This window comes from Perna viridis, chromosome 1 (genome assembly GCF_037379345.1).
Source record: "Perna viridis isolate PV_CMFRI_1.1 ecotype Kerala chromosome 1, ASM3737934v1, whole genome shotgun sequence".
NCBI classification, from domain to species: Eukaryota; Metazoa; Mollusca; class Bivalvia; order Mytilida; family Mytilidae; genus Perna; species Perna viridis.
In genome coordinates this window covers 59074124-59136491 of record NC_142445.1, presented here as the reverse complement: position 1 = coordinate 59136491, position 62368 = coordinate 59074124, and the positions used below count along the sequence as shown (strand labels likewise).

Sequence of the window (62368 nt, the reverse complement as noted above, 5' to 3'; positions counted from 1 at the left end):
AATTTAGAACAAGCAGTTAAGTTTTTCCTTTCTCAGTAGAAACAAATAAATGTCATTTACGTTAAGTGAACACTTGGTCTTTTGGATTATATCATTGCAGATTTATTATTTAAATGATTACCTTACACATATACCTCCTACAGCAGATCTGCAATTTGGCAACATCTTTATCAGATACAATAAGCTCTTTAATTGTAAAATATGTAGGTATTACATGGCCTTAACAAAATCTGAAAGATTAAAGTAAAGCCGAAATGATATGGTATAAATTGTTCAAATGAAGTGCAAAGTTGTTCAGCTCTGCGGGGTTTAATACTTCTTTAAATATTCTACACTGAAACATATCTTCTTGTATATAGCTGACCTACTAATACCCCACTTGAGACAAATTACTAATCGTTTATGTAAACAGGCTTAAACTGATAACTATTACGAGGCAAATTTATCTAACAGTTTAACATTTAATATTTTTATCCAAGTTTGTTAATGTCCAAAATGTCTGGTTGACACACAAACGTAAATTATCAAAATTAAGACTGTGTTTCAAAAAAAAATATTATTCACGAAAAATAAGTATGAATGTGAAATCTAAATTTTCGAAATGGGTTGCGTTCATCTAATCTACATATTATTTGAAGAAAGCATCTAACTTCAATCAATATTGAGACTAAGAATCTTGTCAGTCGCAATCTTGAATTGTACTTTGTAATTGAAAGATAACATTTTTTTAACACGAACACCGTCTTACTACATGCTACGCACAAGCCGATCTAGTTCTATAACTATTTACTCATCGAGAGGAATCAACTAGGAAGTCAATAAAAAGAAAACAAATACAAATCAATACAAATCAAACCACAATTAAAAGAGTCACAAAAAAGAAAAGAATATCAGAATGAAACTGTAATTTCACATCAAACATCCTTAAATACAATAGACGATAACATAGGTTCGCTACCAATATTTCTAGTTCCATGAAGGTGACAAACAAAAAACGTTAATTTTCGCATGTCAACTGTTGCAATGATATCTAAAAGAGCTTTGTATACTTAAAATCCCGATAGCTGTTGAAAAATGACTGTCAAAAGTGTACATAGTTAACGCCATAAATGAAAAGTGACAACAAAGCAAATGAAGTTTAACATATATCATCAAACTTATCTAGATCACTAAGATAAATAATTATTTATCATCGATAAATGGACAATACAATCATTATCTAGCATACTTTTCGTCTAGTGATCTTTCATTCTTTACCATGACAAAAAAGTAAAACTCAATGTTTTACTGACCCCTGTTACAGATTGATAAATACAACATATTTTATTTATCATTAATTTCATGTGAGGTGACTTTGCTATGAAAATGTCTGGTTACTGCTTAACTGATAGAGGATAAGATTTATACTATAACCAAGTAAAAGACAGTTTCAAAATTAGCTCAAATTAACAAAGTAAAACTGTTCGAATACAATGCAATTAAAAATGAATCATCTGCACTTTATAAGGCCTTGATGGAAAGTTCATTTAAAGTACGATATACATCATCTTAAATAGATGCTTTATTTTCAAGGGTACATACAACCCTACCTTAAATTAGATTTTTTCACGCAAATGTTAGATTAACTTTACTGATTAAATATTAACCACCATTATCATAGGACATAATAAACTCATTTGTGAATGTAACAAAAACTTGCTTTATTTTCTAAAAACTATCAATATGTCTCAAATTTTTAATGATAGACTTTCCTTTTCCTTTCCATTTACCAACGTCCTAGTGTAGAAGAGTATTGAATATCAGGAATGTTTGAATCGTATGTATACGGGTAGTAAACTGGATATTATAAATTCATAAATATTACTTTATAATTAAAACTTTCCTCGACTGATGCATTGTCATCGTATATTAATGTTCTTTTGAAAAGAAAAGTCTAAATTAGTTTATTAACGAAATTTTATAAAGGAATAAAGTGTCAACTAGGATACTGCTACTGACGCAATATGCTTAAACTTTGGTAGTATTTAACAACTGAGCTAAATAAAGTTGTACGTTTTTTAATCGTCTCAATAACCAATGATAATACACAAATTTATGATCTGTTTAATTGAAAGTTCTACAAATATACAGATCCCTTCATACATTTTCACTGTATCGTGATCATATGATTAAATTATAGTTTAAAATAAAATAAAGAAAATGTGTGAAATAACTAAGACATCTAAAACATTCATATATATATGAACCGATTACTTTCAATTTTCGTTCCTAACTCAATTTTCTTAGAATTATAGCGACCTCAGTAGAATTTTTCAATGTAGCTTTCAATGCAAACTGCATCAGTTAATATAGTCTACTGTGTAGGAGTTACCAAATACTCTTTATTTTCATTTTCAGAAAAAAAAAAACACTAATGTATTGCATATGTTACTGGGTTCACGTGTAACTTGCCGTTCCTTGAATTTATCGCTTATAGTATTATATAATTCGGTCGTTATATGAGTTAAGATGCCTTGATTTATGTACCTTTTTATCTTTTGAGTTGACCACTTAATTAAACATACCATTTATTTGGGGAAAACATAAACAGTGTACCTCCTTCAAGCCATGACCTAATTATAGTGTATAAAGATTTACAGGTCACACTAATATCAAAAACCCTAAAATAATCACAGCTTTCTTAAACAACTGAGTACAATCGTCAAGATTTAAACAAAGCCAAAATGATACGTTAATATTATTTTAATAAACTAGTAGGCTTGTATATCTCTGGGGGTTTATTACTCTTATCAATATTACGTATTGAATTGTAGTTATTTGTATAAAGATGGCCCACTAAAACCCCACTTGAGACGAATACCTAATACACCGTGTAACCAAAATCATATACATTTAACTATTACAAAGCATATTTAGTCTACCGTTTGACCTTATTTTATAAGCTTCGTCCAATCGCGTGTATTTCTAGAGCACCTGGTGTATATAAGCGAAGTAAAAACTGCACAAACTCATCCGTGTTTGTATTCAATATCCAAACTGTAATGAGTGCTAAAATGGTTCACGAGGAATTTAATTCAACCTTATCGCCAATGGAAAAGTATGAGGAATCGATTGATTTGCAGAATAAGTGTCGATCATTTTACTACAATCGAGTTCAGGCAACGGAACAGTTTAAAACAAAAATGAAGGAAAGTGCTCAGAGTGAGAAAAGAAAGACACCATTTTCTTCTGCGATGGATAAACTTCGAACGAAAATGGTAAGTCATTAGGTGATCATTTGTTACAAACTCAGCTGTTATTTGTTTTTAATGGAATATATATATCTCATTTTAACACTTTGAACAAGATATCAGCCGTAACTGTTGGATACCTAAACCATATAGTCTCAAATACTAGTAATCTCCACAGTTATCACATGTCAAGCAAATAATAAATATTTACCAATAAAGAATAGGAATCAAGGTATTCCTTTTTTACATTGTAGGCATCCCTTGTGGATCAAGACCTTTCCCTGATGAAACAACTTCTGACTCTTAACGAATCAATTGAAGACCTAAAATCTAAGAGATTATACGGAGTAAGCAAAGAATCGTTCGATGAAAGCAATTCTGATTTAAAAGCATCCAAATCCATGCTATGCAGGAGTCTTTCAAATATATCTGGCGAAAGTGGTTATGAAAGTTCTTTATCTGAAGCTGAATCTGAAGAGAACATGTGGAGAGTAAAATGTTTTTCAAATCAAGACTCTGAGGACTCGGGATATGGAGATTGAGAATTTGCATATAAAACTCCTCGCAGGTGTCAACACTTTAAATGAAAGAAAGTTCTGAAGACAGAAAGTTAGATATTCTAGGTACACACTTGTACTATTACCAAAATCCGTAAAAAAATTGGCAAACAAACAGATATGACAACATATAGTAATTACAAACCCATCATTTATGATTTGATAAACATATCAAACTAAACAACGATATTTCACATTTATATATTGACAAAAGAGGGAGTTGCACTTTATGCAATTTAAAAGTACGTTTCATTATCTGAAGAAACAAATGTTTAGAATAAGGGGTTGATTGTTTCTCAACGGAAATCTGATTTCAAATATGGTTCATATAATAGTTGTTTAAACAAAGATCTTAGTGCTAAACCAAGTCTAACACAAATGTGTGAATGCTTCATTGAAACAACAACCCATAATGATATATATTGACCGTTTCTCTATTTTTTTTCAGACAGCGAATACAACAAATACACAACAACCTATGAAGTTCCTTCTACCACAGATGTTGAATGAAAAAGAAGATATAGACAATAAAACAGACTCTTTGTGTGTACAAACTATAATTAATAACAGCATAATGACATCCAAAATGAGAATATAATATTACGTAAAACCATAGTTATTATTTCAAAGTTCGATCAAGTGATCATGGAAATTAGATTTAAAAAACAAAACCAAATCAAAACGAATAAAAAAAAATAATATACTAAAAAATCCAATCTTTGAACTTGGTATATAATCCCTGATTGGTTTACTTTGGTCCATCATTTAAAACTTGTCTCTATGCATTATGTGATATTGTCGTTTGTATATATCTGCTTAATTGGTGCCTGGTCGGATTTTTATTTCTACTATTATAGAATACTTTGATAATGAAATGAAACTAATAAATGTTCAAATTAAAAATCATACACAAACCTTATACCGAAATCGGATACATATTTTACACCACACCTTAGTTTTTTTTGTCTTAAGAATGAGTAATACTTACGGTGAGACTTTGAAATTTTCACAATTGATTTGTTGTGACGTGCATCATTAATTTGATCCTCTATCCTACATGATAACACCTACATGAGCTGTCCCGTACTACCATACACCGTGCACTAAGTTAGATCCCTAGATTAATCCTACGAGGAGGAATGACCCGGCCAGCGAAAACTATATTTTTCGGTGTTGCCATAGAAGTCACAGCGGTACGAGTTCGAGTCCCGCGGAGGGAACGACCAAAGCGAAGCAAATTTGACATTCTAACATCGTTGGGAATTTTTCAGACATATATATATGTATATATATATATAACAACTGTACTTATGTACAAATGTATACATCTGGACCATTTCTACAGAAATTTGATAAATAACAATCCATAACAAAACATAATCGAAAAGAAATTTAACATGAACAAGACCAATCGTCTTTCTACCTGACAAAGAAAACATAAACATACAGAAAAACTAAAAAGCATAAATATAACAAAGTTTATTTGAAAAAGTATCAGAAACTATGACTAAAGTAAACAATGAAAAGGATAAATGCAGAGGTGTTGAGTTCAAAATACGGTTCAAATAAAATCACTATCATTGTAGGTATTTGTTTTAGGCTATCAAACGAGGAAATATATTTCTAGAATATTTCTATGATACATTTATATAACTATATACTGTGTGCAACTAAAGAACTTATAACAACATATTGAGGACTCGAACATTTTATCATTTTTAAAATTGATTTTCAATTAAGAATTACTTAGCAGTATACAATATTAGGGATATATTAGAAAACAAAAATCATTCCCTACTGCTGAATATGCTCCATGTTACCAGTGAAATATTGGTCGCAAATATACTGTCATTAGTTATTGGAATTTTATTCTAGTCCTACACAAAGTTTTTGATTTGGCAAAAAAAATTGCAAATATAAAGATGCATGTTGATCTTATTTTATAAGCACCTATAGTGTGTTATGATGTTGCAGGAGATAATTGTTTGCAAAAAGGTAACAAGTTATTGAGAGGTTATCAGAACATAAGCTTTGTAAATACTCAGCTTGGTCGATTTAAAATTCGGAACTATCATCACAGTTTTGAGATGTATTGATTAGCTCACAGGGGGTTCCTTGTAATTAGTGTTTAAAGATAATTGGTTGTCTGCGTAAGATTATATTTATTGTATATGGACGCGTGCAATATAAAAAAAAAACTGATTTTGAAATGTTGGAACAATTGCCACTTGTTCTGTTTAAAATACTCAATATTATAAATGCTTAAATATGTGCTGTTTGAATGGTGAAGATGGTAAAGACCAGTACTGATTATAAGGAGGAACACAATGGCAGCAGTGGTTGACTTAATTGACTTATTGAATTGAAGAGTCATGAAACTGGGCTAGCCAAGATGACATATACGACTAATTGTTATTGTAAATAGATTAATTAATATAGTACGTCCTTGTTTGCGTTTTTATTATTCATTCGTAAATAAAGGAAACAATAATATGGAAAGTGAATCATTATAATGAATTCAGCCAGAAACTTTTAATTGACTTACTATAATGGACTAATTAATGTCATGTATTTGTTTTAATGGCTTTACAGTTGTTATAAATGACCCTATTATGATATAAACAAATAAACAACGAAACAACTTTTCAGTTTCGTAAATTTTTACTTTTTTTCTTTCATATCACAAGTTATCTATTAATATTTTACATATAATGGTCTTCCATTACTCAACTGATAACATACATTCTTCTTTTGTTTTATAAAAAAATGTCTTGTTACTTTTATACGGTAGCAAGATTAGTATTATATTGACATAATGCCCCGTCAAAACATTACGCAATAATCAAATGTAAAATATTTTATTATCATAATGAAATAATATTCATTTTCTCTTCACGTGAATCTTATAAATATGCCCTAAAGATTTAATGTATGTATACCCTTTTTATTATCCTCAGATATGTAACTACTTATGTAAAAATAGAATCATAAAGTACTATACGATTATGGTTTATGCTGTTTCATCGAGCCAATAGCATTTGATATAATTGGATAATTGTGAAGCCTGGGAGGATAAAGTTATCATTGAAATAATTAAGGATATTAAAAGACACCGTTTGTTAAGGGATAAGTGTCATTATTTAAGAGTTTCTTACATTCTTACACTGGTTTTTAACCAAAAAAAAAAAACTGAAAAATTATCGCCTTAGTTAACATGTCCTCAAAAAGGTATTTGTTGAATATACATTGCTCAAAATCATTGAAAGTCTAAATACTTTTTTGTATTTTGCTATGATTTCATCAACGGTTTACAAACATTGTTGAGTGAGAAAGAGTTGAGTGAAAGAAAAAAATATCAACATCAGATCGTCATGAAATAGGTATATATCATAACTGTATTCAAAAATGGATATTGAATCCCTTTTTCTGAAAACATCTCTGTGGCAAACAACAATGTGATTGAACGATTTCCTTACTCATCAGTATTGCTGTCAGACGGTCTTTCCTTTTTTGTATTTGATATCACTTTCCTGCAATTGATTATTTGTCTGTATTTGGCTATCAGACTCCATCCGTAGTTTTTTTGTTATATTCAGTACTTTGGAATTGATATTATGTTACTTCAGCCCCGTGCAGGTCCGGGTGATAAAAGAATAGGCCTGCAGCAGCGCTAAGCTTGTCGTATAAGGCGACTAAATAGTGCTCAGAATCCTAGACGGGGGCTAGGCGCTCTGCCAACAGAGCAACTGGGATGTGTGCCCCAAGTGGTGGAATGGGGTACCCCTGGCGTGTTACATGCTGGGGTTGTCAGGCTATAATACGGAAAACCTGACCGCAAACCATAGTGGTGCACCGTGTTGGGAAAGATGCCACGTTCCTCGCACGTTAAAGAACCCTGCTGTGGTATTCGATAGGAGTAGGAACCTTTGTGCTCCGCCACAGGAGGATAAATTGCCCGACGTTACCCATCCCCCCTTTTTCCAGTGGCAATCAAAATGTGTCGACCCTATTATCCTTGTGACCCATCCTTTTTTTTTTCATTTCATGTTCATTTTATCATCCATTTCATGTTCATTGTCTGAATATAGCTGAAATATTGCTGCTCGGACGTTAAACCCCAACAAACAAACAATATGTTACTTCAAGTTTCATCACATATGAACAGTTGTTAATATTAGACAACTCAATTCGGATTCATCAGTTTTAGTATTGATATAAAATACTTAATTACCTGATTGTTTATTCCAACGAGCATAATTATGCATGTTTTTACCATCATTATGACCAAGTAGTCTTCTTAGATTTAAATACAGTGTTTACTTTCTTCCATGACTACTAAACAGGAAATAAAAAAATCCAATTGTACACTCTTCTGTCTGAAACAGAATAGAAATATGCATCTTATTGTATCTTAACACTGAACCGCAACCAGTGTCAGTTATACTAATTAATATTGTTTTTGTTTTCATAATGTGATATTACAAAAACCAAATTTAAATACAATTTCATTGCTCAAACAAGAAATAAATGAAGTACAAATAAGCATGACTGATGAATCATAGAGATATATTATAAAGAGCCATGAAATTGATTATAAATTTCTTCATTACTGTCATCTTTATCAATATTATAACACAAGGGCTGACATAATTGTGTCTCTTCCTGTTATATTAACGATTACTTACATAAAAAACCGACATTCTAAATCCGATGGAATATTATTTAGAAAAAGAAAACATTAACATAAGATATTAGTCATAAATGTAAACAAAACTAGGTAAAGCAAATCAATACAAATTAATATGAAGACAATAGTAGAACTTATAGTAATTCCAAATGTTGTTTTAGTTTTACACTTATTTGCTCCAGCATAAATGTTTGGATCGCATAATTGTTTGAAGTATAACCATGATTAAAGTTATAATATGAAACGATATGTATTGAAAGAGTAATCAAGGGCACCAAGATTCTAGCAGAAATCAAATGAATGTAATCCAAGGACAAAGACCGGACAGGGAATGCAGATACGCACAAGAAAGAACATAAAATAACCCAAATAATATGAACAAAGGAACAGAGGTAAATGAGCAACTCGGACTCCACCGAAAACTGGGAGCATGGACCAGGTGCACCGGTAGATTATGTGCCCTCTGTTTTCTAAAAACACTCGCTGAGTTGCTTATAAAAGGTCAAGTTCGAGGTAGACGAATGAGGAGAGGAAAACTATGCCACGTGGGACACATTGGTTCTCATGGTGCAGATGGATATACCATAACGATCTACGAGTTCGTGTTGATTTCAATCTGGTAGCAATATACTAGTAACCCTGTTCCAGAAACCTAATTGTAAGAAATATTGCGCGGTGATAAGTATGCGTAGTGACAGCAAACTCTGGAATAACGTATTAATTGTGATATCAGCAGGTGCTGAAGGGATGTTGAAATTTATATTCAACCAGCTGTCAACCAGTACACTGTTTTACTAGTTCAATGCCCTTCATCGAAGTGTAAGAAGCATCAGCATTTCTTTTTAAAACTATAGTTTCAACGGTAAATCGGTAAATACGTGTAATGAATCACCACATACTAACAGAAGGAGGTATTATCTTCTACTATATTTAGTATGTAACTATGTAATTTTATGATGACTTTAGACCGATAACATTCGTACGATAGACATATTGTAGAATACACATCCTAAATCACATCTTCCACGTTTCATTTTCTATCACAACACCTCTGACTAAGTCTGGTGGCTATAATTATAATGAATTAAAATTTATATTTTTGATTCTGTTGCTTTTAATTCTACACTCTTTTGATGCTTCGGTAATTTAACCGATAATTTTGAATATTCTTGATATAGTTTTAAATGACTATCTGATATAAATATGCTAGGTAACTGCAATCTGAAATGTAAACAATTTGAGGAAGGTTTTCCTATAACTGTAAAAAAAAACAAATTTCACTTCTAAATCATTTATTTCGGTTCAATGAAAAGCAAAACAAACATTTTCATTCTGAGACTGGTACAAGTTGAAGTAAAATATCATGTTTACCACCCACTACTTTAACACCCACCAAATACATTAATTTAATAACCAATGTCAAAAAATAACGTTTCTTCACCCACTTTTTCCTCACAATATTTTTGTTTGTCTGTCTTAAGTAAAGTTCTTATGAAAATGTTTTGTATTTATGACTCCCACCAATTTCTTTGTCCAAAGAAGATATTAAGCTTTTATATAATCAAAAATATTTACTTTTTAAATGGTGAATATTAATGAAGTTACCCACTTTACCTTCAACCAATCGTATGTGCCGTTGTATTTTCATGTATATATAAGTATGACATTTAGACAACCTTTCACTTCGCCATTCATTTGATTTCCAAACGTTGAACAGTAAAATGTGATGGTTGTAGAAATCACATCGCTATCTATGGAAAAGTATGAAAAATCAGTGGATTTACAAAACAAGTGCAGGTCATTTTATTTGAACCGTGTACAAGACACTGAGCAGTTTAAGACAAAGATGCAACAATCACACAGTGTGGGAAGGAGAAAAACATCTTTGTCAGATGCTATGGATAAATTACGTTCTGAAATGGTAAGTGAGATTAGTTAGAATTTGTAAGGTATTATTTTGAATTAAGTTTAATAAATTGGCAAAAGTGCCAAATCTAACATGGCTTTGGTCTAAACTAATGACGTTTCTTCATGAATATTTCTAGTGCATACACACATATACCATTAAGACATTGGCTAAGTTGAATATAGAAATTAATTAAAGATATGAAACTTATTGTACTTTCCCGTCAAACACAAATTCATAAAATTAAAAACTGTGTACTTGTTTTTTAGGCATCCCTTGTTGACCAAGATTTGTCATTGATGAAACAAATCCTGACCTTGAATGAAACCATCGAAGAACTGAAAATCAAAAGGTTGTATGGATTTAGCAAGGAAGCTGTGGAGGAAAGCTTTAATGATATTTGCCACAGAAACGAGAAAGGGCTAAACCGCTACATCTCAGTAATGTCTTTTGTTAGCACATGCAGCAGTTCCCAATCCGAGGACGAATGTGAACAGGCTGATTGAGACATGCACACTATACTTTCTAAAACTGAATACAAAGACCGGGAAATCGGGACTGTGCATTTACAAACGGAACCAAGCCAAAACATATATTTTAAATACCACAGAGAAAATTTACTTGGTCCAAAGGAAAAAGAACTCTTTTGATGGAAAATTTGGAGAAAACATTAAGGTCAATATACTTTTAACATGGAAGGCTAGATGAGAAATGGACTTTTAAACGACTATCTATTGCAGGTATTTAGAATGATATAACAAAACTATCATAGCAGTCTTTCAATACGTACAAATAGGTTGATATAAAATATCAAGGTACTTATATTGTAAAGGTAACAGGACGAAAGAACAAAGTTGTACTATAAAACTAGTTAAGTCTTTTTCTCCCTCAAAAAGAACCTGAAGGTACATTTCAAGTTCAAATATTTAAAATATGAATCAACAACTTATTTAATTAATGAAGCATTATAATGACACTAGTTTTTGTTTGTTTGTTTGTGAAGCATATCTATAGTACAAAATGAAAGGAGTTTATTGTTTATCTGAGTTTGTGAGAGTAATTTCTCCTACGCAATATGATTCTTAAGATGATGTTTGTTTTTCCTTTCAGTTATTTGATACTCAGTTGGAAGTAGGAACTGGTGGCCATGATCTTGAAAAAATAGTTGGAGACAATAAATGATGTTGATGTCAGTGAAACAAGGAACGAGTATTGCATATATGATCAATAAAACATTTTGCATATTTTATCATTCTCAATAAAATTTCATGAAATTATCTCTTGTTAGTGCATAAAAATGTGCTATCGTTAACTACATATCACTGGAGAGGTTATTTAGAACATATACCGTATCATCAATAACAGGATGATTCAATTACATCAAAATCCAAGAACATGGCCTCACCGTGAAAACAGGTGACGAAGACGACCTTCATACAAACTTTAACGTACCAAATAAAATATAATGACATTTAAATACTAAAAATACGAAAACCAGGACATAGCAAAAATAATAAAACTCTGGAATATAATGAGAATAGGTATGGGGAATATTTCAAAGGCAACAACTCCTCCTGAATGAAAATGTTAGCCTAAGGCCATCAGTCTTCAATGAACGACGAAAAAAACCTCACACCACAGGGCAGGCTGCATCTGGCTCAAAAACACCATTATACACAGTTACAACGGAAGAGCTGCCCCATATATATACTCAAGTAACATAAAACATACTAAAGTTGAAAACGAAACAAGACATACAGAGACCAGAAACTCCTGACTTGGGACAGGCGCTAAAAATGCGGCGAGGTTTAAGTACTTCGGCGTGACTACAACCCTCCCCTTTAAAATCTGGCCACTGTGAAAAAAAACAAACAAAAACAAACAAAAAGATTATGGATAGAAACATGCATATTTAGCCTAATTTAGCTAAATCCTAATAAAGGGGCAGAGCATAGTATGGCAAACCTTCATGTTGTTTCTAGATTAAAGTCATTACTACAAAAATTTAATGGTCGTCATCATGTACTCACTCATGAATGGTTATTAGTGTATCAATCTACATCAATGAGAACCAATTATTTCTTCGTGTCACATCTTTCCGTTCCTCTTTCGTCTACCCTACAGAAGCTTTAGACCAATCAATTAACATATAAAATATATAGAAGAGTAATCAAGGAAACGTAATGTAATCCAAAGATAAACACCAGACATGAAAAACTGTCATACACAACAAAGAACATAAAGTAACTAAAACAATACATACAAAGTAACAAAAGTGAATGAGTAACTCGGACTCGGACTCCACTAAAAAACTGGGAGCATGGACCAGGTACACCGGTAGGGTAAGCGTCTTCTGCTTTTTTTTAGAAACACACGATGAGTTGCTAATAAAAAATCAAGTCCAGGGAAGACGAAAGATGAAAGGTAAACTACGACACGTTGAACAAATCAGTTTTCACGGATGTAGATGGATACACCATAACGATCCACAAGTTCACGAAGACAACCATAAAACTTCTGTAGTAATGACTCCAATCTTGTAGCAATATAACCCTGTTCCAGAGGCCTAATCGTAAGATGTCTAGAGCGATACAAAAAGTCTGCGTAGTAAGGCAATCAATCTCTGGCATAACGTAAGTTATGATATAAAAACTTCATACAGAGGGACTGAAGGGATGTTGCCACAGGTGAAAGTCAAGTTGAAAATATGGAATGAAAAGTCAGCGCATTTGCCGTATAGTTTGGTCAATAGTTTTCCTTTACCATCGATCCCTAAGTGTAGGTCAAAGTATGAGGCTGTAGTATCCTTTATCTCAAGTTCTTTGGGGCAGATGCAATGTACCAAATCCCAGAAACTAGGATTGTTTATCAATAATACGTCATCTATATAGCTGAAACTGTGATTAAAGGATCCAGATAAACGATGTTCCTTCGTTTGGATCAGATCAGCTCAGTTTTAAATTAATTTAACAAATTTGGAACACCAAAGGTTGTGAAGTAGTAATCTTGTTCATATTCGTCGCTAATGAAGTTGAATTTTGCACGATCATTCCTCTCGTTAATGCATTATCTGTTGAAGGAGAAGTACGTGTAAGGAATCAGGTATTAATACAGGAAGTACGTGTAAGGAATCAGGTATTAATACAGGAAGATCAAATCTATGTCTATATTAAGTATGAATTATGTAATTCAATGAGAACGTTAGTTCAAAGTGTAAGTATTAAAGATATGAAGCAGTATACTCATCCGATATAACATCGATCCCTGAAGTATGTCACGTTTCTCATACCATTAGATACGTCTTGTTAAGAGTGATTGTTCTAACCATAATAGAATATAGAATGATCTAATGTTTTACATCTTAACTTAAAAACGTAAAATCAACAGAGCCGTGCACACGTCATTTTAAGCTTAAAATGAATGCTCGATCTTCGATGTTATATTACATAATGAATATGTAACATGAGAGTATTGTCATATATACAAATAAAATAATACATTCAACGTAATAAAATAATAATATAGTATTCAATATAACAATAAACAATATAATTATGCATGGTTTCAAAATAATGCGGCTATTCTTTTTATAAAAATACAAAGTCGTTTGTAAACCTCAACGTTACAAATTGTTAGCAAACCTCCCATTTCAATTAAACTTGGACATTTGATATGGTAACCTGGTAAAAATCTATTTCTTAAACTGACAACTACTTCACATCGGCATATAAATAACAGATGAAATTCATCACCAATACCATTTTCACATAGAGTACAAAACCTTTCATGTTTAGGAATATTTTCCGCCTTCTTGTTTGTATAGTAATTCTCAAATTAGAAACTCTAGATTTTGTTAACCATACTATATTTTTTTAATTCAACCGAATAAAATAATTCTCTAAACCAAATTCATTTTAAAAGATTTATAAAACTGTCCCCTAAAAGATGTTGAAATTTCAATATTCCATCTTGCAATAAAATGATCTGATAAAATCTGCTTAAAATACATCTTCTTTTGATAAAAATCTGATCGATTCACAAAAATATACCCAAGACCAGTATTGTTAAATAAAGATTTTATACAATTAACCCATTTGAAAGAATACTGATCATTAAGATTTAACATAAGTTGATAAAGAATACTGCTTAAGAATAATGTTCCCAAACACGACTTTCTAAAGATAATTATCGTAATTTGACCACAGTTGTATCTTAACAATCCATATGAGTACTTAAAGAATAAAAAGTTTCAACGCCATATGTAACATGCTTTTTGAAAATGCACATTTTTAGATCGCTTTGGAAATGGACCGAGGAAGATGCTCAGTGTTGTAGGTATTAAAGAACGCACGGATTTATGCATCACACGGGTAATTAGGTCGCCGACCGCGAAGTGGCGGTGACTTAATGCTTTTACTGTGTTTCTTCTTCTTCTTATTATTATTATCATCATCATTTTAATTCTCCTGTCATAAAAATTGTTGAAAGTGTCCGACCATTTTCTCAAAAGTGGCTGGTTTGATTGAGATGAAACATTTCAAGAAGTTAGAAGCACTCTTTGGAAAAATTCAATGTTCCAAACAAAAATCCGAAAAAAAATCGCGTGCGTCTTGGCCACCATTTTCAAAATGGCCGCCAACGCGGTCCAAAAATTCAAATTAGTCCGATTTCGATGAAAATTGATATCTAGGTTCTTGAAACCCGTTCCAATTAATAATCTGCGGCTCAATCGACAATTTGAGCTACGTATCGGATGCCATTTTCAAAATGGCTGCCACTGCGGTCGAAAATTTAAATTTGTCCGATTTCGATGAAAATTGATATCTAGGTTCTTTAAACCGTCCCAATTAATAATCTGCGGCTCAATCGACAATTTGAGCTACGTATCGGCTTCCATTTTCAAAATGCCGGCCACTGCGGTCGAAAATTTTATTTTGTCCAATTTTGATGAAACTTGATATCTAGGTTCTTTGAGCCGTCCTGATTAGTAATCTGCAGCCTAATCGGCAATTTGAGCTACGTATCGGCTGCCATTTTCAAAATGGCTGCCACTGCGGTCGAAAATTTAAATTTGTCCGATTTTGATTAAAATTGATATCTAGGTTCTTTAAGTCGTCCCGATTAAGAATCTGCGGCTCAATTGGCAATTGAGCTACGTATCGACCGTCATTTTCAAAATGGCCTCCACCGCGGTCGAAAATTTAGTTATTCGGTTTTGGTTAAAATTTGATATCCACGTTCTTTACGCTGCCTCAATTAATTATTAGCAGTTCAGTTGACGATATGTTTCTTAAATGACGGATCAGGAAACGGGAAGCGACTTCTACACGTTTCGTGCAAACGTAAATTTTAATTCACAATATTTTTAAGTGAGAAATATTGTTTGTCTATACATTTTGCCCATTGTTACCTATACTATTTACTTTTTAAATAAGTTAACAAGTTTAATGATTTCTTTTAATGCACCTTTCACGTGAAGAAAGTTCATCTTCAAGAACACAATAACTCAGAAGAAACAAGTCGACTGAAAGTGACTCATAATTATGACTGATCAAAAACTCAAAGATTCAATTAACTTAAAATAAAAATAATATCGAGTAGGCATTACCTAAATCAGCAAGCACCGCAAGTTTTCCCATACTTGTACAGCCTCTTCGAGACTCCTAAGAGTAGTCATGGACATTAAAACCCCTGCGGTTCAAAAAAGGGGATGTCAATTGAGAATTTTTGCGCAAGCTCTATATTTTTATTTGTATTTCAGCAGCAAGCGAAATCGAAATTTTTATGCCAAAATCTACCTTTTTAAATAATAGGGGAGATGTAATTTTTTTTCAATGAATTAGTAAAAAAAATTGAACATTTTGTTTTGTCAAGGAAGATATCAGCCCCTTCGCTTTCAAATGGCCGATGACGCGGTAGCACTTTAACATACTTCACCACTTTATATACCCATATATAGAAACAGAATATAAACGTATTGGATGTGTAAACAAATGCAACAGTTTCAGACTAGATAAAAAATGTGAGAAACAGTGTCCGGTCGATACTTTGTACGTTCATAACAAAACGTGCAAAATGAAATGCCCGGAAAGTGAACCATTTGCGTTATACATGGATACTATCGGATTGTTGTGTGTAGAGGAATGCCCCCTATTTTATAATCACACAAACAAGCACTGTACAACAACATGCAAATCACTATATGTTATGTTTAATAAATCGTGTAAAGAAAAGTGCCCTCCACGTAATTCTTACCATGAAGAAGTTTCTAATGGAATAGAGTGCGTTCTCAATTGTAAAAGACATAGACACGATAAGCAATGTGAATCTTATTGTCCAAAAGAGGCACAATATAGCTACAAAACGTCTTGTGTTGAGGAATGTGGCGAGGACTTGCCATTTATACAAACGAACTATATATATGATAAAACATATTCTGGTTCGCAAGAGTACATTTGTGTTGAGTCATGTCCACGACATTGTGAAATGATCTATAACAAATCATAAATTCATGTAGTATGAAATTGAATCTGATAAAGTGTTTAAGTAGATGTTATCTATTGGCAACATTGGACAATATATGCGTTGACCAGTGTCCTAAAGAGGCACGATATAATCATTCTGGTATATGTGTTCCTGATTGACAACTTTCCATATAAGCTTCCAAATCAAAATCTTTGTGTTAAGTCTTGTCCTTCAAAATACCATCGGCTTGATCAAACGTGTTTGACAACATGTCCAAAAAACTATTTCAATTTTAATGGATCATGTTTGGCTAGTTGTCCGGACTCTCATCCTGTCAACTATATGTTGAATAATTTACCTACGGAAGTTTTGTATGAGTGTGTTGAAAAGTGTCCTATTGAATTGTATGAAATAGATAGCATTTGTTATGAAAGATGTCCACTCAACACAAGCGGTCATCGCAATAAATGTGTAAATATATGTCTAGAGAATTATCTTTATCGAAACACAATAACAGGAGCATGTGTCAACGAATGTCCTTCTATTTTATGTTAGGTCAACAGTGCACTCCAATGTTAAAAGTTGGTATATTATGTTTATCAAAGTGCATCCCGGAATATCACTTTAAAATGGGTGACAACTGTACAAATACGTTTTGGTTATCACTAGCAATGTATATATCACTGATACGTTTTACGATGACTTATTTTAACTTTAGTGTTTTCTGTGTATATTTACCGCAAACCATTTTTGGGTACATGTATATAAAGGCCATTAAAACATGGAATGACATTTGGTGCTCTGGAAGGAAAAACATGTTATGCTCAGTTATGATACCTGTCAACTTGTAAGTGAGTAAAATTCTTGCAAATATCAAGTTTGGTGAGTTATCAGACTGAATTGGGTAAGACATAAAATATCAGAGAGGATATCATGCCTTATCTATGAGATGGAAACTTCATACAAGTAAATCAAATTTGGATGTCGACCGTATAACAACTTAAAGTCCGAGTATAGCATGGATATTCTCACTGTATTAGTAAAGTGATATTCTTGCTGTTAATACCTATCATGTATTTATCCAAGACACATAGAAATGCTCATTCCGTAGTTTTAATTTCATATTATTAAAAAAAAAGTGCACACGTTTTTCTAGGTCTGAGTACAACCCATGCATAAGACATTTGTTGTTTTTTTTCTGAAATACTCTATTTTAGGTGACTATTCTGCAAAACAAAAAAAGCTCCACTTTAAGCAGGCATGAATTAATAACAACGGATCAAAGATTTAAACAACAACTATAATAATAATGACGTAGATTGACACCCCAACATTCCAAGTCTTATTAATTTCCAATTAAAGATTGGTTTCAGTCCCTTTTATCTTTTGATTTGGTTAGTGGACGTTTCGTCTTTATTTGAAAAAGTAATTATAACTTTCATGACGGGACTAGTAGTAGAGATCTTGTAAATGTCGGAATTCCCGCTCTTGAAAATGCAGTTCGTCTGGTCCTTTCATTAAAAAGATATAGGGAGTGAAGCTAGGCTATACAATGATAACCGATATAGTTTAGGTTATCAAGGCTGCCTCAAATTAAAAATAACTCATAAACATATATCGAAACCTATTTAATATTTAATGTCCGAAGTCTGTTTTCAACCATCATGAGACATTTGAATGCCTTTCCTCACTAAATGAGAAATATGTTTTCGTCCCTGCGGACAAAGCTTCAAACAACAAAGTATCTTTTCATAAAGTTTATTACCTCAATTGCAATAATAAGGAAATGGGCATTGATAGTGACACCCAAGTTAGTGTCTCATACAAGCCTGATAACCTTTGACAAAGATGAAATCCTAAACGACCATATCTCTTTTATGTCTTCTCTCAACATCGAAACAAAATGTGAGGACCAACCTTATTTGTATTGGATTAAAAAAAAAAACCAATGTATCAAATCCCCGAAATTGGTAAACTCTAGCAGGAGCAAGACTTATGCTGTTTCTACTTACACGAAAGGAGAAATAGTTAGATAGTAAACAACACAAACAAAATCCGTTCTATTCTCTTTCGGTCTCTCTTCAAAAGCAGATGTTTGTAATCTAGCTGAATCTACAAAATGTTCCATCGAACCTCAATCGAAACTATAAATTCCAAGAAGTCACTAGTCTTACAGACATGTGTTACTCATGTAGCGGAACAACTATTTAATATGGATACTGAAAATTTCGTCTAAACGATCAATGATGGATTTTAACTAGCATCGTGATCTATGATGTTTCAACTCTTATTACTACTTTCTCCATGCTTAGTCGAACATTATACTTCATTGCTATTCTAAACAAGTACTATCTTTGGAAAACAGATTGCCGACGCAGTAAAATTTAATTTTGAAGTTTCTACATTTCGTTCAATAAAATAAACATGACACGCAATTTCCAATTTTCGATACAGTTTTTTCGAACACAATTTTAAATTTTCAATACCGTTTTTTTGAACGCTAATAAGTTATCACTATTTGGCCAATCGGGAAACAGTATTGTGATCAGGTGACTTGCGTTTCTATAGAAGAGCGCCCATAAGGTCAAAGGGTAAAAAGCGAAACTACACCGATTGCGTCGGAAAAAGTTTGAACGACTAAACGCTGGACTCGTTATTGATAAGATATTTCTTGAGTGTAGTAGAAGTGGTTCTCAACTTACGGTCGGCTTCTCTATATCTAACCATATACAAAGAAAGAAATAGTCAACTAAAGTCTTTTATCTTAACATTTTCTATGTAGATGTTTAGTCTTTACGCAATCCTAGATTAAAAAAAAACGAGTCGCAAACTTGAGAAAAAAGGACACTACAGACAATGTGAAGTTTATCCTCATATATTGACCTTTTCTTAGAAATAAATTGAAAGGAACAAATAATGATCAGATTTAACGACAAACGGAATGACTTTTCGATAATAAGATTCAATAATAATAATGATAGTTAGGCAGATTTCTTTTTCAATTTCGTTATCCCTGGACTATGTTCACATCCTGTGTGAGTCCACACATGTTAAATGTGTATGTGTAAAAATCATATTACAATGTACTTTTTTTGCACACAGCTTCGTTTAAGAAATTATCAGATTGAATGAAATAAAAGTATTTGTATTGATGTGTGACTCGTGTTTTACAAAATGAATTTCATTACTATAGTAGTATTTTGAAAACAATTATTTGGAAAAAGCATCTATACCTTTAATATCTGTTTATCAGAGATAAATAAACTTGATTTTTTTTTAAATTTCGTGCTGAAAAATTCAGAAATGCCTCTTTTTTATTATGTGATTTAAGAAATTGTTTTCTTTTGATATTGTTTTATTTTGCTACTTCTTAGTTGTATTTGTGTTGTATTCTTTTCCATCACCTAATTTTTCTACTGATTTTCCCGTGATCTAAGTCTAATAAAAATATGACCGCCTCATGAACTTGTCAAACCGTTTTTTGAGAGATTGCTGGGCAAAATGTATAAAGCTTTCTATGATTGAAGATGGGTAACAGAAACTGTAGAAACATGTCTGAATGTTAAGTCATGGAACACCAATTCCATGAAAGTTGGTAATAAGAACATTATTGATTGGTTTTGCTCCACTTACATATTGTTCTTGCAAAATCGATGGCCTTTCGTTTGTAAAGAAAATCAGTCAAACAATTCGAACGTCGATTACATGAGAGATAAGTTGACAAAATTTATTCAAAACTTGTACAAAAATGTCAATACTAGTACCTTCGGTCTTGTCATAAACAAAGATTTTGCCAATTCAATATAGTCTGCAAATAAAATTATAAAATTTGTAAAAAAAAAAAAAAAAAAAAAAAAATTGACTTATACAAACATCATCCATCTCCAAGTCGACGATATTGTCGTGGTTATAAAACGGAGTCAAACAACTATTTTCTGAGATATTTGTAAACTAAATGAGTTCAAATTTAGTACAAAAAAGTCATTTTAAGCACTTTCAAGTTTGCATTTTGAACAAAACGTGAAGACCGCCATTACTATCATGGACCATGTAAACACTGACGGAACTGTTAATACTGTTATGATATTGGAAACAGTAGATTTGTTTCTTTTTGTTTGTTAAAATAGTTCATCTTCTAAGACTTGGCACAGGCATTTTTTATTCCTTACTGTCTTATGGCGATTATATTCATAAGAAGAGATTAGACCTGGTAAATCTAACATTGTTTCAAGTTGCATGGTTTTAAGCCGTCTGTATATTTGAGCATCTGTATATCTCTGAAAAGTGTTAAATCTGTTGATCAGTTATGACTATGTAGTAAACAATGCAAATTTTGATCCAATGCTCTCAACTCATATAGGGTGGTATTGAAGGTAAATTATTTGCATTAAAAGTTAGCTTTCGTCAAATATTCACATTTAATATTTATTGCTATACAAAGGATTTTCTGTTTTTTACTTTATCTTTAATGAATTTAACCAAATTCTACCAGTTTTCATACTGAATCCCGTTTTTCTCATATGATTGCTCTTTCAAAAAAATATCTGAAATTCTTTGATAATTAGGACAAAAAGAAGTGCTTAGAAATGAACTAAGAAACCGGGTCTTCACTGCACGTAGACAGTGAAAAATAAATCCTTGCCTCATAGTACAAACTTGATTTGGCAGTTGTATTTAATATGAGATAAATATCATATGCACTAACTGTGCAAAACCAGTTGAACGCTTCTTTATTATTTTTAAGTCAACGGACAGTTTATATATGTAAAAACAAGTTAATTTATGGATGAAATTCATATCGAAGTTACATATTCATATCAGCAAATAAGCTTTGTCCCGGTCCAATTAAAATGCAAGTAGAAAATGTTTTGCAATAGTACTAAAAATCTAAACAGTATTTTTAGTATTTATATCCATCGCTTACACCTTTCCTTTTGAAAAGCTGAACAACACCGGTGATAAATCTTTCTATAAAATTGTATTTAGTTTGTTTTTATTTACCTTTATTGTTTCCTTTGTCAGGTGTGGATTCAAACGCTCAAAGAGCATAGCAAAATATGCCTGAAATAAAAATGAAAAATAACTCTTACAGCTTGATTGTTTAGCAAAATGTTTCAATAGTAAAACCGAATACAAGCTGTAACTGGAAGTTCAGACTCCACAATTATAAAACATCGACAACGATTAAAATGAAAAAATTGCTGTAACCTGTTTTGCAAATAAATACCACCCCACAAAGCCAAAAAACAATAACAACGAAAAAAAAAAAAAAAAAAAAAAAAAAAAAAACAAAGAGCAGAAAAAGCAATAGAAAACCTTTTCTTGAAGGAAGATGATTGGTGTTTTGATTTGTCGACTTTTATCATAATTCACGAATTGCCCCCTTGTTTTTTTTACTTTATACAGTTTGAAAGGCATAGTTCTTTTTTAGGAGCCATGTTTAAAACAAATAGGAGACAAATATGTTTTGAAACATGAAGAATATGCCTGGAATAGGTAGTATTAGAGACACCTGCCGGGATAAGACTTCTTCACGTGACAGGAAGCATTTGCCATAATTGATAATTGTTGTCTGATTACGCTATATCGGATCGTTATGTTAACGTTGTTCAAAGATGATGCCAGCGAACGCCTAACACTGATTACCCAAAGGTGATCACAGATGTTGGAGTAATAAGTTAAAATGGTGCATTTTTTATTACAAATTGTAAATAGTGAAGTGTAATAATTATTTTGTTTGTAAGTACTTGAGTGAGCTAAACATTTACCATGCATTCCGATATGTCATACCGAAAAAGTAATATCTGTTTTTGCTAAGAAAAATGATAAATTGGTGGTTATTCTTTTGTATTAAATTATACATTTGTATCAATAATAAATATAATCCATAATTTCAGATACGATACTTCACATAAATGAGAAAGTTCATTTCAATATTAAATTATAATGTAACTAGGAGAAATATTTTACATATAACAAATTCGGAGTAGTAAAATTACTTACTTCTTTCAGTCGTATAAATGTGCTTTACTTTATGAATACGTTCAAACGTGTTTAAATATTACTATAACAAAACAGTTAAAAAGAGCATCAATTTCTGTGATTATATTAAATTTCTTTTCAGTCAATTTTGTGGAAGCACATTCAAATGACAAACCGTTTTTTTTTAAATGTCAAATGGAAAGCTGATTTGTTCAACCTGTCATAGTTTTCCTTTCTTCTTTCGTCTACCCCGGACTTGACAATGTATGAGCAACTCAATGGGTGTTTCTAGAAAAGCACAGGAGGCTTACCCCACCGGTGCACCCGGTCCATGCTCCCGGTTTTTAACGGAGTCCGAGTTGCTTATTTGCTTTTGTTTCGTTGTATGTATCATTTTAGTTACTTTATGGTCTTTGTTGTCTATGTTGTGTATGTCTGTTTTCCATGTCTGGTCTTTGTCCCTGGACTACATTCCTTTGATTTCCGTTAGAACATTGGTTCCCTTGATTACTCATTGTTAAGTAATATAAACAGATTTAACAATACAAATGTATTTAATGCGATATGTACAATCGAGAGATATTAGGTGTGTTCATTAAACAGCAATCATGTGTGAAAATAAAATAACACATTAGTTCCTTGCATCGCCTTGCCTTAAATATGGCGTTGAACACCAGTCAAATATTTTAAACTATTTACTGTAGTTAAAGGATACAGTTGGTTGTATTGTTTTGGTACTAAATTCAATGATGCTTTTCGTTGTTTCAATATAATCCTTGTTGATATGCCAAATTTGTTGACGAAGGTCTCTTGTCAACTGTCAAAAAATATTTAAAAAAAAACCAGAAAGCAATGTTCATAATCAACAATAATTCTAGTGAGACGTTGGAATGCTATTGTTGCTTATTAAATCATTTTTTTTTAATATAGATTTAAAAGTAAAATAAAATGATAAAAACATTCTGGTAGACACTTATTACTAACAAGAGGCTCCCAGGAGCCTGAATCGCTCACCTGGTTCAAGTTTTGCCTTTCTAGGACAATAACTCTAAAAAGGAATAGTCAGACAATTCTGACTCAAGAAAACTTTGTTCTGACTTATCATTAGGATCATTTCATCAATAGAAAATTTCTATCTTTTTATATATTTCAATATATTGGCTGAAAACTGCTAAAAACACCATTTATCGCCCTTCAAGGGCAATAACTCGAGTCTCGAGTCGTCCATCAACTTTGATCTCCGCAGACTTTTGTAGGCCTTATCAAAAGGATCATATCGGCAATTGAAAGTTTCTTTCTACCTATTATCGTTTTCAAGATATTGGTTAAAACTGAAAAAAAAAGTCATTTTCACCTTTTAAGGGTAATAACTCTAACAAGGAGTCGTCTGACAACTTTGATCCAAAAAATAAGTAGGCCTATAATAAGGATCATTTTGGCATTTAAAACATTAAAACAAAGATTAGATCAGATACAGATCTCATTATGCAGAATGAGCACTTTTGCCCTCTGTCAGAATTTGGCTAAACTTGACGGTTTTGGAAATACATGCGAAAAACTTTTGTCTGACCCCTTTGTTCTATTTTGTTCTAAGTTTGGTTTAAATTGGTCAGGTTATGTCAGTAGAGAAGATTTTTAAAAGAAAAATAAAACAGTAAAAATAGCAAAAAACGTCCATAGGGTAGTAACTCCAATATGGCATAACATATTGAAACGAAAATTTTAACCATACTTGTTACTCCCGTAGTGGTATTAATTCAATGTGAATTCTGAAAAATTCGAAAGATCTTTTGGAGACAATCAGTTCAAGACTATTATCTGAATATAATAGCATTAAAACCTATGATTTTTCAACACTGTATACTTCTATTCCTAATACTCAGTTCCAATCCCGACTTTAAAACAGTATACAACGTTGTTTCTTCCAAAAAAAGATGGTACACCTAGATACCCCATACTTTGTAAGAAATAATTCCAAATCATCTTCCAAATATACAGAAGAAGATGTTTACAAAATGCTGGAATTTTTAATCGACAACATATTTGTCCAGTGTGGTGGAGGTGTTTTTCAACAAACGGTCAGCATTCCGATGGGAACAAATTGTGCTCCTTTACTGGCTGACCTATTCCTTCACTCTTATGAGGCTGACTTTATAGCTGATCTGATCCGAAAGAAAGAATAACAAATAGGCTTCTGGAAAAGGGATATGTTTCTACAAGAATTAAGTCATCACTACAGAAGTTTTATGGTCGTCATCAAGAACTCGTGGATCGTTATGGTGTATCCATCTGCACCATGTAAACTGATTTATTCAATGAGTCGTAGTTTTCCTTTCCTCGTTTGTCTACCCCGTTCTTGACTTTTTATGAGCAGCTCGGTGGGTATTTCTAGAAAAGTAGAGGACGCTTACCCTACCAATGCACCTGGTCCATGCTCCCAGTTTTTAGAGGAGTCCGAGTTGTTCATTTGCTTTTGTTACTTTATATGTATGATTTTTACTTTATGTTCTTTGTTGTGTATATCTGTTTTCCATGTCTGGTCTTTGTCCCTGGATTACATTCTTTTGTCTGATGATTATGTTCTAGTTTTAATAACGGCGGCCATGTTTTTCGAGGGAGGGATGACATATCTCCACAACAGTTCTATGCAGAATACCCTAAGGATTATTCTCACCAAGTAAGGTTCTGAGTGGTCTTGTAGTTTCAGAGAAGAATAATTTTGAAACATTTTTAATGACGACGTAAACGACGAACGCTAAGTAATGGCAATACCTCACATGGATGGAAATTGCTAATAATTCGTCATACAACACTGATAAAACATAATAACCCTGTGACAAATCAATAAAAATAAATTTTACAAAGGTATGTCAGGCTAAAATCACATTTATTTATGTTTTAAGGGCTTTTAAAACTATAAAAAAAAACATCAAGAAATGCTGCCAGAATTATAACACAGTCGGTATATTTCGTGAATTTTCCAAAATGCAAAAAAAAGAAGAAAAAAAAAAAGAGTCAGGCAAATTTTCAGTTGTTAAAAACACAATATTGTAACTTTATCCCGGGTCCCGATGCATTTCCGTTTACTAATTCAAATTTAGATTATACGTGAAACTAGCAAATGAGTTTTGAATAGTTGAGATTTAAGATAAATGCACAGAAATGTCAGTACGAGGAAGTATAAAGACTAATTAAATGGGTTACCTTCCTTCCTTTTTTCTGCAGGAATCTTGAAAACATGTATGCAGCTACTATAGCTAATATGAAACTTATGATAGGTCCTCCAATAAAACCCAAATCTCCTTTCGTATCTTTTGTTATAATGATTGCGATAAAATTTAACAGAAGTACCAGACATGTCGTTATCAGAAATACAACAAATAATGAATATGTATTGCGTTTTCCAAAAAAAGGCTCCATACTGTTGCATCAGCATATGACCATTTATCTTATGGATTATCTCTGTCACTTGAAGCTTACACTGTAAAAATTAAATATAAAATGACTGAGGTCTAAAATGTTTGTAAAATACACGGAAGTAGCGCATTAGTTTATGGTGTGTCAAAAGCATGCACTTCTGTTTTTTAAGAAACTTGACCTAAAAAAATTATAAATTGTAATACATTAATTGAAGTACGTTGATTATTCCAACTTAGAGTATTGTATCCCTCAATTTTAGAATAAAACTTAGGCGTTTTGTTAGATTTTATTAGATTGGCAGTCTTTATTTACCAAAGGTAAAGATGCAATTCCATCACAAAAAAAAAAAAAAAAAATGTCACGAACAAAATCCTCCCACCGTATTTCAAAGACTTAAAAGCTAAACCACCTGACTATTCTTGCACAACCTCTCCATTCATGTATTGTCTTTGTGGTTACGTCATTACGAGAGATTTAAAACATCGAAAACGAATCTCTCGGTAAGGTCCTTCTAGAGGCCCCAAGTACCGTGAACCACGCTCCATAAATTGGAATTATAACTTTAAATTTCTAATGGATGCCGTGGAGGACTACGCAAGAAAATAGATAAAACGAGAACAAAAAGACAATGATTCACTATCAGAGTGGGTAAAGGCTGTGAGGTCTATAATTGTGAAACCTATGAAAGCTTTAAGTAGGTCAATAAGTGTCCATGTTACATCGGTTTCCAAAGATACCAATGGTAGTCGTACCAGCATACAAAGCCCAAAACAGCATTGTTTTTGTCTGCAAAGCATATAACATATAATGTTTATAATCAGAGGTAGGCATAGAAAATAATAGCAGTAATACAGAAAACCGCATTCGTTTTAACATTACTCGACGTATCGCGACATAGACATAAGGGGACCGGCTGTTATTCAATCAAAATCATGATAAAACAAGCGTTTGGCAAATTGTATTTCAGGACTTTTATGCAGTACTTTATTGCTTCATTTATTTCACTTTATCTACGCTATAAACTTTCTCCAACAACACCGTTTATTGTGCAGAATGGGTTCGCTTTATCAATAAGTCGAATTACGTTCTAGCAGATAGCTATAAAGGTTACTGTTCTTATTGAAATGGCTGTATGTGTTTTCTTTAAGATTCAATGAAATTATTCGCAAAGCATATCAGAAAAGTATAAAGTAAAAGTAGTTTAAATGGAATATACTGAATGAAATAAAATACTTATTTTTGTTTTATTTGCACCAAATCACCCTACTCTAAATCTCTTCCATGTCACTTTTTCAATTTCTACATGTATTAATTTTCCGATCAACTTATTAGCAGAGAAGGCAACACCGAAGATGATTCGTTTAAAGCTAGTTTATTTAATGTAAGCACATGTAGCTCCCACCAGTGTCATATTAAATTCATTACATTTCACAAGTATCAAGTATAACTTGAACGGGATTGGTAAAAGGTTGCATTACCCGTACCAAAATCACATTTTTACAAATATTAATTAGAAAAGGACGTAACGATTTAAAAAAAGATATTACCAAGATATGGAGTAATCAGGTTTTATCCATTCCACATCGTAAAAGGTCATATATATTTCCGATACTCCTTTTTCGGTTGTTTTTTTTTTTTAATTCTGTTTTAGTTTTTGTTTGTTTTCATCTACCCGAATTTAATGTATTTTTAAGTCAATCACTGACTGTTAAAACTGAAATGAAAGGTATAACTCTATACTGAAAGATTTAAGTTTTAAATAATAAACTGTAGAGATTGGATTCTGCAGCAAACCTAACAGCTTTTCCCATACCAGCAACGGACGGATGCGATACTATATAAAAGATATAAAAGAAAGTCATCCCTATGAGTATAGTATAATAAAATGCTAACTTCAAGAGATTCGTTTGATTTGAAAAAAAACCTTGATACGTTTTTAATAGCTTTTTTATGGGTGTCAATCTTAAAACTGCGATAATGGTAACATTTCAAAAGTTTGAAGTGATTCCCTCATATGAATACTGTTCAAATGAGTGAAATGCGATAAAAATAATTGAAATTATAAAAACTGAAGGTCGATGTTGACTTAACAATGAACCTTAATATAAAAAAGATAAGAAGCAGTCCAGCTAAGAATCATACAAATGTCGATTTATGCCTTCAATATATTCTCTCAGACTGTTTACATTGTAACAAGAGGTAGACTAATATATTAACATGATAATGGCAAACAGAACAGAGCGATACAGACAAAATAAAAGTACATGTAGCATATCGTAATCTGTTCAATTTGGATTTAAAAACAAATCCTTAATTGTTAAAAACTTCAAAGCCCCCCGTTCATCGGAGATATTTTTGACTGGTTAGTTAGGGTGAATTTTGTCGGGAAGACTTTCGCGTACTTATCTCCTTTATAACCAGTCAAATTACAACTCCAACGATCGAGATCAATTGAAACTTTCATTACTGTAGGATAAGGTTTTGGACCATAATAAACATAGTAAGAAGAAAAACACATTGTTTTTCTAGATTTTGCATGATTCTTAGATAGACTTCTACTAAACTAAATCCAATAAGAAATCTGTCTAAAAAAGTTTCACAAAAGGGAACATTCATATAATTCTGATAGATACATTTCATATTCTAAAAAAATGTGTACGACTGATATACTTATGTGACAATTAATTGCGACAAAATAGCTTTTCAGTATAACAATGAAACCCTCGAAATAAGAACTCTGATAATTTATACATTTCTCTGAATATGGATGAATCTCATACATAAAAAATTAAGTTGTGTGTTTTTAAATGGCTAATCTTTGAGGTGTTCCTTATACATCACGAGCATTTTTAAGTCTCTAATGTTGCTGTACTGTTGTAATTTCAGTCCTTTGCGTTCGCATATGATTTGCATAATTATATAATACTATTCCAAATTAAGCTGCAGATCGGTGCAGTGTTCACCGTCATAGCTTCATATTTCTAGCTTCATACGAGATCAAAATGCATCTCTTAAAAATCATTCACATGTGTTCTACGTGTTTTGTTTTGCTGTATGAGAACAGGTAGTTGACATTAAAAGATGATCGGTTAGCATCAAACATTACACCTTTTCCCATTCAGACAATTGACTATTTAGGTCATATATATATATATATATATATATATATATATATATATATATATATATATATATATATATATATATATATATATATATATATATATATATATATATACTCAGATCCCCTGGTCAATATTATAAGCGACCCAAAGATCGCTAAAATAATTGAGAGAAATTTGGAGCGAAACATTACCCGCACTTCCTGGTAACCAGCTGTTATGATTGAAAAACATTCGGGTCATCACGGGACGAAAGAGTAATCATATCAAAAGATTCTAGAGGAAGTCTCCTGATTTAAGAGCGTTTCGCATTCATGCCATTTCGGATGTTGAAAGCAAGCCAGAATCAGTGGCATAGAATATTTGAAGACTTCAGTGTTGAAACGATGTGTATTCTTAACTATGATCCTCAGTCTATTCTCCATACTCAGTTAAAATCAAAACTCAAAAACATTCCAAATCATCTTCCAAATATACCGAAGACGATGTTTTCTAAATGCAGGGATTTTTGATCGATAACATATTTGTCCAGTGTGGTGGACGTGTTTGTTCACGAACGGTCGGCATTCCAACAAATTGTGCTCCTCTACATGCTGACCTTCTCCTTCACTCTTATGGGGCGGACACTGAAATGTCAGCCTCATATCTTGACCTCAAGATAAAGGAACTGTTTGACCAAACTATACGGCAAATGCGATGACTCAACTGTGGCAACACACCTTCAGTACCTGCGTATGGAGTTTTCATATCACAACTCATACGTTATGCCAGAGCCCTAACTACACAGACTTTTTGTGCCGCGCTAGACTTTTTACAATTAGGCTTCTGGAACAGGCGTATGTTTCTACAAGACTGAAGTCGTCACTACACGGAAGTCACCATGAACTCGTGGATCGTTACGGTGTATCTATCTGCACCATGAGACCTAATTTGTTCAACTTGGCATAGTTCTCATTTCCTCTTTCGTCTAACCTGGACTTGACTTTTTATGAGCAACTCGGCAGAGGACGCCTATCGGTGCAACTTGTCCATGCTCCCAGTTTTTACTGGAGTTCGAGTTGCTCATTTACTTTGTTACTTTGTATGTATTATTTTGCTTATTTTATGTTCTTTATTATGTATGTCTGTTTTTCATGCCTAGCCTTAGTCTCTGGATTTCAACTAGAATCTTAGTTCCCTAGACTACTTTTTGTAGTATTTTGTGTTTCCGCTTGCATTTGTACTGAATACGCACCTTTCTGTCCTTTTTCTCGTAAACATTGTATCAAATATATGTAATACATGTATTTACATACCATAGTGTTATTTTCCATGAAAACTGGTCGGTCTTGTTCACTCAAGTCGGGAAACCGGCATAAACCTCCATCTGACAAGAAAGGTAGCCTTGAGGCAGTCATTGACCATAACAATGCCCCATTTAATTTGCTTTTGTCAACTAGAAAAATAAATATCTGCTTGTAATCAGACATATCTGGAGACACTAACATTATGCAACTTGGTACTGTATATCAGTAAAATCCACAGCCTCCAACTACATGTACCCTTAGGATGTTTTATCAATTCCAAATAAATTTTCTTTTGAAATACTTCTGCAAAGGTGGAAGGCCACTTTTCGTTTTCACGTTATTCTACTCACTGAGTATTCTTTACAAAATGCTGGAATTTTTAATCGACAACATATTTGTCCAGTGTGGTGGAGGTGTTTTTCAACAAACGGTCAGCATTCCGATGGGAACAAATTGTGCTCCTTTACTTGCTGACCTATTCCTTCACTCTTATGAGGCTGACTTTATAGCTAATCTGATCCGAAAGAAAAAATATCGTTTGGCTAGATCTTTTAATCTCTGTTTCCGCTATATAGATGACGTATTATCTTTAAACAATCCTAATTTCGGGGATTTGATACATCTACCCAGAAGAACTTGAGATAAAGGATACTACAGACATTGTAAAGTCAGCCTAATATCTTGACCTACACTTAGAAATCGATGGTAAAGGAAAACTATTGACCAAACTTTACGACAGACGTGATGACTTTTCATTCAGAATTGTCAACTTTCCTTTCATCTGTGGCAACATTCCTTCGGTTCCTGCGTATGGAGTGTTCATATCACAACTCATACGTTATGCCAGAGCTTGCCGAAACTACGCACACTTTTGTATCGCGCTAGAACTCTAACAAATAGGCTTCTGGAACAGGGTTATGTTGCTACAAGATTGAAGTCATCACTAAAGAAGTTTTATGGTCGTCATCATGAACTCGTGGATCGTTATGGTGTATCCATCAGCACCATGAAAACTGATTTATTCAACGGGTCATGGTTTTCCTTTACTCGTTTGTCTACCCCGGACTTGACTTTTTATGAGAAACTCGGCGGGTGTTTCTAGAAAAGCAGAGGACGCTAACCCTACCGGTGCACCTGGTCCATGCTCCCATTTTTTAGTACTTTTGTTACTTTGTATGTATTATTTTAGTTACTTTATGTTCTTTGTTGTGTATGTCTGTTTTGCATGTCTGGTCTTTGTCCCTGGATTACATTCTTTTGATTACCGCTATAACCTTGGTTCCCTTGATTACTCTTTCAAAACAGCCTTTTGGCAATTTGTGTTATTTTCCAGTGGCACTCTATGAATTTATTAGCATTAGTTCGGCGAATGACTATTTGGTCAAAAAGTACGTATACAGTTGCAATATTAGTGAATACATTTAGAGATGGCTCAGTAACTGATATTGAAAGAAGTTCGATACCAATTTGTATGGAGGGCATTAGTCGCTTCCAGTGCATGGATATGCTCAAGAAATATAAACTACGTTGGAACCAGAAGTGTGTAGAATTAGGTTCTACAACTGTTTAAATTTTAACAAGGATTTGAGCTAATGGGTACTTCTTGTTGAAGAGATCCGTTCTTGAATGTTTAACCTCTGAATTGCAATTATATAGAGTTTGGGTCTGAAACAGGGAATATAGTATCGATGTTTAACAGCTTGTTTTGTTGGCAAGACAGATCAGTTAAATATACAAAAATGCGAAGACGCATTTTTTCGAAGACGCGTGTAATGTGACGAATTCTTTTATAGGGATGAGATTGATTGCGGTTTGTCTCCCCTGCAACTATTTACCTTTTTAAACGGTGTCAAGGTAGGCGTAGTTTTATGCAAAGATATATATATATATGCAGAACACCACACATTCACTTTTTAAAGGAAATTGTTTATTCAAGATTGGTTCTGGTTTGCTTACACATTGCTATGGAGATTCTAATATGTAAGGCATGCATTGATAGGATGTTAGTGCTTAACACGGAAACTAATTGAAGATAATGCAAATTGATAAGCTTTACGTTGGCATAGGAAAACAGGTTGAATGTAAAAATTTTTGGTATCGCCCAAAAATTAGATGGACACCTCCAAACTGAGTATAGATACAATTGTTACACGTTAGTAAAGTTGGAGTTGATTGAAGTCACAAAAAAGTTGATTCATGTATCATCTTAATGTAACTTGTATTTGATTAGGCATACAACGAAGTAAAAGACGCACTGTTTTTTTCTGCGTGTAAACGCACAGGCTGAATAAGGCCTGGGGATATAACCATGTATTCAAGGCGACAGATACGTACACATAATAATAATTACTTAAAGACGCATTGTAAGGGCGCTTAGCATCTAGGAGCGAATTGTAAAAGCGCACAACACCCGGAAGCGCATTGTAAGGGTGAGCTGCACCTAGAGATGCATTGTAGGGCGCATGGCGAGAGGTGCTTTAGACAGGTGCAAGGCGTTGAGATCACATTAAGGTGTGCATTTCTAATCATACCATAATTATCAAGATAGTCATACCCTACCCAGGAATTGACCTGGTACGGACCCGAGGGAACACGTTACGATGTCTCTCCCTATTCTAGTGGGATAGTAAATACATACAGGACAGCATATAAGGAATAACGATCCTACGTTTCAACGTGATTGAACAATATAGGAATAAAACGATGAGATTACAGAACTTTAATTCTCGTGAATGTCATAGATATTGGATGAAAAATGTTTTCCTTAAAAAAAATCTATATTCATCCCTTTAATCTTTATTTTCTCTTTGTTTTCAAAATTTCTTTCTTATGGTTTGTTACCAGACATGCAGGGGGTATTTGTTGCATGTACTTAAGTTAAGTGATTGTTCTAGAATACGGACACTATATCTTAATATTGACTTTTTATCATTTACTTCATGAATGTTATTAAATTACAGAATATTGCAGAATATTTTGCAAAAAATTGCATCATATCAAAGTTCTGAGAAATGGCCGACGTCTTTTTTTGTCCTATTTCATAGACACCATCCCAGTTTTATTCAAGTTTAGGTTAATTCCAAACTTTGTAAATCGTAAGTGATTGCATAAACTAAATTGACTTACGAAATAAATTCTTTTCCTTAAAAAGGCACTTGGTCCTGAAATCTACAAAAAGTATTCACAACCCATAACCAAACTAGTCGTAATAGGAAGCCTAATTCAGTATGAAAAGGTATACCTTGTGCAATACAAGGAATCCAGTCCCAGCAGTTAAGGAATATTGATAAAAAAAATAATACCTACCTGGAAATGCCTCTGGTAAGGTCAATATATCTGCAAATGAAATGAGATCATTCAGAGAAATTATAACAAAGCATCTTTATAAGTAAACGAATTAATGAAATGAATCAGAAATAATCGAATGTAATACAGTTCTTAAAGCACAAAATTCCACACAGATGTTGGACATTTTGTTTAGTTTCTAAAAGTATATTAAAAGTTCTCGTCTGACATAGTAAGTTGTGCCTATTGAAAAAAAATAGACAGTGAACTTCACACATGATTTGCTGTCGTATATTTTCTTTTTCGCGGAGGGAGATATCACGCTTTAGAAAATTAAATTTCTTTTCTCGGGTGACTTATATGTCAATTTCTGTCGTTAAACTTATTTAACAATTCCAAACTGCCGACGTTAACTCAATCTCAATTGCTAAAGTAAAAACGCGAAATTATTTTAGTCAAACAAAACATGCTTATTTAATGTAAAAAAAAACATATATCCAAATCATTGAAAAATGTCTTAATGTCCAAATAAAGATATGTTTCAGAGAACGTTGTATGTGACAAGAACTTTTTTTACTTCAAATCTTCTTTGATATTTTTCACTGAAACTATGTCGGTGAAAAGCTCAATACAGGTTATGCTTATCATTATGCATTTCATGCCGACTCTTAATAAATTTATATTTTATTTATTTTAACTTTTTGAGGTCCAAATGAATCCTTCACATTCAAATCATCTTACCTGGGTTGTAAAAAGCGGCATGGATTCGAGCTGGAATATCTTTTTCTTTCGCTCCATCAATGTACGTGTATCTTCTTATAATCGCAGGAATTTCTATCGGTTCGATTAGGACCGGTATCACACGGTTTTCCCTAGATTTATGTGCAATGTCGATCGCATGCTGGGCTTCCGTCATACACCACATACTCTCCACATAATTCTGACTTAACACCAATAAAGTTTTTTCACTTTGGTCTATACCATCTACTAAATTTCTTTCAATAGATTTGCCAGGTATAAGATCACGATCAGAATTTAAACAACGTAGTTTAAATTTCTCTTCTAATGCTTCGCAAAGTTGATTAACTTTAATTTGATCTACTGAAGAGTGTGAAATAAATAAGTCATACTTCTTGTTTACATGCAAATTCGGTTCATCTGTGGATATAATAGCTTTTGGTTCTGTATCATCAGTAGCAACATGGATTTCACTTGTGTCAACACCGCATTGATCCACAAATTCCTCAGCATGGCATTCTATATCCATGTTGTCCATAAAAATTACTATGAAAGTTTAGACTTGCTATCAATACGTTTCTGTTTATTTTATTTCAAGGCTCTGCAATATTAGGTCAAGATCAATGCCGTTACTGTTAAAAATTGAGTTATTTTTTTGTATTGTATTTAAGATTTAAATTCAATATGAGAAATTCCGTAAGCATCGTCATATCACAGGGGCTTGCCCCCACTATCAAATATGCAGTCCCACTAGTATATAACCACGAACAGGATGATCCCAGATTTAAGGTGCCTCGCTTCAACCATGGAAGTAAATCGAATATATCATTATTTACTGCTCAGCAATCACTTGACAAATGGTGAATCTAATGAATAAACACAGGTAGCACCATCAAATATACTCCACAAAAAATGTTAAGGGCCACTATAGAAAATTCAATAAATTTAATTTTATTATTATCAGCAGATATGTAAAAAATTCTATAAATTAATCACTATAACAATAAAGAAACAATCTTCATAAAAACAAATGACAGTTTAATAACGTTTAAAATCACAGTCGGAATGGTGGAAATCCAAATTTTGAATATTAGGGAAAAAACTAAGTGACCCTTAACATTTTTTGTGGAGAATACTTCTAATTAAACCAACACAATGATCTGAACATTCAAACTTCATATTTCTAAAATCGCTTGAACCGGAAGTGAAACTACTTCGATCTTGACATAACAAATTTTAAATGTATATGATGAATTTAAAGACATAAGGCACGAAGGAACAGCTTGTTCAGCATCTTTTTGGACCTACATCTCGAATTTGACAACAGTTGTCATCTTAGCACTGGTTAAGAGACGACTTCAATTTCAATATAATAAATTTTGCTTACCTGTGCAGCAATAAACATTCATTCCCTGCATATGGTGTTTATATTTCACAATTGATTCGCTACGCTAGAGCAAGTACTAACTACTCTGATTTCCTTGAACGCCTTAAATACTATGCGTAACAGAGTCCTGAATCAGAGGTATGAGGAAATGCGTCCCAAAAGGTCTCTTACCAAATTCTTTTTTATTTAAATAATAGTCCTTGGTTGTAAAATACATGTACTCAGATTCTTCTAAAATAATGAATAATGATTGTTTTTTTTTTGTTTTTGTTTTTTTTGTAAATTGTTTTCTGTGCTGGTGTGACTGCTGCTTACCGCTTATGACGCAATAGCAAGCAAATGCTATTTAATCACCAATAGTATAATATAAACTTCCCTCTTCCAGGAGGTTTAGCACGCTGTGAAACCTAGGTTAAACCCACCATATCGTTTGAAATGCCTGTAACAAGTCAGGACCATTGCAGTACCAGATGCTCCGGTGGTGTAATATCTATTTTGCCAGATTTATTTTGGATTTGACTTGATTATGGATCGGATTAGTGTTCAGTAACTTTTTTGTTACCCTTATTTATACATTAATGTATTATTTCTTTAGACATCTCATTTTCGATATCAGCTTCCGTAGACTATTGAAAAAATCATTTCTACGCAACAAACTGGGCTGCTACTTTTTGTAAAATCTAAGTCCTCTACTTGACAAATGAAATATCATATTAAGTTTGTTTTTTTTTCATGTTGAACTCTGTGTTTTGTTTGTAATCTAACTTTTCATCTACGAATGATATGCATTCTGTAAACAAAATTATAATACTTAGCTTTTATTCGACTACATGCTTACTGCTTACGTGTGTCTTTCGGTTTGACAGACGATAAGTCTTCATATAAAAGTTTTCAGTAGAATATTTGTTAAAATGTACAATCATTATAAGCTTTCAAGAACTTACCCTAAAAATTATAAACATTTTCCTTTCAGATTCCCTGAAAGTTACGATTAAGATTTGATTTACTTTCGTTTTGGATTGTTTTTTGAACTTCCAAGTCAACAGACATACAATCTCTGATATATTTAAATGTATTCAATTGATTTTTAAAGTATTCACTGTACATAATACATATGTTATATACCCTTAATATGCATCAATGATTTGAATCAATTATTATCATAAAATGGCGGATATATTTGTCATTTTCTACTTATGTTGTCTATACACGGTAAGTTATTATTTGTATTGATAAATATGAGTCACGCACTGCACACATTGTACATACAGTGTATTATATACAATTTTTGACGTCCTCATGTAAAACAATCCAATCGAAAAACTTCTTTTCTATTGTCTATTTTAAAAAAGAATTATCATATTTGCAATAAAACTTGAAACGAATTATATGATTACATGTAAATTTATAACGATTATAAGTGCTTCTTGCATTCATTGTGCTAAAATCTCTGTCTTTTTAGTTGGACAGAAGGTTTAGTTAAGTTTAAACATATTTTATTTGCGTAATTATGCAAAAGGGATTAGACACAAGTTAGACAAACTTATTAAGTCTTCTCCCATATACAGTGTGTAACAATACATATTGAAAGCATGCAAAAACAATACAATAAATATATAAACAATATTGACATGATATAACTAGCAAATATTGTGATGATGTGATGGTGTAAGTGGTTATAAATATACTTACAGTATCAGTGATACTGATTATACAATATGGAACCTCTTAGATCCTTTTATATAATTATATACATGACTAAAAATTATTGTATTTTGCTCATCGGTAAGAGCCGGGTGACCACACGTTAAGGTACTTAAATTTACACGACAATTTTCCGGTAACCAATTTAGATTAATAAGGAGTCTGTTTCTAATATCAGAATAGTGAGGACATTGAAAAGAAAAAAATGATTTGAATCTTCAATGCTAGCACCACATCGGCAGGATGGATCAGTTAAAATGTAAACTCTCGAGAGATCATAATTTAAAAAAGGAGGCCGAACATCGTATTTGTGTTAAAATAATGTTTAATTTACGATTTCCAAACTCGAAATATTTAGGAACTCTGTTTGTTGGATTTGATTTACTCCTCTTTAATTCATTTTTAAATTTACCTATAGATTCAATGTTACGAGTAGACAAATTGAGTTTATTCCATAACCGTATAGTTGATAGTAAAACGAGTCTTGTGTCAAAGACGTCTTTCTGCTAGAGTTTCCCATCCGATTTCACTATAAATGATTCGTGCACCAGTAAAGATTGGAATTCCAGTTACTATTCGAGCAGTCTCTAGCTGCAGTTGTTCAAGTTTATTGCAATAACCCACGCCAATATTATCCCAAACTTCACATGCATATTCAAATAACGGTCGAATAAAAGTAAGATATAGTGATTCAAGATTCTTTCTTCCTAAACTATACTTAAGTTTCCGTAATACATTTAAATTTTTCGATACATTTTTAATTATACATTCGACATGATTATTCCATTTTGCATCGGTACTAAATGTTACACCTAAATGTTTATGCATATCTGTAACTGGTATATTTTTATCATTAAATACAACGTTTATTTCGGGAGTTTCAATATTAGAAAACAACATAATTTCCGTTTTGTCAGTATTAAAAGACATGAGCCTTTTTTTTGGACCAATCACTTAGCTCACTGAGGTCATGACCAATCACTGTCTCTATGTGTGGTAAGTCACGATCAGAGTAGCTCAGAGACGTGTCGTCTGCAAATAGTCTACATAAGGACAAAAAATTTTCAGCAATGTCATTGATATATATTATAAATAACAGAGGATCTCAAACTGAGCCTTGAGGCACACCAGCTGTAACGTTGAAAGGTTGCGAAGACGATTGTTTGATTACTACCCTTTGTTTTCTATTATCTAAATAACTTTGAAACCAATTCAATAATTTCCAAATATACCATATGACTTCATTTTGTGTAATAACCCATAATGCCATACTTTATCAAAAATTTTGGAAAAATCGCAAAACACAAAACAACTTACCTCCTTATTTTCTAAAGAATTTAAAATACAATTATAAATTTCTATTAGTTGACGAACTGTTGAACATTGTGGAAGAAAACCAGACTGATATTCATAAATGAGCTTATTTCTTTGTAAATGGTTAAACACATGTTTATAAACAATGCGTTCCATCACTTTTCCAACACAACTTTTCAGGGATATTGGCCTATAATTAGATGGAAGAAAATTGTCACCTTTTTTAAAGATCGCAATTACATTTGCAATTTTCCAGCTGGTGGGAAACTTACATTGTTCTAGGGATTTCTTAAATGTAATTCTTAAAAGAAATGCTACTTTTTCGGTTCATATTTTCAACATTCTATGACTTATCATGTCAGGACCAGATGCTTTATGGGGATCTAATGTTTTTATTATGTCTACGATTTCAGATTCATTTATTTCAAGTTCTGTTAAGAAAATATTTGTCTTTTCTTCAAAATCAGGAAGAGGAACATTCTCGTCCTCCAGATAGGAAATTAGACTGAAGTATTTATTAAGCAAATTACATTTATCGTCGTCTCCGTATGCGGTAACACCAATATTTTCGTCATTGATAATATTTTTAAGTGGGGGTATTTCACCAGAGCCCTTATGAGATTTTATAAGCATGTTCATTATTTTCCAATAAGTTTTTGAGTTAGCAACATTATTGAGTATAATATTATCCAAACTTTTTTCGAATTTTTCTTGGACAGAAGGTCCGACAATCATCTAATGTCTGGTCAACCACACGTGGAAATGAATTGTAAAAAAGAAACTTTCATTCGATAAACTGGTTCAAATGAGAAAAAAACTTCAAAAGTCTTTGATAAGTCACTTTTTGGAGTCATTGTTTTTAGCTTATATCATGTAAAGTAATACAAATTTTCGGAGGGAGTTTTTATGATGAGCTAACAAAAGTGTTATTGGTCAAAGTTGTACAAAAAAACCTTGAATACAGAAATACTACTCGCATTAAAGCGATTTGACCCTAACTTCCGACCTTGTTGAGCTGGAATAGCCCAATTTTAATATTATTCTAGGTGAATTGGTAACAATGAAGTTCGGTCAATATGGTCATTTAGAAAGAGACATTCACTCATACAGTTAAACAGCTGAAGGCACGCGATATTTTCCCTTCAAATGGAATAATTTAACCTTTAGGAGCTTCAGTAAGTGACCACTGGAGTGTGCTGAAATAAAAAAGAAATATTTTCTGGTGAAATCAGTGAAATGCTTTTTTTTTCATTTGTGATAAGTTCTCCTTTAATTTCATGTTACGTGTGATCATAATATCATAGAAGAAAATAAACATAAGACACTCTGAATAACGTGACCATCCTGTTGTAAGTGTTTTACAATTGACTTTGTCATAAAATGTGTTGCAGATGTCAAATGAATAAAGCAAATTGTTGGTTGTTTCCTACGCGAGATACGAATTCGAACCACCGTGATAAATTATATGGCAACAACGCCTGCACTACGTCAAGCGCCCTAGACCACTCGGCTAGTTAGGCTATTTTTTCCAAGTATTCATTAGATGTGACATGTATCGTTAATTTGATTCTCTTAGTTACGTCTTTACTGACGTGTTTCGTGTACTGAGTAACAACCCTAGTTTAAATCTATGAAGAGGAATCACTCAGCCACCGAAAGTTATATTTTATATAGCCCAACTGGCCGAGTGTTCTATTTAATTAATCATGCAATTGGTTTAATTTGTGAATTTATTTATACCTTTATGAAACTGAAACTATTGAGATAAATAAATCGGCCTCTTTTGAGCCTGTAGTGATTTATACTGGTTAAGACGTAACTTTTATGAAATATAAAAAAAGTGTTCACTCTTTTCGGTACTGGGTTTCATATTTAATTTCTTCACGAATTTTTCAAATTATATTTTATGTTTGTTATCTAATCTTTTATCTTATAATTCAATCAAATATGCTTTTGTTAAGATAAGAATGTACATGTCGGAATTATAGTTAAAATCAAATAGTTGATACTTCTATATTTCCAGGTCTCAAGTTATATATGTAAACCCTCAGAAGTTTATGATTCTGACAAAGCACATGCCAGACATCATGCGATAAAGGCAAGATCATTTTTAAAGAAAACTGCATTACAACATGTCCACTCAACACAAGAATTTTGTATACTGGGTTTGCTTCGTTTTGTTTTTTTGAAAATGAATTCTTGTGTCATGCTCCACTGTGTAATGACAATTTCCCGTTTTGTTATAAAGCTAATTGTTTGAAACAATGCTCGGAATACACTGTAGAATACAATAGTTCCTGCTTAATGCAGTGTCCAGATGATTCGCCGTTTATAGTAACTGTTGAATGTAATGAGACATGTACAACCAAACGACACATGTGCGTAGAGTTTTGTCCAGGTTCACACCAATATAAATTAGAATCTTCGTACATGACTCAGTGTTTAGAAGAATGTCCGGAATTTACAGTAAAATCATTTCTAAATAAAACCTGTAGTACTGAATGTCCTGTTGGGAAACCATTCATGTTTAACAAAACTTGTTTCGACATTTGCCCAAAAACGTCTCCTTTCATCATCGTACGAACTACCAATTATAATGAAATATACACATGTGTCGCTTTCTGTCCCACAGATTTTATTCACGATGGCAACAGATGTGTAACGTCGTGCCCGACAGGAAAGCATCTTTTTAACGACACTTGCGTAATAGAGTGTTCCATTTCATATAATTATCTTTACCCTAAAGCGCATATAAAAAGAACAGATATTAGTCATTTTGGTCGTGCTGACGTCATGTGTGTTGATGACTGCAACGCTTCTTTGCTAAGTGGTAGGGTCATGTACTTCATTCACGACAAAAAGTGCGTAACAGCATGTCCATCGAACTCACAATATGAATTCGATGGGAAATGTGTAAATAAATGTCCAGACAAATTTTCTTTTGAGAAAGTCGAACAGCATGGAATTAAATGTTTAAATATATGCAAAACTCTGACATCAAATAAAACATGTGTTGATAAATGTCCTAAAAGAAACCCATATGAATATAACAATGCTTGTTTGGAAAGATGTCCGGAAGAAGCATCTTTTATGAATGAAATATTAGATAGAACTGTATGTACCAATAATTGCCCAGTAATGCATGACGTGAACAGTAGTTCGTGTGTTTCATATTGTGGTTCACCAAAAGTCGTTTTTAATAACTCTTGTTTAGATACATGCCCAAAGGATTATCCATTGGAGCAAAGTATTTCTTCGCGAACAAAAAACAGAGAATGTGTGAGTGAATGTAAATCATCGACTTTTCAGTACAACCAGACATGTGTCTTTGAATGTCCGGCAGATTCTAAATACATTTCGGGTATGTCATGTGTTCATCAATGTACCGATGAACTTCCATACAAATTTGACAAACGTTACAAAATGTATTGGTGGCAAAGTCATTACAATTATGAATACTTTTGTGTAAATTCGTGCCCTGGAGATACATATGTGCATAGTAACACGTGTGTTTACGAATGCCCAGTTGGATTTCGTTATTTGCATAATACAACATGTCATTCCAGTTGTCCCCATGACTATCCGTACTTTCAAAATCTCGGAAATTATCTACATTGTTTATCTCAATGTCCATCACTATCTTTAAAAATGAGCAAAAAATGTGTAGATACCTGTTCAGAAGAGGAGAAATTCAAATATAACGGTACTTGTTCAAATGAGTGTAGTTCAGAAAATCTATACGAGCTACTTAGCGAAAATCCTCGTTGTGTCCAGTCATGTCCATCTAATACATATATATATAACAACAAAACTTGTGTTACGAAGTGTCCTCTAGATAAAAAATTTCATTATAATAATACATGTTTACATGAATGTTCATATGACAGTATATATGTGTACAAAAATATTTCACTTAATACATTTTATTGTGTAGAGACTTGTCCAATAGGTACGTTATACTCAAACATGTCTTGTGTGGTGGCATGCGCAGAAGGAAGTTTCATTTTGAATAATTCATGTGTGGAAGGATGTCCGCACACTCATTCATTTATTCACACAACTAAAATCTTACACGTTGGTACATTCGAATGTGTAAAAGAATGTCCAAAAGGAACATTTGTGCACAATAAAACTTGTTTCGATAAATGCCCAGATCATTTAAGTGCATACAATATGACATGTCTTGACGAATGTCCTGACGCTTTACCTTATAGAGACAGTAGGACAGGAAATTGCGTTAACAAGTGTAAAGATGATCTTGTATTGTATCATGGTCGGTTTTGTGAAACAAAATGTAAAAATGATACCCCCTATTTAGAAAGTAAACTGTGTGTACAACATTGCAGTTATCTGCCTGCTGTTCATGAAAACTCAAGTCGAGGAATAATCTGCCACACATCGTGTCCTCATGAAATGATATTGGATTTCGACTCCAACTTCTGCATTGACAAATGTTGGGGTGATGCATTGATAATAGATAATATATGTACAACAGCGTTGAAATGCCCTCCTGATAAATACATTACGCAAACAAAAAGAGGAAGAGAATGCAAGACCTGTCCATCTGACTTTTACATAGACGGCCAAAGATGTGTTAAATATTGTTCTGCCGCTCAAGCTATGATTGGGAGAGTTTGTACGTCTTTTGATTGTCCGTCCACGCACCCTTTAAGACTGTTTGAAACAGAAGATGACCTAAGAGCACTTTTTCACAAATTAAATCAATCATCTGATAAATTAAACGAAAGTTTATTGACCGCTTTTCGCAAGACATGCTATAAGGAATGTCCAGAGAATTATGTTGCAAACGACAGCCATTGTATTCTCGAACTCATTTGCTACAGTTGGGATTTCGTGACATACAACAAGCGTTGTTTTCAGAGTTGCCCAGAAGAGTCTATAAAGTATTACTTGAAATGTCATCCAATTAAAGCTTACTACATTATTACAGGGTTATGCGGAATTACTTTGTTAACTGCCATGATGTTTTTATACTGTCTTGTGTGGTTTAAGGGTTATTCTAGAATGGCATTTTCATACTGCCGAGCATGTTCAAAAAACAGAATGAGGAATAGACATACAGAATCAAATGGGGTAAGTTCAACTAATTGTATGCTTCTTTTTAAATTCAAGTTACGCATTGGTAGGGATGTGGACTACACAAAGATGATTTCAATCATCACTGAAAATATATCAAAGTTTGGAGGTATCGGCACATGTATAAGAATTCAATATTTTTTAAAATTCTTTAATAAATGAATTGTAAGTAAAGTTTTGTGGTAGATAACCCGACTTACTTTTTTGCAGTTTCTGCCTCATGATTTTTTGTTTAATTTCAAATAATTTCGAATGCCTTATTCAATGAATTTTAATGGTTTAATCGATTCAGAAAAATACATTATTTCATATGGGATTTTTTTAAAGTTCAAATCTATTATTAGTTGAATTGACAACAGTAAGTCTTGTACTGGAACAAAAGAGGATTGACATGAAATTCAAACATGTGGCGCATTTATTAGACATACTGCTCTTATTTATTTCTACTGGAAGCAATTATCGACGTGGCGTGCAAACAAATATCTAAATATTTATATTGACAGTTAAGTTTTGTAACTTCAGCTGAACATGATGTACATTTATTGTTACACTGTATTCCCATGCTTAGGTTATCAATTTTTGTTAAGCACTCTGAGTAAATCTTAGAATAAAAATTATAATGCGCGATATGAATATTGTATGATAATTATAATAATAATGTTATATTTTTTTTACAGTATGAGTTTTTCTCGAATGATCTATGTAGTATAGAAAAATCAAATGAGGAAACTACAGTTTAGAAACGGTAGACATTAACATTGAAAATAAACAATTTAATCAACGTTATAGTGTGATGTTGTAAGGGTGTCTTCTGTCTATTCCGACATTTTAAAATTTCATATTCTGGCTATTCCAACATAGAAAGAACAATTGATGCTTTACAATATAATGTGTTGTTATAATAATTAACCCCCACTTCCCCCTTTGATACATTGTAACATGCACCTTTCAATGTTGATTTAGAAGGAGGGGTACAAAAGGAACATGCAATAAAGATTATGTGATTGTTGAATCCAATCCCATCCCCATATAGGAGGAGTAATAGAAACCAGATAGGTCTCCCATGTCCACATATTCACAAATGACAAAATCCATGTTTTGCTTCATGAAATCCTCAAATTGATTCGGATCAAAATCTAAAATTAGAGGTGTACAATTGGAACATGTAATGAAGATTCTGCGAAAGTTCCATTCAATTACATTCTGTAATGTAGGAGGGGTAAGGGATAACAGATTGTACCCCCTGTTTAGGAATTAGAATATTAGAATGACTACCATCAACAGAAAGAACCAAAAGATCAGAGTAGTAGAGTATGCAGATGCAGTTTCACACCCAAAACATATTGACTTGCAACTTTGATATAATGATGATATTGTACCTTTTTGCTTTTCATTGTATTACTTTTTTCAGTGAAGTGCATTCTGTGATACAAGTTTGTTGGAGTTCAATTTACAGACATGCATGTATAAAAAATTATTTATTTAAAACGATTGTAATTTTTTTTCATTGACCCTACTACTAGTAAAATAAAATAAAATAAAATAAAATAAAATACACAACTGAATCTCGTTTATCTGTCTTATAATATGTGAAGGGAGAGATTTCAATGGAGATGTCGTGAACATATCAACTGGATAAACAAAACTTGTATATTTTTGACACTGAAAGGTTTAAGGAAAATATTTTAAATGTCAGGTAGGTCATCGAAATAAAGGAGAATCAGGACTGAAGCGATAACCAAAACTCACAAATTACGGATCAAAGATCAAAGACGAAATAGAAAAAGGAATGGTACAACTAAATGCACACGGAGTTCGAACAAAACACACAGGTCTCTGGAAGTAAAATTGTGACCGGGAAAATCAGACGAAAAAAAACTTTAAATACTACTTGGTTTATTCTAAAGCACGACTTTATGAACTGCAATATATTATCAAAATGTAAAATTGTTGTTCATGTGTTCGTCCGTAACTGGGTATAAATATTTTCTATTATATCTACCCTTAAGTTGAAAATCAAGTTTATTACAGACACACTGTAGTTTGCCTCTTATCTTGATCGTCATCTCAAGTATACTACATTTAGTGACAAACGCGATGAATGGTAAAATCCAAAATAGGTTATTTTGACTACCCTTTAGTAGAAAAAAAAATTAAAAATGTGCCAGTCTCCATCATTCTTGCCCTTCATTAAGTAAAAATGAAAAATATTCGTTAAATGTTTAAATTGACTCATTAAAAATTGTATCATTTGATAGGTAAACAAATACTTGAAAATGTGCATTAAACTGCAAACCACAGAGTAATCAAGGGAACCAAGGTTATAGCGGTAATCAAAAGAATGTAATCCAGGGATAAAGACCAGACATGGAAAAGACATACACAACCAAGAACATAAAGTAACTAAAATCATACATACAAAGTAACAAAAGCAAATGAGCAACTCGGACTCCACTAAAAACTGGGAGCATGGACCAGGTGCACCAGTAGGGTAAGCGTCTTCTGCTTTTCTAGAAACACCCGCCAAGTCTGGGGTAGACGAAAGAGGAAAGGAAAACTATGACATAGTTTTCATGGCGCAGATGGATACACCATAACGATCCACAAGTTCATGATGACGACCATAAAACTTCTGTAGTGATAACTTCAATCTTGTAGCAACATAACCCTGTTCCAGAAGCCTATTTGTTAGAATTCTAGCGCGATACAAAAAGTCTGCGTAGTTTCGGCAAGCTCTGGCATAACATATGAGTTGTGATATGAACACTCCATAGGCAGGTGCGGAAGGGATGTTGCCACCGATGAAAGAATAGTTGACAATTCTGAATAAAAATAAAACATTCAGGTTGATAATCACATCCCCTAAAGTGTTGTTTACAATATGTGTCTAAAAATGTGAATAGATTTTTACAAATTTTCTAAAACTGAAACAGGTTAATAAACATAAATTGTTACTAACTATACTCAAGAATTTTATCTCATTCAATATATATGATTTAAACTTCAAATAATTGACTCGCCCACAATATATAGTATTAAATTGTGTTGTGATACATTAGTTTCGATTTGCATTGACTTAGTTTCTACGTAATCTTTACAGTTGATTAAGACATTTCTTCACTAAACTGCCGGCCCCTACCACAGATACAAAGTGCCCTTCAAAATTGATCTTCATCATTGTGAAATGTGAGTCAAGCTCAAGATGAAAGATTATAAATTTGTAAGTGAGCTGACATAAAGCATTTAAAAAAAAAGGTTGTGGTACTAAATAATGCTGGTTTGACATTCATTCCACAGAGGTGGGCAGTCCCAAGAAAGCTGACACTACGCTGTTCTAGTAACTTCAGTTGCTTTTCGCCGAAATATGTTTTCAAAAGGACAGTTACTTTCATGTCGTCAACACTGTGGTTTGACTCTCGAAATATTTACCGACTGGACAATGCACCTAGGAGAGCCTTTCATTCCTTGAAATTTATTGTAAAATCCAAGATGGAAAAATTTCAGGGCTCAATATGACACAATGAAATCTATTTTGTCAAGAAAGGATACCGAACAAAGTTCTGAATCGAGCGATCACGTCAGTTTCCCAAATTAAGAGATCGGAGTCTATTGAAAAGACTGATTGATTGATTGTTGGGGTTTATAGCCCGAGCAGCAATATTTCAGCTACATCCAGGTAATGAACATGAATTGGATGATAAAATGAATATGAGATGACAAGGACAATGGGATCGACAAATTTAGATTGCCACTGGGAATAAGGAGAGGTGGGTAGGGTCGGGCAATTCAGCCTCCTGTGGCGGAGCCCAATGGTTCCTACTCTGATAGAATACAACAGAAGTGTTCTTTAGCGTGCTAGGAACCTGGAATCTTTCCCAACATGGTGCACCACTATGGTTTGCGGTCATGTTCTCCGTATTATAGCCTGAAGATCCCAGCATGTAACCAGCAAGGGGTTACCCATACCACCTCCTGGGGCACAGCGCTCTAGGTGAAAAACACAGGTGTCCATGTTCCTTTGGTCTTGACATATCACCCTCACAATGTTGCAATCCAAAATATCGTGACTCGCAACTTTAAATCCATAGTTCTTCGCGAAGAATACATGTCAGTATTCAAAGATTCGCTTCCAATTACTTCCTATATAGCTATAGAAAAGGAAAGAGTCTGAAAGCGCACTTTATTACGAGTTCTTTCAAAAGTGCCACTAGATGCCCCCTGCCAGTTACAAACGCACACGGCACTGTAACCTACCAAGCTGTTCGACATGCCCTTTTACTTGGGAAACTAACGATGTCGTCGGACCAACCAACGTCTTTAAGTTAAAAAAAAACATTCCCAATATTTTGGGAATCGATAGTCCTTGAGTAGGCCTGAAATCTCACCCCAGTCCCAAGATGGACTAAGGGACCTTGGTCCCAGCCACCCACCTAGAATTTGATTCAGAAATGACCGTTTTTTTTTTTTAGAACTTTTGGAGTTGTTTTAATCGGATTTATAATTACTTCTTAAAGGTTTACGTAAGAGGGTGAAATCTTATTGGTTTTTGTGATTTTTTTATTCATACTGCTGTTTAGTTGTCTGTATTATTTCTTATAAAGCTGCGCAACGAATTAGAGAAGGTCAACTTTATTTTTAAATAATATGTAGTTTTAAATAGGGATTTTATTCGAGGTTACTGCGCGGGTAAAGATAAAACCAAACCTCAATTTTCGAATCTGTATTTAATTAGGACAATGTCGTAACAATAGATTGTTAGTTTGACTTAGTTTACTATTAATAAACAATTTGAATACTGTGAAAAAAAAACCAAAAGAACAGCGTATCATCAGCTTACTTGGGACTGCCCAACCGTTTTGGAATGAATGTCAAAACCCCCATTAACCGTAACCTGGTTTTCAATTGCTTTTCGTCAGCTCACTTTCAAATTTACAATTTTCTTTTTCATTTTGAACTTGACGCATATATTTCACCATGATCAAGATCAATTTTGAAGGGCACTCTGTTTTTGTCAGAGTAGGGGTCGGCAGTTTAGTGTTTTCCTCAATATCTTAATACTTTTTGCCCCCTGACGAAGACCGGAAGGGCGAAAATTTTGGCTCATTTTCTTTATTTCAATTTTTCATTCTTTAGTTATAATGTCGTTTTAATTAGGTATAATATGTATCGATTGTCTATAATAAATGCATGGCATTTACCCCGAAAGAGTTTGAGACAAAGAACAATACAGACACTACAAAGTCATCCTCATATCTTAACCTACACTTAAAGATAGGTGGAAAAGGAAAACTCATGACCTAAATATACGACAAACGCGATGACTTCGCATTTTGTATTGTCAACTTCTCTTTCATCTCCTGAATATAGCTGAAATATTGCTGCTCGGGCGTTAAACCCCAATAATCAATCAATCAATCAATCTTCCGTTGTTGTTGTTGAAATCGACAATTATTGTGTCTTCAGCTAAGCAATATCAACATGTATCATTCATATATTAGAAACTTATCCATTGTTTCTATGCGAGGGGTTCGTATACTTCCTTTTTCTTCATCAGAACCTCTTTTAACTTAAATATAACGTGTGTTATTGTGTATTGTATTGTCAAAATTAGCTCAATGTAGATGGATTAGGGTCAATCAAACTTATTTAACGTCGCTTGAACTTTTTTCTCAAAACATAAAGCCTTTGTTTATCGTTTGTGAATTTTGTTTTTCGAAATGTGTAATTTGCAATGTGATGCCCATTCAGCTGCATACTGGTATATCTATATATCATTTCGGAAGCAAAGGAAGCCAAAGGCAGCCTCCCGGTGAATGAATTTTATAACATTCCTTTATTGAGTACGAGTTTTTTTTTAGTATGCGCCATTTTCTGTTTAACATACAAATAAAAAAATCCATACCGCAGCCATACTGGTTGACGCCACATAACTTACATTGACTATGTTTACAAGTATTGGAACATATGATTAAAAGAATGTGATGTGGATTTGTCAATATCGCAACCATAATATATCTCGACCAATATAGTCCTTCCAGTAAGCTCGTCTGTAACAATACGTGTCTCGAGATTGTCTCACAAATATCACAACCACAATAAATAAAAAATATGCGTAAGTCAATTTATACAGATTTATACGAAGACGATAAAACACACTAATATATACATTCGAAATGAATGCAAATTGAAGCACATTAAGGTTCATCATTACCTTTCGACATGTATGGCCTTAATTTCAACACTAATTTCCCTCTGACTTCAGACAAATCTGTGTATCTAGAAGAATTTTAAGGCATAGCATCCCCTAGGTATAAGAAAGTTGCATTCATTTTATGTAAAATTATATAAAAAAAAACTGGCCTGACTTTTTTTGTTTTAATTTTATCAATTCTGCAGAGACGGCGAACATGAAACAAGTCTGGATAATGTTTTGATATGTTCCCTATGTTTTAAAGGTAACCTTTATTCACATTGACACGCTATACTTTTCGTAAATGGAATAGAGGTAGAGAGACGTTTATGGTAGATAATTTTTTTTTCTTACACTGTCCCGTACATGTCACTAAATTGTTGATGTTCAGTGCTGAATAAATATCATTCTATACACACCTTACACTCAGTGACATCATATTGTCAATCGTAAACCTTCAGTAGTTAAGGAGTCAAAATTGAATTCCGCAGTTACACTTTTTCTGGAACTTTTCTGATCAAATACATTTAACAGATCATGGTTTTTTTCACTGCCTTCAAGGTTAAAGGCACCTATTACATTGAGCATCTCTTACACTCATATTACAAAAGTTTATTTGGTTGAATTACTGACTTTTATTATAAAAAAGGAATTTTTTGGGGGAGACAATTGATGGGACTTAAAACCTCTAATGGGACTTTGTTTTTTTTATCCAAATAACGGGAAAAAACGTTCCATGATCCCTAAGTTCGTTTTAAATTTCCTCTATAGTTTATGTAAAACCTTATTAAAAATACCTAAGGTTTGATCTACCTAAAAACTAATTTATCTTTCATGCCATGTGTAAGTGTTTTTTCGCAATACATTACAAGAAATTACCGGCGGTAACTAAAAGGATATGCAAGTCTCATTCCATGAAAAATGCCAGAGTACTATGAAATGCCAGAGTACTATGAAATGACTTTGAATGTAATTATTTCTATTCAACACCCAAAAGATTTTTTCTGCTCTTCTAATCAGGTACAAAATCAAGTAAATTGTTTTAATTAGTTTTTGTTTTACAGCATACAAACGTGTTTCATTGAAATCTTGTAAGTATACTTTGTCGTATTTTGAAGGAGAAATCCCATTATAAAACTGTAGGGTAAATGGGATATCACATCCCTTGTTACAAGTATTTAAATTATCTGTGACAGTATTCTATGTGGCCCGGCGTATATTACATTCATACTACAACTTCTTTTCTTTCGACAGCTTATAGACAATTTTAAGGAAAGGGTTATGCTTCCTAAGATTAAATTCCCCACTCTGGCTGCTTACATGAACTCTTCACATGAGAATATACTTATTAAAAATGTCTTAAGTTTGTTCGTTTCATCAGTGCATGTGCTGGGTATGAACGAACACCTAAAGCTATACTTAGATGAATCAGATTTGGAAATGTAATGTTTGTTTTTGATTCAAGTTCATCGGGCTTATTTCTTTTTCAACATATAATTTTGAATTCTAGCTTTTTGAATAAATATCAGTCAGTCAGATCAATTTAGTTGCTTCATCTTGTTGGGTCCTTCTCGGGGTTTTGTGGTATTTTACTACATTCTGTGCATCAAAATTTAGACTGTTTGGCAGATAATGAACTCCACTTGGGCCAAGTCTTTCAGTTGCCCTAGAAGTGAAAATGTGTTAGTAAAAAAGGAAATTGTTCAAACGTACAGATCACACAACAGATAAAATTGAACAATATAATATATCTTAATTACTATTGAATATGTGGATATTAAGATCCACATTGCTATAATTGATGTAGAGCAGTCGACAACTCCGTACCAGGGTAAGCTATTTAAATGTAGAGCTGGAATATCTACTTCATTTCCGTGTGTTGGTTCCAATGCCATGTAAAAGTCCTAACCTACCAGATCATACAACTATCAATAAAAGGACCCGTTTGGTAAACTTACGCCGATACTTTATAAGAACCGATTTTTTCAGGCATGTGATAATAGAATTGTACTGAGTACAAATGTAAGCAAAATGACAGAAAAAAACAGTTACAAACAGTATGAGTTTGGAGAAACGAAAAATGAATGTGTAACCAAATCAATCGTGGAAAGAGCTCTTTCATAACGTTTGTATTTTTTTTTAATCATGAATTACACTTATATTTATCTATTTGCTTCACATCTTTTTTATTTTTTTTTAATTTGTGCATTTTTTCTGTTTAATTTTATTTAACAAAATTATATTCAAAAATGAAGGAAAAACACAGCTAATGGTCACTTCGTAAAGCAAAAGATAGTTTTGAATTGAGTTTCATTATCAAGTTTGGAGGAACACTTTTTAAAAAAAATATATGAAAGACATTTAGAAACAACTTCAACCAAACAAGTTTCCCTCATCAATAAAGTATTACAGTTACGATGATTCATAAGGTATACAGAAGTAACAAATGTACATATAGGCACTTGACATCTCCTGTCACCGTTACTCTGTCTATGAAAGAAGTCCAATTCGACATGAAACCATTGACTTTTTAATGAATCTGCATGGCACTGCTAATCAGAACATTAAATCAAACGGTAGATTTCTTCAAAGTGTCCAGCGACTCCACGGAATAAATGAAACCAGTTTGCAGCTAACTGCAACAATGTGTGATGCATGCAGTTGAAAAGGAAGCAGCAAAATTACAGTACAAGAGAAAAAACAAATGAGATTCTGTAATGTCCTGCCTTTTTAAATGGTTAATTAACCACGCAATTACTTTAAACGAGATTGGATCGAAAAAAAATTGCAATAAATCTACATTTATTTTATTTCTGCACATTTGCCATTTTCAGTCAATTAGTGTAATACCAATGCTGCAAAAACCAATTAAAACAAAAATATGTAAAACAGACGTTTATGATTATACACAAGAATTACAGGGGACATAGCGCATGTTTCACTATTTAAAGCCAGGGAATCATTCGGTTCAAAAATAAGAATAAAAAACAATTCATTTCCTTGTGCAATGTGGCTTATTTCAAACATATTGGATAAAGAATAGCATATTCAACATTTTCTTAAAAACCCACAACAAAAGAGACATAGTACGGAATGCTTCGTAGATCTATCGATGTCTTAATTACAAACGTCCATATATCGGATGGGTTTCATATTGGTAGGAAGAGAATCTTCCAGTGGATATAGAAGAGCTGGTATTGAACAATACTATTTTAGGGACATTTATTCTAATGCTTATGATTGATATGTAAATGCTATAGCTGTTTATGCTGATGCAATAAAGTTTCTACTTCTTCTTCATTTTACTCTTACTATTTATAAAAAAAAAAGTGTTTTTTTGTCATTTTTGGTCCCTTACTTCTATATTTTAAATCATAACCCTAAAAATCAATTCAATTTTGAGATATATATGTAAAGCCCTCGGTACAAATTCATAGAAATACATACGTCAATTACATGCACAGTCTACAACATTGACACTAGTTATATGGTCTAATTATTATAAAGACTGCTACTTAAATATATCCCTGACTTCTGAATGCATTATTCAATACATTAAAATGTTATAATTTTAGTAACACCTGTTATTACGACTATATCTTGTAAAACAGTTAAAGTATAAACATAGATTTTAGAAATGAATTTAAAAGGAGAGGTAATGCACGCAATCTGTACCCAGCCTAATTCCGACAGAATTGCAACGAATTTATTGATTTTCATGAAAATCTATTATTGGTGTTGATACTACCTTAATCAGTGGACTTATTTATCTAAATTTGAGAAATATGATAATTTGTACAGATCAATTAATGCCAACTATCCCTGCATATTATATTAGGAACAGAATTATTTTTAAATGCTCTGGTTTACGATTTTGTTGTTCGTGAAATGCAGAGGTTATGAAATAATTTCCCCTGAAGATGACACGTGTTTTATGTTAAATGACATATAAAGATTCATTTGACAAAGAATCAGGGCTGTAACTACTACATAATCAAATGTATGAATGAAAACATTTCAAGAAAAGATTTATATTTTGACTTATGGGGGTATACAACACCTATGGGAAATAATTCTGTAAAAATCAGCATAACGTTTCTGATATCAAACTCAAAGCATCTTGGTGATCAAAAGTTTTGTTTATGAACCTACCATACGTTCATCGAAATTATTCCCATGAAATATGTGGGTTTTTTTTATTGTAATTTATAAACATATTTTTTGTATATATATAAATCAAAATATATATAAATCAAAATAAACAAATTAGCAAAAGAAGAAAAATCACGAAAAATACAGAATGAATGGTATAATATCTTTAATAAACATAGTTACAATTCCTAACATATGCTGTATATCTGAATTGTGCATTTAAAATCATTTTTGAAACCCTAAATTATGAAATTTTGCAGAAATGTATCACACATATACATTATTTTGCGATTTCTAAACAAAATGTCCACATGGATATTTGACGTAATTTTAGTGCATGCGACGTTGGGTGGAGAGGAAAACATCTGTAACATTTTTGGTATAAAATCTTTTTCTTCAATACCCGCTCTATAAGGAGAACTCAAACAAAAACAAAAGAAAGAATATGTTTCAGTTGATTATCTACCACGCCAAATATGGAATGGCAATCTTCTGTTAAAAGCGAATCGAAATAAACAAATTAGCAAAAGCAGAAAAATCACGAAAATTACAGAATGAATGGTATAAGGAAGGGTTAACAAATGAAAGAATCGGTGCTAAAAAATTTATATTTTAATGGTAAGTGGAACACATAAACGTGATTTGTTTGTAAAATACATGTATGTTATAAGTAACCATTACTAGTATATTGATTAAGCGAATTTCCTGATTTGAAAAGCTAGACCGATCGATGTCTGGAACTGCGTCGCACTGCAGCTCTGAATTATAGTTGCTGAGGAAACTGCAACAAAAAAGTGTTACGGGCGTATATACGGAACAGCGTAACATAATTCCCATACATATAAATTAGAGAATCAAAATTTTCTGAATTATACAAAAATACATACGGTGTTTTTGCAACATACCAAGTTTCAGGAATTTCTGTTCAGTAGTTTCAGGGGAGTTGCAAGGACGAGCAGACACAACTCCTAGACCTGTTTTGGCTTTTGGCGGCGGTGCTAAAAGAGATACAGGTACACAAAGCCTCGAGACCAATTGAACAGGGAATGAAATAAAATGCAAATTTTACGACAATATTCACGTTCAATTGATGCACATGTTTGTCCAACAAAAGGATCATGGGCGTAGCTGCCTATACGCAAATACGCAGTTCCGTACTTTCGGAAAAAGTAACAAAAATAAAAACACACATTTTAAAGATGAAATAAAGGTTATTTATCACATATGCATACCATGAACGTAGTATAGGCTCTGAAAAACTGGCTCCAAAATCGTTAAAATTCAGGAGTTTCCCTCAGGGCTTTGCCTTGCCGGACTCACTGGGGGCCCCTCCCCCCAAAAATAAAACCCTCGCCGTAATTTTGCGTACAACTAAAACAGGCCTAGCTACGCCCCTGGTTATTGAAAGTGATTGTGTAAGAATTATTTTTTTTTGTTCATGATTTTCTCAATATGCGTGCTTGAAAATATACGCATGTACGATAGCTATTTTTATTCTATTCATTGGACTTTTGAAAAGCAACTCATTGTATCTGTATTTTCGTCGACTTAATATTTAGCGAATAAAATGTTTTGTTGTTCTTTCTCCAATTAATTGTTTTGCCATCGTTGCATCGAAAATATTATTTAATTTCATGGCTTTTCGCAAAGAAATAAGACATGTATATCTACGTAGATCTAGGCATACAAAAATAATTTCTAAATAATGACACATGTACATACTTGATAAATTAAATCCAAGGATTGATGTACAATAAGGGTAGCGCCTCAGAAGTCCACTTCGGGGTTAAAATTTTTATCAAGATTAAGGGCAAACAAATTTTGTTTCAGGACCCATAACATATAATGCCGTATTTTTTTCTTGGGTGTTTGCGGTCTTTCTATGATTTAAGAGACTTATAGGGTAAATTCCTTGTAATACTATATAGAAATCTTATTTGTACAATAATCTAAAATGTCTCTGTAAAGATATATAATGTATCCGTTAACGCCACGTTTTCTGTGTTCTACCTAAAGAAAACAAGAGGAGCAAATAATGTATTAAAACAAAATCGTATTTTAAAATGGTATCAGTTGAAAACAAAAATGAATTAAAGGCTTCTTTGCTTCAAGCTGTACAGCGCTCGAACCCATGCACTTTTAAATCAAATTCAGTTGTGTATAATAGGAAGAGTTCAAAAACGAGGACAATTAGAGATGATAAACCAGCACACCGGTAAATGCATTCGCTATATAAACTAAAGATAAACTGATAGTAGAAGTAATCTGATAGAGATAGAAGTTTATTTTAACGTTATAAACAACCTTCACACCGACGTGCTATCACTGCATATCCAGTAAGCCGTGGAGATGTCTTCCTTCGCACCAACCTCCAGTGGTACCGAATCCACAAATAATACAGACATGTATGATTCTCCTGATGCAGAATTCTTCCCAGGTAAGTGTTCATGGTCTTCCTGTTTTAAGCCAAGGTTTTGTTTAAATATATTTTACATGTATGTGTAAGTGAGCTTAAATTGATTTTATTTTTAGATTGTTTACATCCGGGATGATGGGATGAATGAGTTAACTGTAAAGCTACATGTACATGTAAATGTAATATGCTTATTTCATCTAGATAATTGGCCTATTGTAATTGTATATATGTAATAAAGAGCACATATTATAATGGAGAGCTTGTACATTCCCACCGATGTTAGAGTGCCGCGGAGGGAACGACCAAAAATTTGCTTCGCAAATTTGACAGTTCTAACATCGTTGGGATTTTTCAGACCCTACTATAAGTTTACATTATCTTCCTTGTATCAATCCGATCCGATAATAAAGAGCTTATATATGTGCCCTTTATTATACTTATGGACACCATTTTCCCTAATTGACCCTCTTTTCCCCATCACTTAACGTCTTGTGCCTTTGGGAGTACAGTGCATGGGTGTATGTGTACCCTCTTTCGAAAAAAAACATCAAAAATGTAAAGATCAAAGAAAAATTACAAAAAATGACGACAAATACTTGATTTTCTACTTTCAATTAAGATCACTTCATGCAAGTGATATTTAATCACTAATGGTGTATTCACGCCGCAATGGAAGAGGGGGGTTTAGATTTAACCCACCATTTCGTTTGAAATGCATGTACCAAGTCAGGACCATTGCGATACCAGCTAATCTGGTGGTGTATTATCTATTTTGCTGAATTTATTTTGGTCCTGACTTGGTTATGGATTGGATTAGTGTTCTGTATTTTTTTTTGTTACCCTTATTGATCAGGGTCTATTACATGTAACTCCTCACATATCGGTGTGTCATTTTTAAACAGTGTACTGTATTAAACTTCAAATGAATTGATTATTTACTAGGAATTCCGAACATATCGTTAGACAGAAATGCAGCTGTCGACAACTCTTTGGTCTACAAACACTACGACCCCAAAAAGGTAACTGTGTTACACATTATTATGTTAGACTTGATCTGATATACGACTACTTAATGAACTCATATAATACTTATTGCGCACAAATTCGTTTTCTGTGTATTCTTCAAATTTTGTGAATACATGTAACTGAAGAGCTGTATGTAGTCTTCGCTAAGCGTTGGACAAAGGGTAAGAAAACTCAAATATTGCAAGTAAAGTCTTTTAGGTTGTTTAATTTTTTATGTAAGTATTACAACCTAAAACAGCTTGCCATAAAGCTGGGCATTGTACATGTAATACATTTTAATACATTGATTTAAGACGGTAACACAACCGTAGATAATTGCTTTATAGGGTACTGACTTAATGCAGTTCATTTCTTGTATGGATTGAGCATTTTCTTTAGGTAAATTTATTTCTATTGCTGAATTCGATTTCTTGTACCGACAAATTTCAAGCATTTTGATGAAGATGAGTTATCTCGCTTTTCGTAGGAATTATTTTCTAAAAATTTTCATTTCATTCTTTGGATATTCTATCTTATCAATATAAACAATTAGTGAAAATGGTAGACGAGTAGGCCTACTAGTTAAAATACCATCCATGCCCTTATTAAGAAGTGTCATATTTTTTTGGGGTATTATATCCAGGATTTACTTACCATTTGTAGGTTGTTTATGGTAAATCAATGGAAGAGTGGCTGAGATTTTCTGTCTGTTTCTGGCATACATTTAGAGGAACAGGTAAACGCATACACTATAAACTTCTATACTTGTCTGTTTCTGGAATACATTTAGAGTAACAGGTAAACGCATACACTATAAACTTCTATCTATGTCTGTTTCTGGCATACAATTAGAGGAACAGGTAGACGCATACTCTATAAACTTCTATACTTGTCTATTTCTGGAATACATTTAGAGGAACAGGTAAACGCATACACTATAAACTTCTATACTTGTCTGTTTCTGGCATACAATTAGAGGAACAGGTAGACGCATACTCTATAAACTTCTATACTTGTCTATTTCTGGAATACATTTAGAGGAACAGGTAAACGCATATACTATAAGAAACTTTCTATACTTGTCTGTTTCTGGCATACATTTAGAGGAACAGGTAAAGGCATACACCATAGGAAACATTCTATACTTGTCTGTTTCTGGCATACATTTAGAGGAACAGGTAAACGCATATACTATAGGAAACTTCTATACCTGCTCAATATTTCATTTAAAATTTTTTTATACTTGCCCAATTTTCATGAAAAAAACTTCTATAATTGCACAATTTTTCGTATACTTCTAGTATAGTTTCACAATTTTCAAAAAAAAAAACCAAAAAACAAAAAAACAAAATATCTATACATGCACATTTTTTATATAGTTTTGAGGGTGAATTGATACGGTACAAATAACAATAACTACATTGTCACAATTGTTAAAAAAATTGAGACACCCTTTGATTTTTGAGGCCTGCTGTCAACAATTATGAATACTCGGTTTCACTGTTTTATATTCCTTGAATATGTATAAAGGTCGAGTGCACCAATTCATTTATGAAAATATATATTCAGTACAAGTGGTTTTTTTTAAATTCTTACTAAAACGTTTTGAAAATAACTGAGTTCACTTTTTAGACACAATTATTATTCAGCAAATTGGTAGTAATGTTACTGATAGTATATATGTTGTTAACAACAGGTGCAGATCCTTTTGGTTTCCCGACCTTATTCCGTCCTTGGGACGATGGCTCTAACTCGATGGCAAACGCTAAGCGGAGATTACGCGCAGCTTTTGAATTTTTCACAAAACTTGGAATCAAATATTACACTTTCCATGACAGGTAAGCAGTTGTACCGGACCTGGTATACAGTCTACTTTTTTTTCGTGTACTGCAGATTATCAGATATTTACATTTGCCATTTTGGATAAATTCACTTTGAATGAAAGTACATGGAATTTAAATTATAAAAAAAAAACATATCGATTTAAAATTTTATATATAATGACTCAGGTCGCTCTGATTATACATGTACAATGTAGATAAATAATACAGATTTTCTATGACAAGACTTTTTCGAATTTTAAGACAGAAATAAATATATTACGATGAGTACCACCGCTTACTTTAATGGATATATTTGGAATAATGATTATTTTCGATTTTGATACTGACAATATTATGTGGAATATCTCGTCCTGCGCAAGTTAGAGATAATCCACATGATATTGTCGGAATCAAAATCGAAAGTAATTATCATTCTGTTTATCGTTAATCCGATTTTGGCATTTCTATCTATTTTAACATTCATTTATTTTTACTTACTTTTGCCGCCGGAAGAAATATGGTAAAACATAATTATATTTATTGACAAGATCAAGACCCGCTCCTTATCGATTCTTGTATGCTTACGGCATGTCAATCATGTTTGTTTTACCTGATATTTTCATGATACATCCAGTGTGCAAGATACGAAAAAATATCAAACAGGAACATGAAAAGAAAAGAAGGACAAGTTGCCGATAAATATATATAGTGATAGAATGATTGTTACCTTATGAAATATTAAAAGGACAAATAACAAAGGAGATACAGACTTTCCATCAGACAATTATTCAAATACCTATAGAATATTAGAAATTTTAAATTGCTTTGTTAATTATCCAGTTCAATCAAGGGAATACCAACTACATCCCCTGAACTTAACTATTTTACTCGCTGTAATCTTAAGGACATAATGTACTTGATACCCGTGTAATTATCTGTCACATCTGTAGTTGACAGTTGTAGAGTACAGTTAAGTCCAAAGAAAAAAGAGATGACAAGTCCGTTGATGTCGTATTTAATGTAACAAATAACTTCATGGTAAAATGATAGGGAACCCAGCATTCCACTTAATTCTCCGGTATTATATCAAAATAATCAATCGTAAAATGTTTTTTTTTATTATGAAACAACGTTGGTTTTCCGATGTTATTTGTCTCTCATCTCTCATACCATTGTAATAACTGACCCGCAGGACTACATTTTATGAATACCATTTACAATAATGGAAGGTTTTCAATATTAGTGGAATTTCATTTTGGAGCAGTTTCGCGGACTCTTGTTTTCAAATCCACTTTTTACACATTTCTTCAGAGAAAATTGTAAAATGCGCTTCCAATCAAGCAAGGGCATACATATACCTGCTTTTTGGAATAGAAAGAACGTTATTTGTTTTTTGCACATCATTTTTTTTTAAATAGGTATAATCCTTCATTTTAACGAAAGTAATAGGGATCTAATGACCTTTCCCGTTTGCTCAACATTGAGTACATTTACCATGCAGTTTGCCAAGACATAACATGCATTACGGTACATAATAATTTCTTTGCATTGCCCTAGGTCTGAAACACGCGTACCAAATCTTTTCAGGCATGAGGAGCAAGTTTTTTTTTTCATTTCCATTCTTTCTTATAAATAGTCCTCATCAAGTTGTGTACATCTTATCAGTAACACCTATTGTATTTCTATGGATTATATTCATTTTAGAGATGTTGCTCCAGAAGGGGCCACCTTAGCAGAGTCAAATAAGAACCTGGATGAAATAACTGATTTAGCGTTAGAGCTGCAAAAGAAAACCGGCGTCAAGCTGCTGTGGGCGACGTGTAATTTATTTGCTAATAGCAGGTAAATATGATACTTGTTCTACAACAACGTGTACATCAGAAAGAGAAATCTAATCAAACAGCGATGGGAATAACAAAAACAAATTCACAAAACATGTGTGTATTTATGTTACAGAATAGATTAAGAGTTTTAGATTTCTTTACGTTATTAAGGTTTTTGTCCGTTTGATCGACAAATATCCGCAAGAAACATTGCCCTTTAAACTAATGAATTGGAATCACAAAAAAGAAAACATTATGACAAGAACTCAAATACAGTGTGCAAAGACAAAGCCAGGAATGCAGGAACTATGATTGTTAGGGCCTATGACTTTGGCAACATCAGTTTCCTGGACCACAAAGCCAGGAGTGTTGCGACACTGATTGTGAGGGCCTACGACTCGGGCAATATCAGTTTTCCTGGTCCATATCACTACCATTGGACATTCGGCATTTTGTAATATTATTAAGATAAATTCTGGGAAAAATACAGATGCGTACCGAATGTCGATTTTCATATTGCACGCTTGTCGTCTGGCTGGTAAACAATCAAATGTGGCGGTACGAGACATCGCCTTTTTGTTGAAAAGGGGAGCTGAGGCAAAAACAACGTGAAAGATTTAATTGATCAACAGAAGGAACAATCGACAGTTATTTCACAAAAAGGGACTTGAACATTTTCTAAAAGTGGCTCGTTGCCATGCAAAAATGAAAAAATATTGTATCAGGAATACAGAACAAATATTACTATATAATAAAGAAAAGGGTTATTGCATGAATAT

The 62368-nt window shown here is 32.9% G+C and overlaps 5 protein-coding genes across 10 annotated transcripts in view; 4 read left to right on the top strand and 1 right to left on the bottom strand.

The window, feature by feature from the left end:
• The first annotated feature begins 3001 nt into the window (after positions 1-3001).
• LOC148629607 (uncharacterized) lies at positions 3002-4397 on the top strand. Its single transcript, XM_088554175.1, has 3 exons — positions 3002-3257; positions 3485-3853; positions 4236-4397. Exons 1-2 carry the CDS (start codon positions 3042-3044, stop codon positions 3770-3772), a joined length of 504 nt encoding a protein of 167 aa, XP_088410301.1. The 5' UTR covers positions 3002-3041; the 3' UTR covers positions 3773-3853; positions 4236-4397.
• A 5748-nt stretch (positions 4398-10145) lies between these two features.
• Positions 10146-11657, top strand: LOC148629606 (uncharacterized). The gene is made up of 3 exons (XM_088554166.1): positions 10146-10395; positions 10650-11120; positions 11491-11657. The coding sequence occupies exons 1-2, from the start codon at positions 10201-10203 to the stop codon at positions 10884-10886; spliced, it is 432 nt and encodes a 143-aa protein (XP_088410292.1). The 5' UTR covers positions 10146-10200; the 3' UTR covers positions 10887-11120; positions 11491-11657.
• Positions 11658-20551: 8894 nt separating this feature from the next.
• LOC148629605 (uncharacterized) lies at positions 20552-37145 on the bottom strand. Of its 4 annotated transcripts, none has more exons than XM_088554154.1 (9): positions 37010-37145; positions 34682-35544; positions 33962-33991; positions 30665-30804; positions 26032-26308; positions 23527-23644; positions 22614-22658; positions 21847-21906; positions 20552-21122 (listed from the first exon to the last, which is right to left on the bottom strand). In XM_088554154.1, exons 2-6 carry the CDS (start codon positions 35214-35216, stop codon positions 23592-23594), a joined length of 1035 nt encoding a protein of 344 aa, XP_088410280.1. In that variant the 5' UTR covers positions 35217-35544; positions 37010-37145; the 3' UTR covers positions 20552-21122; positions 21847-21906; positions 22614-22658; positions 23527-23591. The 4 variants fall into 4 exon arrangements, with proteins under 4 accessions (XP_088410280.1, XP_088410267.1, XP_088410272.1 ...); XM_088554141.1 differs by having other exon boundaries at positions 22614-22649; positions 23543-23644; XM_088554146.1 differs by having other exon boundaries at positions 22614-22649; positions 23543-23644; positions 34682-35279; positions 37010-37134.
• Positions 37146-37176: 31 nt separating this feature from the next.
• On the top strand, positions 37177-46273 carry LOC148629604 (uncharacterized). 3 transcript variants are annotated; one of them, XM_088554140.1, is made up of 3 exons: positions 37178-37277; positions 41107-44177; positions 44858-46273. In XM_088554140.1, the coding sequence occupies exons 2-3, from the start codon at positions 41388-41390 to the stop codon at positions 44918-44920; spliced, it is 2853 nt and encodes a 950-aa protein (XP_088410266.1). In that variant the 5' UTR covers positions 37178-37277; positions 41107-41387; the 3' UTR covers positions 44921-46273. The 3 variants fall into 3 exon arrangements, with proteins under 3 accessions (XP_088410264.1, XP_088410266.1, XP_088410265.1); XM_088554139.1 differs by lacking the exon at positions 44858-46273 and adding an exon at positions 40130-40258 and having other exon boundaries at positions 37203-37277; positions 41107-44846; XM_088554138.1 differs by lacking the exon at positions 44858-46273 and having other exon boundaries at positions 37177-37277; positions 41107-44846.
• A 10508-nt stretch (positions 46274-56781) lies between these two features.
• Positions 56782-62368, top strand: part of LOC148629603 (uncharacterized) — a 23212-nt gene continuing 17625 nt past the window's right edge. The window contains exons 1-5 of the mRNA XM_088554137.1: positions 56782-56959; positions 57881-57957; positions 58607-58679; positions 59640-59781; positions 61471-61608. Of these exons, the coding sequence (XP_088410263.1) occupies positions 56872-56959; positions 57881-57957; positions 58607-58679; positions 59640-59781; positions 61471-61608 (518 nt within the window). The 5' untranslated portion in view covers positions 56782-56871. The remainder of the gene's footprint in view (positions 56960-57880; positions 57958-58606; positions 58680-59639; positions 59782-61470; positions 61609-62368) is intronic.

Coding starts and splice junctions, on each gene's coding strand:
- LOC148629607 (XM_088554175.1), top strand. CDS start 3,042: ATGAGTGCTAAAATGGTTCACGAGGAATTTAATTCAACCTTATCGCCA. Junction 3,258..3,484: donor ATAAACTTCGAACGAAAATG/GTAAGTCATTAG, acceptor TTTACATTGTAG/GCATCCCTTGTGGATCAAGA.
- LOC148629606 (XM_088554166.1), top strand. CDS start 10,201: ATGGTTGTAGAAATCACATCGCTATCTATGGAAAAGTATGAAAAATCA. Junction 10,396..10,649: donor ATAAATTACGTTCTGAAATG/GTAAGTGAGATT, acceptor CTTGTTTTTTAG/GCATCCCTTGTTGACCAAGA.
- LOC148629605 (XM_088554154.1), bottom strand. CDS start 35,216: ATGGACAACATGGATATAGAATGCCATGCTGAGGAATTTGTGGATCAA. Junction 33,992..34,681: donor TGCCGCTTTTTACAACCCAG/GTAAGATGATTT, acceptor TTTCATTTGCAG/ATATATTGACCTTACCAGAG. Junction 23,645..26,031: donor TGCAGAAAAAAGGAAGGAAG/GTAACCCATTTA, acceptor ATTTTTTGACAG/TTGACAAGAGACCTTCGTCA.
- LOC148629604 (XM_088554138.1), top strand. CDS start 41,388: ATGCAGTGTCCAGATGATTCGCCGTTTATAGTAACTGTTGAATGTAAT.